Source organism: Hyalella azteca, unplaced genomic scaffold (assembly GCF_000764305.2).
Source record: "Hyalella azteca isolate HAZT.00-mixed unplaced genomic scaffold, Hazt_2.0.2 contig2461, whole genome shotgun sequence".
Lineage (NCBI taxonomy): Eukaryota > Metazoa > Arthropoda > Malacostraca > Amphipoda > Hyalellidae > Hyalella > Hyalella azteca.
Window position 1 is genome coordinate 156,171 of NW_025932734.1, and position 53,094 is coordinate 209,264.

General features: G+C 40.1%; 3 protein-coding genes across 3 annotated transcripts in view; all 3 read left to right on the forward strand.

Annotated features, from left to right (window-relative positions):
* Positions 1-549: 549 nt before the first annotated feature.
* Positions 550-16,752, forward strand: LOC108674581. The gene is made up of 10 exons (XM_018162545.2): positions 550-751; positions 2,454-2,594; positions 4,691-4,903; positions 7,184-7,844; positions 8,992-9,198; positions 10,027-10,178; positions 10,561-10,847; positions 11,091-11,236; positions 11,481-11,631; positions 13,098-16,752. The coding sequence occupies exons 1-10, from the start codon at positions 731-733 to the stop codon at positions 13,366-13,368; spliced, it is 2,250 nt and encodes a 749-aa protein (XP_018018034.1). The 5' UTR covers positions 550-730; the 3' UTR covers positions 13,369-16,752.
* Positions 16,753-34,924: 18,172 nt separating this feature from the next.
* LOC108674580 (serine/threonine-protein phosphatase PP1-beta catalytic subunit) lies at positions 34,925-45,232 on the forward strand. Its single transcript, XM_018162544.2, has 7 exons — positions 34,925-35,095; positions 40,488-40,619; positions 41,219-41,449; positions 42,106-42,282; positions 42,539-42,690; positions 43,038-43,172; positions 43,679-45,232. Exons 1-7 carry the CDS (start codon positions 35,044-35,046, stop codon positions 43,775-43,777), a joined length of 978 nt encoding a protein of 325 aa, XP_018018033.1. The 5' UTR covers positions 34,925-35,043; the 3' UTR covers positions 43,778-45,232.
* A 5,774-nt stretch (positions 45,233-51,006) lies between these two features.
* Positions 51,007-53,094, forward strand: part of LOC108674582 — a 9,558-nt gene continuing 7,470 nt past the window's right edge. The window contains 1 exon segment of the mRNA XM_018162546.2: positions 51,007-52,025. Within this exon segment, the coding sequence (XP_018018035.2) occupies positions 51,066-52,025 (960 nt within the window). The 5' untranslated portion in view covers positions 51,007-51,065.

Below are 53,094 nucleotides of genomic sequence, written 5' to 3' on the forward strand. Positions count from 1 at the left end.
AAGCGGTAAACTTGCGGGTCCAAATATGGCGGGAGAGCTCTAGTCGCGCCACTCTGAAGGTAATCTATATAATTCACGCCTACGCTGGAGGAAGTTCAAACTTCCGAAGTGGAACTTAATGCAGTAAATTTGCAGTAAGCCAGAAAATACCAGATTTAGGTACATATACCAATATACCAGATCTAAAATATTCATACCAGACACCTCCTGAAAATACCAGATTTGTGAAATTTGGTACAGAAATATACCATCTGGCAACGCTGCTGTTAAATCGTTTGGGTACAATGAACCAATCGGACTTCGTGTAGAGTGTGGACTAATAGGGGACGTTATGATAGACTATTAGGATCTGACTGCCTAGGTATTTAGATGTAATATAATAATATCTATGCAATCTAAGACACGAATGAAAATTTTATCATATGAACACTCTTTTCAAAATTTGCGTTTCCTATGAAAAGTCAAGTACATAAACTCTATTTTAAAAGAAGATGTGTTACAGGTAAAATTATAGCCCATGCGTAATGCGTTCGTCAGTTGTTTTGAACGTTAAACTCAACGGTCCACATGTATGTCGTGTCCGAACTCCGAAGACAGTTAGACTTGTGTCGCCTCTGAAACAATGTATAATAACTCCATAGAAATTGTTTAAGTCTAGAATTTAGGTAATATTTGCTAGTTGCAGCCTTAAGCCATTGTCATTTGTGCTACTGAACTAACGTCGGTCAACATGGGCAGTAGATTGGAAAAGGTAAGTTTCTAAGCTAATCATTAGGCTAATCACTAATGTACTACGGTTAATCGGTAATTGGTAAATAAATGTGTGCAGTGTGGTCACACTCCGTCACAGTCACACTCACAATGGTTTAAACACTAATTTTCGTAGTGAATGCTTCCTAAAGTGAAGTGATCATTATTTTTGTGATGTAAGATCAACTCGGAATTGATATAAATCATGAAATCTATTTTATCAATAGATTGCAGTTTATTTCTAATGTTCAGCATCACTGCATCTGTGCATCAGCCTCAGGTAGGCTAGCTAGGCTATGCCGTCGGCCGTATGGCGTACAAGACATTTAATTAGTGAAGACAACAAGACTAGGTACAACTTTACAAGAACTTGAAGTTGAAGAAGCATCATAATTCATGTATCATGTATGAATATGAATAATATTATAAATTATTAGGTATACGCCATGGTTCACAACTTCAGTGTATTCATTCCTTATTTCCTTTAGAATTAAATTAGTTTATTCAAAAACGATTTTTTTATTATTTGGCTAAGAAATTTTGTTTGAGGTCAAGCTAAAGCTAAGTTTGGCTTCTTCCAAATTCCAATCACCTATTTATTATGAGGCTATTAGCTTGCAGCTGGTAGTGCCAAAACAGCCTAGTGCCTACAGTACTTATTTGGCAGAAGAGAAAAAAAAGATCAGAATGCGAAGGCCCAGAAAACCCAGAAGAGGAAGGCTCTGTTGGATGAGCTAAATGAACTGAAGAAGAAGAAAATGCGTACAGAGGAGGGTATCAAGGCGCTTGAGCAAGCAGCAGATGAATATGCAATAATGCAGAAGCAATGGAGAGAAAGGGGTATTTGAAAATCATCACAAAGTTCAACGCCATGAGGCGATCTTTGAAAACAAAGCAACAGGAGCTAGACACTCTTGAACTGAACATTAAAGAAATAGTTGATAAAATAGCTGCCAGTTGAATGTTAGCCTTGTTAGGGTAGTGGTGTTGAAGAGTATTCTGAACTGTATTGACATTTGACAATTTTGACATTATCATGTACAATCTTGTGTGCATTACTCAATGTTTGTTGTGATATGACACTATTGAATTCAAAATAATAGGTACCAGTGTGGGCTTGATTTTGTGCCATTATTGGTCCTATTTGTGTGCTGCTCTATGCATTTACACATTTGCTATTTATCAACTGTAGGTTGTGTAGGAGATTATAGAATATGCACGGTTAGTCTTTGTCATGCTAAACCTGTTGTATACGAGTCTTGGGAAATTATATTGATGGTCATAGAGAGTCATGGAATTTTTTTCTAAATACCAGTACTAGCAGTACACACCCTGTATGTTTGCTGCAATAGCATTTTGGTAATACTACTTATGCAACATGTAATGTGTCCCAAAATATAATTTTCCATGAATAATTGTGTGTTATTTCTATTTCAAACAAGAATATCTGGCAGCCAACTGTGAATGAGACAAAAACGCCCATCTTTGTGCGCAACTTTGCTCATTCCTAACCTATGGCCCCAGGCTTTTCCCAAGCTTTTTTCAGTAAATAAGGAAAAAGATACATTTTTCTGCATTTGTTTTTATTGCATATCACCGGTGAAGTGATTCTTTTTTCACCAATTCTGATTATTCCAGATTAATTTCTGTTCATGCCTATTCTTCAATGCACATTTATTCATGTATATTTTCTCACTGGGCAGCTCCAGGAATACCTTGAGGAGTTACAGCACATCAAGGAGCTAGGAACATCATCTGCTATGGTGGAAAATTTTTTGGATGCAGAACTCCTTCTCTGTGAGAAGAAAATCAAATTATTTGCTTCAGAAAAGAATAAGCAGGAGGTTAGTGCTTTAATTATTTTTTTTGTGTAATTTTATTTTATGAGCATCTATCCCAGTAAGCAATGCGTCTTTTTCTCATTCAATTTCATTTATAGTAGAAACATAATGCAAGGTATGATTTTTCTTAAATTTAAAGATTTATCTTAACTGATATCAGTTGTTATTATTTGTTATTTACTATTTATCCCTGATAACTTTGAAGCCATAAGTTTCATGAAATTCTGATTTTATTGGGTTTCTTGAAAAAAGTATATTCATTGTTCATATTTATTAGAAATTAATTAATAATTTCATTCATAATCATTAATATATCATTAGTTTTACAATTGTAGTGTAATAAAGCAATTCATCATACTTAGTATACAACTATTCATTGTATAAAATGCTATGTTTGCAAAATGAAAATGGCAATGAAGCCTGATGGAAATAACCTAAGGTATTTTATTACAATATCCTAGATATATTACATTATTTTGTGAGACAGGGCTATCCTAGGGATTGGAAGCAATAAGGCACATAAAATTTGTTGTAGTATGCATCTCGTTTTCAAGTGATTATCTTCACTCATTACCTACTTAAAGGAACTAAGGGGTGATGTTATAAGCAGTTCAACTGGAGAATTAATCTAGAGGCACAAAGATGAAAAAGACAAGCCAAGGCTTGATGGCATAGCCACTGAACATAAACCTTTGGGTGCAGGGGGCCAATTCAGGTTCTTATTTATGGTCACCTACTCTATGAAGGGTTACCTGTTCTTGTGCTTGCAAAAAGACTTGCTAACTTGAAACTGAAATGTGTGTATATGGCTGAAAATTAGTTGAATGTTCTATTACAGAGAAATGAGCCATGTGCATTTTTATGTTAACTTCCTGTTTACTTGATGTGCTAAATTTTTCTGTACAATATTTTGCTTGAAAATATAGTTCAGCCCACATATAGTTCTGTACAACAGATGTTTGGCATATTTTCATTGGTTCTCTGATACTTTAATATTCAATAAGCAAGTCATTTGTTAAGTTCTGTGCTATTGTGAAAGTTATTGTTAATCATAGTGCAGGTCCTCTATAAAATCAAATTTTCAGTTATTTTATCATAACTCCTAAAGAAATGGACTTAGCACTTAATTTGTGTCAGACTTGTAGGCTTGTATTGCAAGTTGTTTTTAACTCCAAAGCTAAATTATGCACAATTATTGAAGAAGCATGTGTTGAATTCATTAGTAAAATTTACACTAAAGTTGAAATTAATGATGAACATGAAGTTTAGGTAGGACTAACATGAAATAGATACAAAAAATTGTCAAGTTTATTTTTCTAGCAATGATGACAAAAATTGCTAGAACAGCACCCAAAAATTTAAACAAAATTGGAAAGATCTTGAAACGGATTTTGATTTGAAGGAGATATCTGGTGATCACTTATTTGATTGCATGTCATTGTGATAGGTCCTGAGTGACTAGAGCAAGTTACGGGATCTATAAATGTTTATAAATATTGTTAATGGGTGGGTTTCTTTTGCAACTCGTATTGACATGGGATGTTTTTTGGAGATATAAATCAACCATTGGAATAAAAATCATCAATAAAATCTAAAAACTTGTGTGATGGCAGAAGACAAAGCAGTTCAAGTGTTCAATGAATCTAACTAATGTTGAGTAAATTATCAACTCAAAACTTTATATCATCTCTATAATTTATATAAGTAATATCCTCATGTCTAATGCTGGAAGATTATGACGAGTGACCTGCATAAGGCCATTGCTAAAAAATTTCATGCATTTCTTGCACTTTCATTTGGGTTCTTTGTGGCTTCTTCTGATAATTCATTCATTTATCTTCTTGCAGATGCTGGGAGACATCTTGAAGCTGTGGCTTCTTCTGATAATTCATTCATTTATCTTCTTGCAGATGCTGGGAGACATCTTGAAGCTGTGGCTTCTTCTGATAATTCATTCTTTTATCTTCTTGCAGATGCTGGGAGACATCTTGAAGCTGTGGCTTCTTCTGATTATTCATTCTTATATCTCCTTGCAGGGGCTGGGAGACATCTTGAAGCTGTGGCTTCTTCTGATTATTAATTCTTATATCTCCTTGCAGGTGCTGGGAGACATCTTGAAGCTATGGGAGCTTCTGAAGAAGACAAGTGAGCAGATGTTTGGAAGGCAGATACAGAAACAGATTGTGGCCATACAAGAGAAAGTTGGCCAGATTTATGATGAAAGCACTGAAGGGGGACTCTCCCTGTTTGCAGTCAAGGAGAGAATGATTGACTGTCAAGTGATGTTAGCTTTGGTCATTTATGATCTTAAGGTAGGTTATTAGATTTTTCTCATTAAATGGTTACCTTATGCTGTACATGGCTAATCTGACACATCAGTGTAGTATTTCAATATATGGAAAATGTACAATTTTCATCAGGTGGATGAAAGACCTTGTAGTCATAATAATTAGTGTGTTCATTTTCCCCAAATTGAAATTAAATAGTCATTGTTCTTATAAGAGAAGTGTTTTATATATCCTGCAAGTAATTTGGAACGTTTGCCTGAATTTTAAAGATTGCAATAAAACAAATTCGTGAATGCTCATGGCAATGGTTTGGAATGAAAACATGATAGGAAACATTTATTTCAGATTTTGAAATAAGTGATGCTTGTCTTTTCTGAAAATTCACCTGATGTATCATGGCTGACAGCTCAGAGCTCCATGGTTTTGAATAACTGCAAGTTATTACTACTGTGTGCAGCATGAAGCAGCTTTGATGCGTCTTGCTTTGCGTTTTTGCCATGAGGTCCAAACTGTTCAGCCATGAGGTCCAAACTGTTCAGCCATGAGGTCCAAACTGTTCAGCCATGAGGTCCAAACTGTCCAGCCTGGACCAGCCATGAGGTCCAAACTGTCCAGCCATCAGGTCCAAACTGTTCAGCCATGAGGTCCAAACTGTTCAGCCATGAGGTCCAAACTGTCCAGCCATGAGGTCCAAACTGTCCAGCCATGAGGTCCAAACTGTTCAGCCATGAGGTCTAAATGGAAATTCAATGAAGACTTTCCTATGGTATTCCATGTATTGTAGGTATTCTTGTGCTAAATGAACCCAGTGTTGGATTATTTCATTCTGCAATAAAACTACCATCCGGAATTCACTGAAATCTCAAATTCATTCTCAAATTGGTTTTATTCAAACATTCCCATCGGTCATAAGGTTGAATCAGTCGAGTTGTTGTACAAAGTCACATTGATGTACGAGGTTGAGTAGGTATGTCAAATTGATGTCTAGAATCTAGTTGGTGTATGAAGTCTAGCTGTATGAAGTCTAGTTGTATGAAGTCTAGTTGTATGAAGTCTAGCTGTATGAAGTCTAGCTATATGAAGTCTAGTTGTATGAAGTCTAGCTGTATGAAGTCTAGTTGTATGAAGTCTAGCTATATGAAGTCTAGTTGTATGAAGTCTAGTTGTACGAAGTCTAGTTGTATGAAGTCTAGCTGTATGAAGTCTAGCTGTATGAAGTCTAGCTATATGAAGTCTAGTTGTATGAAGTCTAGCTGTATGAAGTCTAGTTGTATGAAGTCTAGCTATATGAAGTCTAGTTGTATGAAGTCTAGTTGTACGANGATGTCTAAAGTCAAGTTGATGTCTAAAGTCAAGTTGATGTCTAAAGTCAAGTTGATGTCTAAAGTCAAGTTGATGTCTAAAGTCAAGTTGATGTCTAAAGTCAAGTTGATGTCTAAAGTCAAGTTGATGTCTAAAGTCAAGTTGATGTCTAAAGTCAAGTTGATGTCTAAAGTCAAGTTGATGTCTAAAGTCAAGTTGATGTCTAAAGTCAAGTTGATGTCTAAAGTCAAGTTGATGTCTAAAGTCAAGTTGATGTCTAAAGTCAAGTTGATGTCTAAAGTCAAGTTGATGTCTAAAGTCAAGTTGATGTCTAAAGTCAAGTTGATGTCTAAAGTCAAGTTGATGTCTAAAGTCAAGTTGATGTCTAAAGTCAAGTTGATGTCTAAAGTCAAGTTGATGTCTAAAGTCAAGTTGATGTCTAAAGTCAAGTTGATGTCTAAAGTCAAGTTGATGTCTAAAGTCAAGTTGATGTCTAAAGTCAAGTTGATGTCTAAAGTCAAGTTGATGTCTAAAGTCAAGTTGATGTCTAAAGTCAAGTTGATGTCTAAAGTCAAGTTGATGTCTAAAGTCAAGTTGATGTCTAAAGTCAAGTTGATGTCTAAAGTCAAGTTGATGTCTAAAGTCAAGTTGATGTCTAAAGTCAAGTTGATGTCTAAAGTCAAGTTGATGTCTAAAGTCAAGTTGATGTCTAAAGTCAAGTTGATGTCTAAAGTCAAGTTGATGTCTAAAGTCAAGTTGATTTATGAACTCAAATTTGTGTCTAAAGTCAAATTGGTCATAAAGTCCAATCAGTTTTATAAGTTTATACCTTTTTTAATTTTTTGAATGCATCTCAACATTTTCTGCTTGATTTTAGGCCTAGTACCTTACCCTACTTAACTGTCAGAGTAGTGAGTGCAGATTTGTTTTAGGCTTGACATGCCTTGTACTTTTCTAGCGCTTGATGAAGTACTGCAGCAAGTAATTAATATTCCGTTCCAGAATGAAGATGAAGACTTTGTCACGAGGAGCAACTTGATAGGTACGATGACTACTAAGGAGCCCGAGACTGCCGGCACTGAGCCTAAGGCAGCTCGTGCTGAACTACAGACAAGAAAGTGTGATCCTGAGACTGCCGGCACTAAGCTACCTGCAAATAAGTCTGACCGTGAGACTGCCGGCACTAAGCTACCTGCAAATAAGTCTGACCGTGAGACTGCCGGCACTAAGCTACCTGCAAATAAGTCTGACCGTGAGACTGCCGGCACTAAGCTACCTGCAAATAAGTCTGACCGTGAGACTGCCGGCACTAAGCTACCTGCAAAAAAGTCTGACCGTGAGACAGCCGGCACTAAGCTACCTGCAAATAAGCCTGATCCTGTGACTGCCGGCACTAAGCTACCTGCAAATAAGTCTGAACCTGGGACTGCCGGCACTAAGCTACCTGCAAATAAGTCTGACCGTGAGACTGCCAAAACTGAGCTACCTGCAAACGAGTCTGAGTCTGGTACTGCCGGCACTGAACTCCATGGTAGTGAGTCAGCTCCAGAAATTGTCGAGGATGAGGCTCCATCTTCTGTCTCGACTCTTGAGGCCTCCACACCAGATACAAAACAAGACGCTCCTCCCGCAGGCTTGCCCACCTCCCGTGTTGAAATTCATGGTGAGAATTTGTCTACAGGCTTGCTGAGGGCGCGATCAACCAGCAAATTCAGCCTCCCATAGCTTTAATCATTAGTCTCTTACTAGCGGTTATTTTTCAGGCATTGCTTACGAAATATCTATGCTGATGTTTTCACTTCTGTACCGTAGTTTATTCTCGTGTACCTATCAGCCTCTCTCGCGTTTTCAGAACCATATTCTTATATGAGCTGTTTGCCTGAAACCCGATAGATTTATTTGCTAATATGGGGCTTTTGGTTCTGTAGTAGTTTTCTAGTTAAGCTCACTCACTTTTTCGCCGTCAGTATTATTGAATGACGTGAATTCATTGAGAATTAGACAAAAATTTACTAGTACTTCCACCATCAAATCATCTTGAAATGAAAGGAGGAAAGTTAGTCCCGCAATAAGGTAGAATGAACGGATAGGCAAGCAGCATCAGAAACAAAGCAGCCTGAAACAGAGGTTACCTTTATAGTTCCTTCTCTGCCTGCATATTCGAAGACAGTAAGTACGGTATTTCGTATCATAGTCACGTAACATCAAACTCATAGTAGCCCAATACTATGGTCACTTTTGATAGGGTAAGAGTCCATTGTTGATTCCGTTTTAAAGAAATCCAGCATATATTTTCTGACGTGCGCTTCTGCCCATCTGAAATTCTACGGGATTTTGGGTTGCTCGAGGCATTGTTCCTGTGCGTACCTCTACTGAGCTCGCAGTGCCTGACTACGGGCCTCCGTTGTGAGGCTGAGTTGTCATATAAGAAAAATTCCTTACATTTTCATCTCTCTTTCGTGCGGGTGGCCGCGTCCCGTATAAGCGACCTAATGTTCTTGTGACAAGCAAAATCACATCGCAGCAACTCAACAAATCGATTATGTAACAGAATTTAACTTCGACTACGTTTCCTAGTGCCTTTTTGGGAGGAGACAAGGGCCAAAGTTTTGATTAAAAGTTTTTCTGACTCTAAGCGTGCTATGACCTTCATTAAGATTAACTAATTTCAACCTAGTGGTGGCCGCATAGCCGTAAATATAAACTTTCGGGTGTATTTAGGATGTTAGGAGCAAATGAAATTGTTGTTAGCGACTATGAAATTGTGTGCACTCATTAAGTCCTCAATTGAACCTAAGTACTACCAACAGACTGGAATCAGACGGACAAGTTCGTGAAGCTGTACTTGGATGTGCCGGGAGTGAACGCCGCGCACGTGGCAGGCGCGACGCTTGCCTGTGAGGCGCGACACGTGAGCCTCGTCGTGCCAGACGTCGACGGCCGCAACTACGAGTACAGCTTGCGAGATCTCAGCTACGCCATCAAGCCAAACAAAAGCAAAATCAGGCTTATTGACGGTAAAACATCTTATTATGTGACTGAAATTTTAACGCACGTTGTATGCTCTTTTTAATCGTGTAGAAGTAGATGACGTTCACATTCAAGTAGATGACGACTTCAAGCGTTGTCTCTCATCCGAAGCTTTTAAATATTCGAACTTACGACAAATAAATACTATTTATACTTTCATGCTCGTATCTCATTTACTTGTAAGGTCATGAACGTGTAAAATGTGTATAGAAAGCATCGGGTTGTTGTTACTAGGGGTTATCAGCAAGGTTCAAACAAAATATTTCAATGAACAACCATAATTTGCATAAATAATCATGTATACACCCGAATCATTACCAACTACTGTTGACTCACGGTGAGCAATTCGGCCTTCCCACCGAACAGGGACAGGTGCGTGCTTCCTCTAATGCCAATCATCTGTTATAGTACTAATATTACTAAACCAATATCACATTTTATTTATTTCGCACTTTGTTGTGAAGTCAGGGATGTCATATTCGAATTCACCAGTATATCATCGTATAATATAGAGATGAAACGGGAATTCTCAATTTTAGAATGCCGGTATTCAGAGATTTTTAAAATTTAGTCAGACGAATGGATGGATTACATTGCTGAATAGTGACACTTTCTTACTCACTGCTTGAGCGAGAGCTGACGTAGCACCGATAGGTACGACATCTTGCGGGGCCAGACTGTACCTGGATGACCCACTCAAAATGCAAAGAGGGCTAAGCTATTTTGAAAAAGTTTTATTTTTTCTCTGATTGCAATAAAGATAAGAGAAAATCGATGATAAAGATTCAAATTTTGCCTTTCCTCTCCTCTCTCAGGCCGCATTGTCCTCTTCTTGAAGAAGGAGCCTGGCAGAATCTCGTGGAGGGAACTGACCGCTGCCACGTTTCCTGAACTCTCAGTTCAGATTGCCTGGTCTCGAATGTTGGAAAAATACCAAGATTTCCACCGCATGGTCACCGTTTATGGTGTAAATAAACTTAATTGTGTTAATTTAGGCTTTTAACTCCACTTTTCAAGCGTTATTATTAATTATCTTTCAATCATTCTGCATCAATGCTTCAGTTATTTATTTGTGTAGTTAAAATAGCGTTCACTTCCTGTGCCCCTGTCATGTATTATACATTACAACGCCAATAAGATGCACAAATTTCATATATGAAGGCATTGATTTGTAAATATCGCATCAGGAATTGACTCATTTACACTTTGAATTTTTGAGGTGAAACTTCTGAGACACGCACAGTTCCGTACCAGCGTAACGCGAAAAAATTTGCCTTCTCGTGTAAGAGGAAAAAATTCGCGCCCATTGACCTCAATTTTTCATTCTGCAAGTCCTATTTTTTGAGCAGTTGTGCCCCATGAACTTCATGCTTGAGGCAATGTGTATGTCTGGATTCCACGTCATCAGTAGCGGGACTTCCATCGACAGTATACTGGAGAACATGGAGATATATCCCGCTGAAGTGGTTTACTTGAATTTGCACTCGAGCTCCTCGACTCCATTTTCAGCGTACGAGAAAGCCGTCAGAGCCTTTGCTCTGCACGATTGTTACGTCAGCTTGGCCAATGTTCAGTATTCTTATTCATCTGAAGTCCAAAACGACGACTTCCTTGTTAGTCTGCTTGATGAGAAACCGTGAGTTCGCTTTTTGACCTTTTTTCCTTTACTAAGTTCGTGCTTAGCAGTGTGGTGAGTCGCAAGGAAATGCAGTGAAATAACGTTTTACTTGTTGTGGATAAAAGAAGTGTTTAGTGGGAATTTGTTTGAGAATGAATGAAGTGTCAATTTTCGTTTACCGACCCTGAAATAGTAATACCTCTGACGACTGTTTTAGTATCTGTAGACAAAGGCTCCTTCATTATTTTTGTTTATTTTTAGCGGCAAGCTGGCAACGTTCAGTGGCTCCCTAAGTGCATTAAAAATCTCCAACCTGCCGCCTGTCATGATCCAGCTGAAGCTGCATGTGTCGTGCGCGCAGCAGCTCGACGCCATCTCCACCATGCCCACGAACCTGGGCAGCCTGCGTGGGTTATCTTGCTTGTACATGTCGCTGCAGTTCGTTTACAGACAGCGAAATGTCTTACCAATCGCTGCCAATATCATTATTATATTAATTCCTAAAACGATTATTTTCCATATTTTCCAATTATGTTCCCTAGAAACCTAAAAATGTGCTCCACAGACTCTCCCAATAAAAATTTTAGAATCTTTATATATTGCATTGAAACGCACCGCCGAATTATTTTTTGAATAGTTTCGTATCTGCAGATGTACGAATCGCACTCAACATGGACTTGCGTGACGTTAAACCTCTACGAGCTCGAAAGTTGGCGCTACCTCTGGTTCTTGTCTTCTTCGGTGCAACAAACGCGGACCTGAACTGGCTCATCGCTGCAATCGACAAGCTCAAGCGTCGCAGGTATAATTATTGTAGTTCAAACACTCCGTAAAAGTGCAGGTAAACGGAGAAAATTTATCACGTCACCCATTGTAGAATTCATATCTTAAGTATTATTTTCAATCTTCTACGAGTTTGTTCCTTAAAAGTTAAGGATTGGTGATCAATAATTAGGTTTTTTAGATCATATGAATATTCTTATATTTTCGTCCAACGTGTAGGAAAAATCCGGGGTTGAACTCTGGATCGGGTTCGAAACTGGGAATGGAAATCATGCTGTGCTTAAATTACACACAGGATATTCTGTGATAGTGAGTAGGCTACGAAGCAAACGCTGAGTGACAATCGGGGAAGAAGCTGCCTGTGGTTGGATCTGTGCTCTGTAGAATAGACGCTGTATCAGTGGTTTCTCTGAGTTGTGGTATAGGTACATTCCCTTCCCCAAGAGATGTGTTCCTTGTCTAGCAGTGGGCGTCACTGAGACGTTATCTTCTTAGTGAAGCTGGGGCCATACTTTCAAAACGCGCGAAGTGAACGTAAGTACTTCCGCTCTATTGTCTTGTCTATAATTGGTGGATTTTGCTTGAAAGGCCGTCAATGAATGGCTGATGAACTTACGATCGCTTAACTTTTTTTGAAAGTATGGGCCCTGGCATAGTATTTTTCGTAAGTGGGCCTGTGTATTGTCGCTAAATAGCTTGGAGTTGTTCGTTGCAGAAGAGATTTGTTCAATATTAGTGAAGGCATGTCAATTGTCTTTTTAGATCATGATAGATTATACATTTCATATTTGGGAAGCGATAAAGCTTAGCGCGAATTTTCATTTGCTTATGGCTAGTACTACATATTTCCTCTATCCTTTATTCATTCATGCGTGCTGTGGATGCTTGGTTATATTTTTAATTCTCACGTTGTCTTCGTTTCCGGTATTTGCTTTATGCTCTCCGGGCATAGGGTCGGAAATGCGGGTCATTTCGTCCCGAAGACTACAGGTGGATTAAGCTGTAGATTACATACTAAAGCAACACCGGCTGTGATGTTGGAGAGTAAATTCTACGCTCGATGAGCGCTCGCTATTCAGCCGTGTGCGTCATGATGGTCAAAGTCCAATTCTTAGTGCGAATGTTTTCTAGCGAAGGCTTTAAGGTATTAGGAATAGGCCTGAAATTGCAATGATTTCTTTGGTAGGTTGCGTTGATTTGTTTAAATGCATTATTTGACGCCTAAAATTTGATTCGTCTGATGAAGGGTATACGTTTGTACAGTGTAACTGGCAACTGTTAATGGCACCTTTTTTTAAATATGTTGTGAAAAAATTTATTGAAGATTTTTAAAATGAAGTCGTGTTAATTTATGCTCAATTCTCTTCGTGTCAAGTTTGATTATTTGAAATAAACGCGCTTGAATGCCATTCACGACCCAGTTAAGTTTGCAGTTTCATAAAGTCTAAAGTTTCATAAAGTCTAAACAATACCTGCGGCTTGTAGATTTCTTCCTGGTGGCAACGAGGTGAGCACCAAGAGGGGGCTGCGCCTATTGGCTTGTCGCCTCACTGCCGATGCCCATATTCGTCTAGCACGCGAGCTTCCCCCGGACATCGTGTCCGTCGTAGTTGAGGATAGCTCGATGGATGACTCCATTCCTGCTGCAGTCGCTGGGCGGTACCGTGCTCGCGGCTGCAAGCTGCGTTTCAGCAAGTTCGCCGAGCTCGATGACGCCGACGCACCCATACACCAGGACTGGTTTGACTTTGACTAGTACCACAGTACTAGTCGAAGATAAGCTCTGCGTGCAGGTTTTTGCGTTGCAACTGGTCTTGATAGTCATTCATATTGCTCTCTCCAACATCTTCCCAACAGCGATGAAACCAATTCCGTTACCTGCTGTGCAAAAGCAGTGTAATTCCGAAGATTTAATACGCTGTGTTAGTCATCTTCAAGTTGGTTACTTAGGAAACTAACGTCATTTTATGTTTTAAGTTTCGTACTGTCCGTATTTGCTATGGTGTCTATAGGAGCTTATAACTAAATGAAGGCCTTTCATCAGGACTTCCATGCATCTCTTGTCGCATTACAGTAGTTCGTTTGAAGTATCATGTTGAAAGCTAAGGACGAAATAGTATGTTCTGCCTAATTTTTAAATTACATCATCTACCTTCTTCTTTTACTACTAAGTCTGTCTCTGCTCTGACCACGTTTTTGTTTTGATTTTGTCTTCAAAGGAAACTTTTCTGCGAGCCCTAGGACTTGCTGTGGTCCAATTCTATGCCTGCTCTGTGTCATAGCTGATTGGATCTGGTGACTTTATTTTAATTGTTGAATATAAATGCCGACTTTCACCTTAAATTTCTCTTAGCATAGTTGCTACTGAAGAAAGTTCGTCAGTATTAGATCTCCAGTATTGAAGGAGAATAAACTAATCATCGTGTTTTAATGAATTTATTCTGCCATTAAGAAGTTTTGATTTGCTAGACATTCATTCATTATTTCATTTGAAATACCACAGGAGGATCTTGACACGTATCAACCTACCATGAGTGTCGCTTGATCAAGTTAATACTAGCATGAAATTTTGACGGTATCCGCCTAGGACGTTCAAGCAATAATTGGCTGATTGAGTCTAGAGTTCTGGAAAACAACGGCTGACCTTTAAACATTTAAAATGTGAATTGTTTAGTTGAGGTTAGGCATACTAGCTATTTTCATGGATTTTTAGTTTTTCTAGTTTCACTTTTTTATGTACTATTTAACGCTTCGCTGATTGTGTTTGTTAATTGTAAGCTGAACGACATGTAAGATGTGAGAGTTTAATTTTCAATCAAATGGCTCTTCACACATCGGCTCGAGCTTAGATTGGTTATTGAGTTTCACTGCCTATCCCTGGTACATTAATTTTATATAATTTTACCCGGATGCTACTTGTGTTTATCCGTGCTTTGACACATCTCGTGTCTAATGTTCCACCATCGTCCACAAAACGTGCCGACGCAACCGCTATGCAACCATCCACAATTCCCTATGTTACCATTCAATTCTATCCTTCACTGCCGATAGCACGTCAGACGAGCTTCCATGAATGTTTTTTATTAGAGAGCGGTTTCTATACCCACCAATGGAGGGAGCGGTTTCTCTTGATACCACAAATGCTTGCGTTGGCCCTAACCGCATCGCATTTGCATGATCGATGTTAACGAGTAGAAAAATTTCGTAGATGATTAGACAACTAACTTGTAATTAAAAATTATTGTCTGCTATTTGTACCTGCGAGTGGGATATATTGGAATCCTGGGTTGTACACAACGATAAATTGACAGAATACCACATGGTTGTTGGATATTACAGACACCTACTTGATTCGCCGAGCGAGGCTGATATGATTCCGTTACTTGGTGTTGGACGGTGTTGTCGACAGATGCTCAGTTTTTGGGGCAGTTTAGATTGTGCAGTGCTGTTGTCAAGTATCTTCATATTCTTAAATAAGAGTCTCAAATTTGAGTCGAATGTAATATTAAGATGTCATAAAATCTTGAAAACGTGCCACAATAATTACTTGCGGAAAGGAATGCCGTGACAACTTGAAGTGTCCCGTCTTGAACTTGAAGTGACATGACATGAAGGCCTTCCCAAAACAAGAAACCACAAAATGCCTTTGAATATTCAAACTTTTTGTACCTCAAAACATACTGTCCAAAAGACGTTATAACATGAATACCGTGTGTCCCCCATAGATAAACTTTCGAAGGCCTTCCAAAATGGATATTGTGCCGCATAGTATCCAGTCTGTGCGTTTCCGTAAACGAGCATACTGTGGCGACGGCCTTCAAACACAGACACTGTGTCCTCCAATAGGTATAACTATTATCAGATGATGCAGCATCTCCTATCTTCAATTTTGAGCTAGAAAGGTTTTCCTTCCATCTCATTCTTATGCTCTGCTCCCTATAGCTCCCACCTAGCGTTGCTAACTCCCTTCTCGTTACCGAGCTCCTGCTTTTCATCTCCAGTGATATTAAAACAAATACCCTTTTTGTCAAAGCCCGACTCGCGCGACCATCTAATCCACCAATGGCTTCTATACACTAATTTCTTTTGAACCGATCTACCTTACGTCAATTAACTTCTATCATGGTTTCGTCTATTAACTTCTATCATGGCCGGCGCACATATTGAACTGGACTGGTTTGACAAGTAGCCTTGTGCAAAAAAGCTCTTGAGTGTTGGTTTCGGTTTTGCAACCTGTTATTAATAGTCATTTAGATTGCTCTCTCGATATATGGGAAACTTATTCCTTTACCTGCTGTGCAAAGGCAGTGCAATTTCTAAGATTTAAAACGTGTTTGTCATCTATATTCATTTTCGTTGCCAAGGAAACTAATATAATTTTATTTTTCACTTCTTTTTATCGTCCATATATGTGATTGTGACTGAAGAGGCTGATAACTAAATCAAAGTCTTTCAACAGTGACTTGCATGCATCTTTGGTCGCATTACAGTAGTTCGTTCGAAGCATCTTATAGGAAGGTTCTTATTTATTTATAGGTTCTTATTTTATTTCTAGGTTCCACTCGGACTACGTTTTTGCTTTTATTTTCTTTACAAAGGAAACTTGTCGCGAGCCCTAGAAATTGTACGGTTTAGCCTCTATGCCTGCTCAGAATCATGGCTGAGCTGATCTGGTGAGGCTATTTCAGGTGTAAAATCGTTCGGAAACGAGCACTTTTACACTAAATTTCGTTGGGTATAGTTGCTTCTCAAATAAGATCTTGAATTCGTACTGCTCGAAGAGTGATGACTAATCGTGGTGGTTTTGATGAATTTTATTTTGCGATCGAGAAATTTAAATTTTGTGACGTATTTTTGTTCACACATCAGCTGACTATGCTGAATACAATTTATTGTAGTTGGAATTGAATGAAAAACCACAGAAAAGATCATTGCGCGTATCAACGTCTATAATTGTCTCTTGGCCGTACTGAAATCGCGTTAAATTTCGCTGTAACTGCCTCAAAGTATACAATATAATCGCTACTTTCACATTAAAGCTGTTGAGAAGAAAGGCTATCCATATTTGAGATTTGAGATGTGAATTGTTTAGTTAGGTTCATGCAATCATGTTATTTGAAAAGGATTGTTTTCAGTTGTTCCTGTTTTATTTCATTATCCCTTATAAGGTTTCAAAATTTGTACATGTACTAGGTAGTTAATTGTAAGCTGGACGAGAAGCAAGCTATAGAAATTATACTAACTTTAAATTGGCTCTTCATCGCTCAGCTCGAGCGCACCGTACGTTGGTGATTGTCTTTCACTGCTTAGCCCTGACTCAGTAATTTTATTTCATTTCACCTCATACGCCTCGAGTGGCTCCGTTCCTTGTTATCTGAATTATTCGCTCGTTCTTAGGCCGCGAAACTCGCCCATGGCTTCGAAGTTGGGCCTCCATATCTAAAGCCTTTTGCCTCCTGATGCATCTCAAGGCTTGTGCGTCGATCCTCAAGCCTATTATACATATATTATATAGCCTAGCACCGAATGATGGAAGCATCATAGCTGATCTTCATTAGACTTTTAATATACGTTACCATTCACAACACGCTATGCAAGCATTTGGTTCTGAAATGCTGAATCCACAACTATCACACCAATTACTACTCTGGCAACCATTCTCAACTCGACACACTAAAAGTCCATCCTTTCACTGCCCATTTCGGTTTAAGTGAGCTTCCATAAGGAGATGTTGAACACGCTAATGAGTTTTCATCACTAATTTGAGATGACAACAATGTGCAAGGAAACGCACTGCTCAGAAATTAAAATATTGTCTAACCAAAGATTCGAGCTAGTCAGCTTGGAGAAGAGTAGCCTCGTATGCACACCAAACCAGTGGCAAGCGTCCCGAGAGCGTCGGGATGCTGGAGTGCTGCCGCTGCACCGCACGCGGTTAACGTAAAGTGAACGTCTACAGTGTAGGAGACGGTCATATTAAATAAGATGCATTTAATTTAAAATAGTTTCAATCAGAGTTCTAGCAGCTATTAATGTAATTAAATGATTCATTAATATAATGCAGGACATTCACCTTAAAGTTCACGAGTGGCAGAAGCGTAAGTGATCACAATGTTGAAGTGTCTACTTGTTAAACTGAAAGCAAAGGACCGACCGGTATGACACTCCATCTTAGAGCACTGCAACCCACCTCTGCTTCAGCAGACTTATGCAAAGTTCCACCGACGACGCGGAGAGGTCAGTAGGCGACGTATCCGGGTTGCAGCATGTCTTCGCGTGCTCACGACTTCACAGATGGCCATCCCAGTGACGGTTGACCGACGGAGAGCTAGCCGCTCTTGGCTTTCATTATACGGTCCAAGATTGGCAAATACGGAAGTCTCCGTACGTGAAGAAATCGAAGGAAAGTAAAGAGAGGTGGTCGTCATCCCGTGGTGGCTGTTGCTGAACTGCCGTTTTGAACTTTGATGGCTGCTAGGGGCTGAAAATCTATAGGCTGCGGGTTAACCTCTATATATGGTAAAATTAAATGGGCACAGTTAAACACGTCAAAGGCGATCATACCGTCCGAAATGACTTCAAATCTGGACACAGGAAAGCATTGTGATCACCCAAGGCTCAACTCTAAAGTCAATGAATGATTTTGGTTTTCAACACGAGAAGTAGTAAGCAAGTTTTCTCAATAATAACTTTCTTTCGTCGTCAAAAATACACGTGATTATTGAGCGATTTTCTAAGATTGAGATATGAACGAGACTTTTAGCTGAAAATGAAGCCATGTAGTGATAATCGGAACTGCAGAGGACAAATTCTGGGACGATGGTTAATAAATTACAAACATAGGTAGTTGACAGCGGAACCGTATACGTAATATTAGGATATTAGTGACGCATATGTAATAACTTCGTGAGGTCAACGTGATTCTGTTAGATTCTGGTGTCGGCCTGTCGTGTATCTTGGAATTCGGATGTCCCAATTATAAGGTATTGTGTTTCGCCCACGAATCAGCTAGTGGCCCAAAGAATGCCCGGCAACTTAGCGTGTGGAAAGTCTAGCAATTTCTAAAGTATGAAAGTCATAGGCCAGAGGATGGCCTTCAAACGAGCATGGCCTTCAAGAGTGGGCCGGGTGGCCCAGTGGTTAAAGTTCAGAGTACCAAGATTGGGGCAGATAGGCGCAGGTTCGATCCCAGCTCTGTGCGCCAGTTTCTGGTCAGAATCGCCGAGGAGGCCGGGCAGTTCAGCACAGCAGAATTGTAGCAGTGAGTTGTGAGTTTGAGACCGCAACAAGCTGTAAATATTCTGTGATGTAAAGAATTGGCGACAGGCCTATAGCCTAATTAAAACGCTGAAACCGCTATTATTACTATTATTATGTTATGTGCACTTGTGCAGTATTGCCGTCAAGATATCTTTCTACTTACTGAAATTGTTTGCTGATGCTTTAAAACAATTTATAATACAGTTGAACCACGGGATACCGATCCTAAAACTTTGCAAGCTCATTCGATATAGCATCCTACCTCTTTGGTTATTAGAAAAGCGGTAGTGGAATTGAGAGCGTATTGTTACGACGTTCATCACCCCTCAAAATAATTCACAAATTTTCAGCAAATATTAACGTCCGCTTTTCTTATCTTCGATTCTTCCTATCCACCAACGACCACGTGTCATGGAAACAGCGTTTCTGCCAAGCTACATCAGTATTTCCCTCTGTTGTCAGTGCAGCTTCGGAGCTTGTGAGCGATGTATGGGGTTGCATACATTTCACTTTGTTGTTGCATTTAATCTTACAGGTTTACTCTGCCTAGCGCTTTGAGTATTTGTGTTTTCCATTTCGAACAACAGACAAACTCATTAGAGGCCCAATTTTCTCAGTCCTGACTAAGTAGCACCTAAGCTACCAGGAAACGCAGCCGAGCAGCACTAATTTTGAACACCAATCAGCCCTGAATGCAACACATATCATCGATCTTGAACTCCTCAAATTAATAACAATTCATTTTCATTCATAATGCTATGCTGGAAACATTAAAATTATTATTGCATCATCTTTTGGATTAAACTCATACGTATTCCAACGTATTTGGCAATGTGACTGCAGAAAGGTCGAGTAGTTAAAATAATTACGGAGTCTGTGCTAACAACTCCGCTTGATCCTGACAAGAGTTCGTAGAGCTGCAGAATTTCAGCATGCATTAACACACGTCTAAGGAAATTATTATTCCTCTTTGAATTCGTTGATATTAATCAGTCTGATAAATTAATATTAATCAATTGGATACAGTGCACTTCATTAGGAAAAACCTCAGGCTTCTGTTGCTATCTGTTTCTAACTAAGACGTATTCGGAACTCATTAGCTGATCTAAATATTTAAATATATGATTAGTGATCAAATGATCTTGCAAATTTGCGATGAAAACAAATTACAACTTATGATCAATTCTCATCCAAATGCATAATATCGTAGATCTGACCCAACACCTATTCGACATTGGAATTTTTGCCCTCAATTCTCTCCAATTCTAATAAAATACTTAGAAAATGAAAGCCAGGGTGCGACAGCAATAGCGCTTTTGCAGCAGTGGACTGGAGGTTTTATGGTTGGAGGAAGGATCTCGATTCAAATTCGCTGTGACATCAGTGAAGCAGTGAAGCACGGGAGCCAGCGTCCGTGACGACCTCCTGATGTCCCCGTTTGATACCTCCTCCAAGTGATGTGCCCCGACCTCATGGACAGCACCTCATGAGTCCGTACTGCACTAGCCGCCCCGGGAGAGTGGACCTTTTCTTCGAGCACTCAACTGGACCGAATTCACCACTACAAATTCATTCAGTGCACTTTGAGTCTGGCAAAAAAAAAAAGAGCGCGATTCTTTGTCAATAATGGAGTTGGGTTGAAGATCTAAAGCCGCTTCACGGCCTGACTTATAGTAAAGATGTCGGGCCGAATTGTCTAACTTTTCTGGAAAAAATACCATGAATTTATTTTCAAATTGATCCAAATGATTGATAAATAGTAAAATTTATAGATTACCGATTTCCAATAGATTAAATTATTTCTAACCGTTAATTTATAACAATCAACTGGCTTAAAGTACAACTTTTGAGAAACTAAGCCTCTCTAACGCAATCTCCACCATCTAATAATAGATGCCGCATGACGACGTCTGAATGACGTCATCCACCTGAGTGTGATTAGAAAAGTGATTAGATTAAGTGATTAGAGGCCAACTACCGTTGGCCTCTAATTGAGCGAATAGGTGGCGGAATTCGCGCAACAATTGATTGGAATCAATTCGCACGCACGGTTGATTGAAATAAACTTGATTCGTATTTACAGTTATTATATTCTCCGCCATAAAATTTCGTTTATAAGTATATTTTTAATGAGGATGTAATCCGTATCTATTCTATTCGCGGTTGTTTAGGGTGGCCGAGTAGTTGAGGTCAACAAAATTGGAGCAGCGAGTTGGGAATCTGAAACTAGGAACTAGTTGTGAAAACTCTGGTCGACCAGCAAGGTCGCCGTGCTAAGAATCGACGATAATTTTTTGGTTATTCTCGTCAATTCTATTTCGTTCGAAACGCAGAACTGTTGTTCGCACGAGGTTGTACACAAGAGGTTGTACCCACGAGGGTGAATAAAAAAGGTTGCACAATGTACACATGAAGTTCTATGATAAACACGATGCCGAGTGTGCGCGTGAACTCCATCAATCGTGACAGAGTGAACCTGCATTTAGAAAATTGAAGGGCGTGAGTCGTGTTGTCCAAATAGTGACCCACTTTCTTGCCCACAGCTCGAAAAGAGAGTGGAGGCGTCTCACTATCAACTTCAGTCAATAACAAACTAAAACAGTTCTGAGCTACGTGGTGCGTAATTACCCCCGAAATACGATTCATGTGTTCACTATGTAGCAACCTAAATCCCCACCGACCAACGAACTGCAAAGTTACCCCTGAAGCATGTGGTTTGTGTTCAGTCATCAGAGACCTAAATCAACACTGAACTCCCTAGTCGAGTTATTTCAACCTGCGTGCTTAAATCACAAATTTTAATACGTACCGTACTCTGTTGTGCTTCAAGTTGACCGATGGCATAAGGAAATGTCACAAAATGTATACATTTTATTTCACAAACAATATATATAGCGGTTTCAGCTTTTATTAGGCCGTAGGCCTGTCGCCGATTCTTAACATCGTAGAACACTCACAGCATTTTGCGGTCTCGAACTCGCAACTCACTGCTACAATTCTGCTGTGCTTAACCGCCCGGCCTCCTCGCCGATTCTGACCAGAAACTGGCGCACAGAGCTGGGATCGAACCCGCGCTTCTCTGCGCCTGTCCTGGTACTCTGAACTTTAACCACTGGGCCACCCTGCAAACACGCAAATAATGCAATACACAAAATATTAATCATTACTATTTCGTTCGAAACGCAGAACGATCTGTGGTCGCACTACCAAAACTTGCTGAAGTACATGTAGCGGCCAATTTCTAGCCTGCGATTGATTGGTTTAACTTGAACAGCCTACAATGAATGACTGACGGAGTTACGAACTCGTAACTTTTTTACAGTGTGGAACTAAGCTTGTTGTCTACTCATGCTACACATGTGTAGACAATCTCGCATCAAATCATAAGCTACACATCAAATTTGTATTTGTGGAGTTGTTTCGAAAAGTTTCTCTAGGAAATGAACCAAAAAAACGAGCGCAGAGGGCTTGCAGACGCTCAAACGACTAGTGAGCTAAAAGTGATTAAGCACAAATGACGCGTTACCCTCTGAACACTGTACTGCTAAGTTGCCCGGTTATGCGTTCTATGTGTTCAGTCACTAGTTCTTTGAATCATCACCGAAGCTATGTGGTTCAGCGAAGGTCTCACTCAATTAAGCGCCAATTAAGTGTTCAGAAATTAGCTATCTAAATCAGAGAGACGTTAATCTTTCGTTGCTACTACTAGACTAAGCAATGTGCTCAGTCAACAGTAACTTAGATCCGTATGTATCGACTCCGAAAATATTAAGTTAACCCTAAAAAGTTTGCCCTCTGTTCAGTCGTTAGTGACCTACATTCGCATCCAGCTACTTACTTCGTTGTGATCCCTGGGCTAAGTGCCAAATGTTCAGTCACTAGCAAACAAGATCATCACCGAGCCCCGTACCCCTAGACTGTTTGCTCTGTGTGCAGTCACTAGCAACCTAAATTCGCACCGATCCCCGTATTGCTGAGTTACCCATAGAATATTCGCAATGTGTTCAGTCACTAGCAACATAAATCATATGCGTAACTAGTAATGTATAGTTACCCCCTGCTCTGTGTATCATGTGTACAGTCAAAATTAACTCAAATCCGCATCGACCCTGTAAAATTCCATGTTACCCCGAAATTGTGTGCCATGTTTTTAGTCGTTAGTGACCTAAATAAGTAGCGAGCTCTAATTTGTATTCACTTCTGGACTGAGTGCCAATTGTTTAGTCGTTTCTAACCTAAATCTGCACCTACCCCGTAGTGCTAATTAAGTTACCGATGGGCTGTGTGCATTGTGCCCAGTCAGCAACATCCTAAATCAGCACCGATCTCTGTATTTCGTTATTTTCCCTGAATATGTGTAGATAGAGATTTTATATTATGGTATAATGCTATATGAGATTTGGTTGTATAGGAGAGAGCCTAAAAAGTTTCCATTGTGTTCACATAATTAATATAGGTGAAACAAATAATTTTAGTTAATTCACATCTATTCCCCTTCGTTCGAAAAGCAGAACTGATCTCTGACCTTACTACCAAAACTTGCTGATGTACATGTAGCGGCTAATTTCCCGCCAGCGATTGATTGGTTTAACTGGAACAGATTACAGTGAACGGCTGACGGAGTTACGAACTCATACCTTTTTATAGTGCGGACCTACGCATGTAGTCTACACATGCTTTCATCCTAGACTGACAGTTGCCATCTAATGGCCTCGCTACTATATAGCACCCCCGAAGCGGTCGTCAGGCGCAAGGCCCTGGAATATGAGTAACGACTTTCTACAGAGCTTGGAGCATCTGCCCCTATAGGCAGCCGTCAGTGTTCCTTAATGCTTCATTTATTAGTTTCTTTCATGAAGCCAAAACAAGCAATTATCATTGAAATATCATTCGTCATAGCAATAAGCATTGTTTCACCTCGATGATGGTTGTAAATTCAAATACTTACCAAGCACTCAATGCAAAATAATAAAGTAATTAATGTTTTGTTGGAATTTATAGGTGTGTATGAAATTTTTAATTGTGGAGTTGTTTCGATACGTTTTTTTTACGAAACAAACCACAAAAAACGAGCGCAGAGGCCTTGCAGACGCTCAAACGACTCGTGAGCTATAAGTGATTATATATAGGCACAAATAACGCGTTGCTCTCTTAACACTGTACAGCTAAGTTGCCCGGTTATGGGTTCTACGTGTTCAGTCACTAGTTACTTGAATCATCAACGAAGCTAGTACTGCGTAGTTATCTCTTGAATAAGCGCCAAGTGTTCAGTCACAAACTATCTAAATGAGAGAGAAGTTGTTACTTCGTTGTTACTTCTAGACTGTATAGTATGTGTTCAGTCAACAGTAATTTAGATCCGTACCTATAGACCCCCGAAATTCTAGGTTAACACGTTGACTCCGAAGTGGTACATATGCGTACCACAAATGTATTTCTCCAGGACGTAGTGGTACATAATTCAGGTTACCTAAAATCGGCCAAATTCGAGAACAAAAAAGGCCCAAAAAGGCCGATAACTCAATATATACTAGTTTGTTTGTAGGTTCCGCTATAAAAATTCCATTTATTTTCTTTTTGCAGTACTTAAAATTTAATTCGGAAGTACCCCTATCATAAATTTTAGCCGGCTAACGCAATTGTGAAAAACTAAATCACGGAATTTGTCCGGAAAAAATGACCGTCTGGAAACCCTGTTTAAAAACAGTACAAAAATGAAATAATAGTACAAGATGAAGCAATCGGAGTCAAAGTGTTAAACCTAAAGAGTTTGTCCTCCATTCAGTCGTTAGTGACCTAGGTCCGCATCGAATTACTTACTTGGTAGTGATCCCTGGGCTACGGGCCAATTGTTCAGTCACTAGCAGCCAAGATCTTCACCGACCCTCGTACTGCGTAGTTACCCCTAGACTGTTTGCTATCAGTGCAGTCACTAGCAACCTAAATCCGCACCGATCCCCGTATTGCTAAGTTACCCATAGAATGTATGCAATGTGTTCAGTCACTAGCAACATAAATCAGGAGCGAAGCTTGTAGTGTGTAGTTACCCCCTGGTCTGTGTACAATGTGTGCAGTCAAAATTAACTTGAAACCACACCGACCCTCCAAATTTCAACTTATCCCGAAAATGTGTGCCTTGCTTTCAGTCGTTAGTGACCTAAATCAGTAGCGAGCTCTGTACTTCGTATTCACGTCTGGACTGCATGCCAATTGTTCAGTCGTTAGCAAACTCAATCTGCACCTACCCCCATAGTGCTAATTAAGTTACCGATGGGCTGTGTGCATTGTGTCCAGTCAGCAACAACATAAATCAGCACCGATCTCTGTATTTCGTTATTTTCGCTAGATATGTGTGGATAGAGATTTTATATTATGATATAATGCTATATGAGATTCGGCTTTAAAGGAAATAGCTTAAAAAGTTTACATTGGTTTCAGATTATTATTATAAGTGAAACGTGATTTTAATTAATTCTCATCTATTCTATTTCGTTTGAAAAGCGGAACTGATCTGTGACCTTATTACCAAAACTTGCTGAAGTACATGTAGCAGCTAATTTCCCGCCTGCCATTGATTGGTTTAACTGGAACAGCTTACAGTGAACGGCTGACGGAGCTACGAACTCGTAACTTTTTTTCTAGTGCGGACCTATGCATGTAGTCTAAACATGCTTTCATCCTAGACTGACAGTTGCCTTCTTTTAGCCTCATTACTAGCGCCCCCAAAGCGGTCGCCATTTGCAAGCCCTGGAATACGATTAACTACTTTGTACAGAGCTTGGAGCATCTGCCCTTAGGCAGCCGTCAGTGTTCCTTAATGCGTCATTGTTTTACCTCCATGATGGTTGTTAATTCAAGTACTTACCAAGCACTAAATGCAAAATAATAGTGTAATTAATTTTTTGTTGGAATTTCAAAGGTGTGCATAAAATTTTTATTTGTGGAGTTGTTTCGATACGTTTTTACGTATGAAATAAACCACAAAAAACGAGCGCAGAGGCCTTGCAGACGCCCAAACGACTCGTGAGCTATAAGTTTTTAGGCACATATGACGCGTTGCCCTCTGAACACTGTACTGCTAAGTTGCGCGGTTGTGTGTTCTACGTGTTCAGTCACCTACTACTGCGTAGTTATCACTTGAATCAGCGCCAAGTTTTCAGTCACAAGCTACCTAAATCAGAGAGAAGCTGATAATTCGTTGTTACTTCTAGACTGTATGCTATGTGCTCAGTCAACAGTAACTTAGATCCGTACATGTCGTCCCTCAAAATTCAAAGTTAACCCTAAAGAGTTTCCCCTCCGTTCAGTCGTTAATGACCTAAGTCCGCATCGAGCTACTTACTTCGTAGTGATCCCTGGGTAAACGGCTGGCGGAGTTACGAACTCGTAACTTTTTCTAGTGCGGACTTGCATTTAGTCTGTAGTGGTCGAGTATAATATCCTAGTGTATAATCCCTTAGCTGAGAGATATTATAATTCCTTTGAGATTATTAGGTGTAAATCTGCATTTTGTCGCATAAGGTACCTGTATACAGGGACGATACTGTCGGAAAGTAGAAAAATGCCAAATGCCTGCCAGGCTGCCGCTTGGTGTCTATGACGCAAGAAAGCTTAGACACGAGGCAAGTTTAAGGTGCCGCCGTGCCGGTAACGACTGGATACCGGCACGGCTAGACACCAAGCGGCAGACATTTGTCAGATCTACTTTCCTCCAGTACTGTCCCCGAGTACAGGCACCTTTAGTTAATGCCGTAAATATGTACGATGCTAATGAACTCTGGCCGATACTGATAAAGGTCTCGAACAAATTTACGGCCTGACCTGCGGCCGGTCACGCGGCCCGACTCCAAAATCAGTGGGCATAGAATATCTCCAAAACTACTTATAATTTAAAAGATAAATTCAATGGTGAGGGTCAACACAGGTTAGGTCAAGTCCGGTCACGTTCTCACTCGTTTTGGAGTCCGGCCGCGAGACCGGCCGCAGGTCCGACCGTAAATTTGTCCAAGACCTGTCTGCCGTAACAAACTAAACTAAATAAAAATAATTATCATTGTGAGCCAGTTTTGATACATATAAGATCTGATATTTTTGTAGTAGTTTTAAGCTTTGGTAAAAGCAGTTATTTCACCTCGTAGGTTCCAAGTAATTCTAGAACAAAATGAGAATTCAACCAAGCGGCTCGGCAACATACCCGCTCACTCTTCTTTCGACTCTCACTAGACGTGCTCGTGTTCTCTTTCGTTGTGCTTTATTCATTGAATTGTTCCACTGGGCCTTTTGTCGGGGTTGCATGCCGAAGACCACCACTGCCTTGGATGTAATGGACCATCATGTCCATGATTCCTGCCTTCCGGAACGTAGCCTTCAACACTTCCAGCCGTCCGTTTCTAGGCCGTGGGTCGAACCAGCCCCCGGGGCCCGGTGGTCGGTCCAGTTTGCATCGATCGTTCATGGTGATAAGACCGAAGTTGACAGTCATGGTGATAATAAGACTGACAACCGTTGACAGTCTGTTGAAGATACAGTCAGAGGTTGGCAGATTGGGACTAGAGATGGTCGAAGTAAACTTAGTAAAGAACAGAGTAGGCAGTATTGAGGATGGCCATTTCACCCCTGCCATGGAGGAGAAAGTAAAAAGTTTGACATCAGGAACAGAGGCTGCAGTTGAGATGGATGAGATTGTGAAACTTGTCAAGGACAAAACCAAGGAGAAGAGCTTGGAAGCTGAAGATAGGGCACGCAGAAGGCAGAAGCACAAACAAATTTGATTGTTTTTGGTATACCTGAACCCACAGAAGGTGATGAACAAATAAAATACATAAAAAAACTTTTTAAAAAACCACGTTTTTCTTGTGGACTAAAAAGTAGAAAATAAATTATGGTTCGCCCCAAAAAAACGTGTGTCGGGCAGATTTATGATTAGAGCGAAAAGCACACAACACTTAAATTTTGGAAATTTGATGGTGAACGTACAGCCCGACCCACGTTTTTTGGGGGCGAACCATAATTTATTTTCTACTTTTTAGTCCACAAGAAAAACGTGGTTTTTTAAAAAGTTTTTTTATGTATTTTATTTTCTACTTTTTAGTCCACAAGAAAAACGATTAAGACTTGATTAAGTATGACTTGACGTACGTATCGATGATACTAATTTCGGTCTCTAATTACTAGTTTTTATGATTGTATCTGAAATTGTTAGGCGAAAATAGCCTGCATGCCGAATTTCAGATCTCTAGAACAATCAGAAGTGGGCTAATTTTCGTTGTCAATGTTAACAACAAACAAACAAACAAACAAACAAACAAACAAACAAACAAACAAACAAACAAACAAACAAACAAACAAACAAACAAACGCGAAGCTAAGCTAAGAAAAGCGTGTTAAAAAGGAAGAGGGACGACATCAAGGAGTCTGAGAGGCATAGTGACAAACCAGAGATTTTTTAGAATCAGTTCATTTTTAATTTCCTCATTTACTTAAGATTTTAACCAATTTCTTGAATATGATAAAGCTGGTATGATGGTATCCATGATACTTTACTGGTCTACTTATAGGACTCAAAAATGAACTTGAGACAGAGTCTAAAAAACTCTCTGCTTTGCCACTATGCTGAGAGGATACTGGCTGAAGTGGGCAGCACCCAGAAGCCGCGTGAAATAAGGCGCCTTGGAAACTTCAGAGAAGGGGCTGAGAGACCTAGACCTCTACGCCTATCTTTTGCCACCCAGTCAGAAAGGGATGATGTTATGCAAGCCATTCTCAAGATAAAAAATGAGGCTCGCGGGGGAGGTGATCACCGGGATGATAGGTTATGCATGAAGATAAGTGCTAGGAAAGACTTGACCCCTACGGAGAGGAAAGAGGAAGAAGCATTGTTCAAGGAAATGAAAGAGAAACAAGAACAATCAAGAGCGGCGGGCCACTATGCAGAGGGTGGATGCAGCGTCGGCAATATATGGATTTTTAAGCCCAAAGCGTCGCCGGCCATTTTAAAATTATTTTTACCAAATTAAAAATGAAACTATTCACTCACAATGCCCTTGTGCAAGCATGACCAGGTATTTCTGTTTCTACTTTAATTTTAATGAATGTGCTAAATGATAATTTTTTTGCACTTTTTCCCACAGTCCCACTAAGATCTTCAAATCTGAATCCATCTTGACATAAGTAAAATAGTAAATACATATCTATTTATTGACAATATGCTACTGTATGTTCTGGAAGACTTTTTATTTTTATTGGCATGCCAGATTTTTTTATGAAACTTGGCACGTATAATTATTTCAAATCCAAACCAATTATGACCTAATTAATACCGGTAATGAAGATGTTTATTTACAATACGCTGTTACGAGCGTTGTAAGAATTTACTTTTTATTTTAATTTTGTGTCAGCTTCATTTTTGCATGTGTATATATATATGGTTGAACTTTATAAGGTTGACCCACGAAGATTTCCGTCTTTCAGTTCAGCTTTCTTATTACGTCACGTAGATTGAGATACGTGAACAATCCAGTCATTCCCATGACCGCATGACGGATTGGTTTGATCGCATTTTGGTGATTGGTTAATGCCTGTGACGTCACTGAGATCAGTGACATAACAGGCAAACAACAAACTAAATCATATCACGGCCTGAATATCTGTTAGGTCTTTCTGAACGCATGTGCAAATTTTCATCAAGCTGCATTGATTAATAAGAGATACTTTAAGCTCACTGAAACTTGGAGACGGGCCGTGAGCCGGCCGTAAAATTGTTTGAGAGGTCATAGTTACAAATACTGCCATATGCGCTTGCAGTAGAGTATTTTGAATATATAGCTTCGTCTTTGAAAGGGTCAAGCTTGGTTTCTATTATATAAACTTATGTGACAACATGCAAAAATGAGCATATATCGCGCTAGCTAAAATCTAAATTAATTCTGACAGCGCTCGCTGAAAAGTATTGTTAATCTAGTTGACTATAGTATGCAAAGATATGCTATTCAAATGTTTAATAGGAATTTTAATTTGTCTTTTCCAAAATGATGCAAATCATTTTCAATAATAATAATAGCTGATACGACAATGTCAGTACAGGAGCTGCATTCTTGGTATATGGTATTTGATAATTGCAATGGGATTCTGTAATATAAGGGATTACTGATCCCAGCAACACCAAACAGGGATGCATGTTGCCATAACAAAAGGTTTCTTAGACTTTATTTGAATGCAGGAAGGGGTTTGTAATTTCTTGGACTAACCTTAATAATAGAGGCAAAAATAAAACAACCAACTTTCTACATTTATTGTAATGGAGTTACATCTAAATGGAAACGTGGGATTGTAGAAATGCATATTTATCATAAAATTGCCGATACTAAATCACATATTCTACAAATAATATCTATAGAGGAACCTCTTGTCTTAAAAGCACAACCCCAAATAATCATTGTTAAATTTTTATCAAAATACTATTCTTCTCTGCTTTTTTGTAATAATTTTATGCTCAAAATTGGTTTCCAAAGAAACCAAGGCGCTCGCTCTCACTTACGTCTCGGACTTTGTCCGAGACTTCTCTCACTTGATGTAAATAAAAAAGGCCTGATCAATTTCATATACATTCATTTAACAATATCTTTGATATCATCTATGAAATTTCAAGAATCTAAAGATTACAGCAACCAATCTAAATGAGCTGTGCCGTGGTTTGCATATCATTAATCTTTTGTTTCCGTAAGTTATGTATGACCATGATAGCAAATTTGACCTCAACTAAATGAGTGTCAATATAAACAACTAAATGAGTAATATAGTAAGCTAAATGGGTAATAATGTCAACTAAATGAGTAATATAGTAAGCTATTTTATAATTAACAAGCCGGTACCTAGTTTATAGTTTAGACAAAATTTATAAGGTGATCTGTAAAAAATGTCTTGTCATCTGAAAATAATTGCTAAAATTTGAATTAACCAAAATTTGAACAAACTCATTTACCTTATTCTAGTGACTGAATCCCAATCTAACATGTAACAGCTGGTATTTCTTGGAACGGGGGTACTGTTTACTTCTCGATCTCGTTGTGGCAACAGCAATCGGAAGCTATTGCAGTTACAATTGCGAACCTGTGATACAAAACATTAATCAAATCAAAAGTAGAACATTCAAACATAACAAACTTTGGAAATACTTAATACATGCCATATCGGGCCCAGTGTAGTAAAATAACAAAAAGTGAACGTAAATTACTAAATTATGAATGCGTCTGAAAATGAGTCAGGCAAAAAATTTGTTTGCCACCATGCAATGCGGATTGCGGAAGTTGAAAATTTTATGAAATGACATGTTTGCAAAGTGCAAACCGCGATTTTTTAATCAAACAAAAATTTATGACATTCGAGCCGCGAGATTTCATACCTACTGAAATTATATGATATTAGAGCCGCGAGATTTCATACCTACTGAAATTATATGATATTAGAGCCGCGATATTTCAGACAAAAATAGGACTTTTCCAGACTAGCTGTACTGAGTATTACGTCTGTTCCTCCACAAACTGCTCGTGCGCGGCAGCGTGACGTAGAATTGATGGCCGGGATCATAGTGGCAAACCAGAGCATTTTTAGAATCAGTTCATTTTTAATTTCCTCATTTACTCAAGATTTAAACCAATTTCTCAAGTATGATAATGCTGGTATCCAGGATACTTTACTGGCATAGTGGCAGAGCAGAGAGTTTTTTAAACTCTGCCTCAAGTTCATTTTTGAGTCCCATAAGTAGACCAGTAAAGTATCCTGGATACCAGCATTATCATGCATAATAAATTGGTTTAAATCTTGGGTAAATGAGGAAATTAAAAATGAACTGATTCTAAAAAATCTCTGGTTTGTCACTATGTTTACTAGTTACTGGTCTACCAATACTGGCAATAGGACTCAAAAATGAACTTGAGCCTTTGAGGAAGAGTCTAAAAAACTCTCTGCTTTGCCACTATCATCATGGCACTATGGCCGGGATTGCGCGAACACGTGCGCGAAGAGAATCAATTTTCATTACATTGCACCAACTGTGAACAGCAATGGCTTAAAAAAAGTGAAAATGCGCGGGAAAATTCACCGAAAACATACATCATCCTGAGTGTGGGACATCACTAATAATTCACTATTTCAACCATCAAAGAATGCATGGAACTAAGACAAAGCTTAATATAAAGGAAAAACTAGAGAAGTGTCAGAATTACCCATGATGTTGGAATATACCGTGTTTACCCTACCAATTCAAGAATTTAAGACCCATACCAATTCAAGAATTTAGGACCAGGGTGGAATTCTAGAAATGGAAGTTCACTTATAAAAAAGCTTTCCACCCAAGGTGGAATGCTTTCCTTAGATACAGTGCTCTGCCAAGTGCCAGGTGACTGACTATAAATGAAAAGGAGGATCAAAAGTGGACAAACTGTTTCAATTGTACAGTACCTCAGATTTGTTGTAAAATTGTTTGATAGATATTTTCTATTTTTCTTTGATTTAATGGATTTTTTGAAAATTATCCAGGCTTTTTGTTTGTAATGATCAAGTTCAAGTTGAGTATTTAGTTATTCGTTACTGTGTACTGTAGACATATACCATATTTGGGGGTGGGGCTTATGGGAACAACCAATCACAGCTTGAAAGCACCTCCATCAACCAATCACAGCTTGAAAGCATCCCCATCAACCAATCACAGCTTGAAAGCATCCCCATCAACCAATCACAGCTTGAAAGCATCCCCATCAACCAATCACAGCTAGAAAGCAGATAACATAACAATTCCATTAACCAATCACAGCTGGAAAGCTGGAAGGGGATAAAATCACAATCCCATCAACCAATCATGGCTGGAAAGTGATAGGTTATGTATATGATATGATGGACTGAAAGTGGAAAGTTCCTGGCCTTTCCAAGCTTTCAGGTCCTGCTTTCCAATATGCTATGTGTACTGGTTAATTTAATATCCCTCTAGAATTCCACACTGTAATTAGGACCCTTACCAACTCTAGTACAATTTATTAACTAAAAATGAACATTGGCTGATTTTGGCTCAATGTCATCAGTCAACAGTCAACACAATTTGAATTTGTAACATCAGGCTGAATTTTTCAAATATCATAGAGTTTCATTTATTTTTATTATAGTTTGAAATCATGAAATTATAGTTAGGCTAGGTAGGTACATGAATTTTTTGGTGATTCTCCAAATCAAAGGTTAAAATAAAAAAAAGTTAAATATACAATTTTTTTATACATAGCTAGGTTTTTCACACTATGAAAGAATTGTGTATGGGATCATGGGCCCATTACCCATAGCCATAGGAAACTAAGGAAAGGAGGAAAATTCCCAATTACTGAATTAGCTATTCTGTTTTGCTTAACCTTGGTTTCCTAGCAACATAGTGGCAAAGCAGAGAGTTTTTTAGACTCTCCCTCAAGTTCATTTATGAGTCCTATAAGTAGACTAGTAAAGTATCCTGGATACCAGCATTATCATACATAAGAAAGTGGTTTAAATTTTGATTAAATGAGAAAATTGAAAATGAACTGATTCTAAAAAATCTCTGGTTTGTCACTATGCCTAGCAACCAAGAAAGGTAGGTATTGCCGTATTGCGGTATTGACTGAGGCATAGGTAACCAACAGTCTGGATCTGCCTCATTATCAAACGATTCAACTCATCGTCATCGAACATCATCCAACTTCCTACTCCTAGAACCAAATGAATAGCAATTAGCTTTCCCCTACCAACTAGGGAAAAGGCGAAAAGCTAATTGTACAACTAGTGAACTACCCACAACCATTCATACCAACGTCTATTAAAAAACTGTCCAGTGACCTACGCCTACGGTAGTATAGTAGAAGATGATAAACTTGATTTAGTGGTTCTTCTTCTTCGATCTATGAATAAGGTACCTGGGAGGCTGGGACAAATGACTTCAGGCGAATGAAGCCTTGCCCTAATAATAATAATGCCCTTTGTTACGTTTGCTAGTCGTATGACTAAGTCCAGGCTAGCTATAAGGATGAAGATGAGCAGAGACGAGACCATAGGTTTAGGGAACTGTATTTGGTGGAATCTGGTATACAACTTAATTATTAGAAGGCTTGCTGGCCTTACATGACCTACTATTGACAGCATAGTAGTTCTACTCTAATTTGTTCAATACGTAAACACGTAACACCCTTGGTTGAACCATGAATGAGGCGATGTGTTTGTTGCAACTCGTCCGCTTTTGAGTTATGGTCGTATTTTAATATATCACTATTATATAGATGTATTTAAATTTATTTCAAAGCTTCAAACTTTCTATTCCACATTTTTTCAGATTAATAATTGTTCAATGGCTGATTTGATATAGCATATACTATAGGGCACTGCATTTCCTGTATATAGTATATTATATACTCCATTAATTCCGTTGCCATTGTCGTCGTTATCTCGAAAACATTGATGAATTATCTTTAGGAAATGAATCATCCTCAATCGGAGAGCACTTTTATCATGGTTCAAATATACACAAGTAATTTAACCGGTGTCGAACCGGTCCGACACTTCAGCGGAATCGGTAGTAATTTAGTCAGTCGAAGTGTCGTACGGTCTACATTCGAGAGTACGGAGAACGCAAAGCGATTGCAAACACTATTAATTGGCACTCTTTCGTTCTTTTTTTCGGTAGAATGTTAAGAGCAACATACATTTATGAATCACTATAGGCTAGTATAGGTTAACAGTCAGTTATTACTTGTCGAGAGAAATATAATGCTCATTGCTCGTAACCATGTTAGCTCTCGGTTCAAGTTTATTGAGCATTAAATTTGAGATTCCCAATTTCAATATCCAACAACCATATTTGTCTGGAAGTTTTAAAAATATAATTAAAACAACTACCCACCAGATATTTTAATAAAATATATGCCGCATATTTAATTCAAATGATTTTCAAAAAACGCGATTTCTCATTCTCGCTTATGATATAAATACATATTTCTATCCAAATTTTCTATAAGTATTCTCACTCGAACCAAACTTTCTTCGTGCATGTGCAAAATCAGCAGGAAGTGTCCATGAGATTACCTTGCAAGCGTGAGTTAGACGTCGTTCAGTTCGCACTCTCGTTAGCTTATCACCGATTCTATCATAGGTAGGGAACATCAAGATGGCCGAGAACGAATTAGATTGTGATAGTATAATACGCCGTCTTTTAGAAGGTAAGAGTATGTACGATAAAAATTTTGATTATTTTCTCATAACTCGATCTCCTAATCTATTTTAAGTGATCTTTATGTAATCATATAGCAATGCCAAAAGCGGCCTATTAGCAGGTTAGAGTTTAGACGCTTGAACTTTAGCAAATTGCTAACGTATTGTCAACCATAATAACTTAGGTAGCCACAGCACCCACTTACATATATAGCCGTCTTCTGAGTGGAAATGTTCTATTTTGTTAAAAGACCGAGCTACAACATTTCATTTTAATTGAAAAGCGTTTTGGTTATGTATTAATCGAGCCAAAAATTTTAAATTTAAAAATTTGTTTCTGAACTTCTGACCAGAATTATCAGAACCATGGCATACTAGCTATGTTCTGAACTTCTGGTTTCTATTGACAAGCTTCTAAGGGGCACTGGCCTGCGCTGGCAACTTAGCCTATGTCACTGGCACTCACTGGCAGTATTTTATACTTCTGTTAGTACTTCATAGAAGAAATTAGGCACTTACCTAGGTATTCCCTGTTACTGTTAGTACTTTATAGGAGAAAATACTAAAAAGACCTATTTCCCTATGGCCTATCCTTCATGAATCATGAATGTATTTTAAACTTGAACCAACCTACAGTCTGGATTGAAATTTTCTTTCTGAAATATCACGGCTTCAATGTGACATACCATAAAATGGGGTAACTTAGACCACTTCTTTTTTTATAAATGATGCCATTTTTTTACTAGGGTAAACGCGGTATATTCCAACATCGTAGGTAATTCCGTCACTTCTCTAGTTTTTCCTTTATATTAAGCTTTGTATGGCCAAGACCTAGTGTTTTTGCAGTATTTCGACTCGCAAATGTATGACGTCACCATTTCAACCATCAATGAACGCATGGAACTAAAACAAAGCTTAATATAAAGGAAAAGCTGGAGAGGTGACGGAGTTACCTACGAAGCTACGATGTCGGAATATACCGCGTTTACCCTAGTTTGCAAATGGGGGGCACCACCCCATAATGAGGGAAATGTGACTACCTAATGGCAGCCCTGATGGGGTAATATTGACTGGCTTGGCAAATTAAGTTAAAATTAACATATATAAGACTCTGTAGAGTCTGAAACATAAAGAAAAAACATAAATATGCTGTCAAACATAAAATATGTTATATATGGTAATTTTATATTAACTTCCAAGCCAGTCTATGTTACCCCGTCAGGGCTGACATTAGGTGATCTAAGTTACCCCATTTGGGGGTGGTGCCCCCCATTTGCAAACTATGACACTTTCCTAAAATTTGTCATTTGCATATGTAACTAGAAGAGTTCTACTATAATGCATCAAAACCTGGAGTTATTTAACCAAAAAATAAAAAAATTGGAGGGGGTACTCTGACAGGCTTTAAATAATAGCTTTTTTCATGGGTCACATTTTTAATTTTTTAACCTATTAGATATGCAAACTTTTCAAATCTTTCTATTGTGTTATGTAGCCTCAGTATTTGGCCTTTAATGCCCATTGACAAAATTTTTCTATGTCAAATCTTCAACCCAATCATGCACTTCAGTGATCAGTCAACAAATAGATATGAGGTAATTCATCTAGCAGGAATCCTGTCATTCCTGTGGTCCATAAAAGTGTGGCTGGAATGGAAAGCTCAGGTTGCCATCCCAAAGTTAGTTATTTTCCTCTCTAGGGTCTAGCCTACAAGCAGGTCAAGCTTGGAAAACATCTACCTACCTTTAGGGCCATGACCAGAGCTTTCCTGCCATTTCTGGAGCTGCAAGATTTCCGCTAGATGAATTACCTCCAATCAAATTGTCAATAAAATTGCATGACCGGGCTGCAAGATTCCAAATGTATTAAAAATTTGTCACTCTGGAGCTATGAGATTTCAGAAACGAGTAGGAAAATTCCAATCCTAAAATGTCGGCTCAGATTGGGATAAGTTCAACTTTGTGTTGAAATATTGTAGCTCTAATAACATATAATTTCAGTAGGTATGAAATCTTGCAGCTCCAATGTCATGTATTTTTGTTAGATTGAAAAAATTGCAGTTTACACTTTGCAAACATATTGTTTAATAAAGTTTTAAACTTCCACAATCCATATTACTTAAACGCTCCTGCCAAAATATTCTGCAGAACCTAAAAACAACAAGTCAACCCAAAACGTTTCCTTGAAGATAGTGTAGTTGCAGTCACATCAGTGACACACGTGTTACTTTGTAAATAAGTTTGCAGCTTGTAAATGGCTTTTCGTGCCTGAGATATGGAATTCATGGCTTGAAGAAATGGAATCATGGCTGGCAAACCTATAAAACCATGGCTCAAAAATCCTGGCTCACAAGAAGATATATTCCATGCCTGAGTCTGTGAGTCAGGTCAAGTCATGCAGATGTGGAATACATCTACCTTATGAGCTTCAGCTAGAGCTTCTCCGCCAATTTTAGATCCATGGGATTCCTACCTGATGAATTATTTTCCTTCTATGTAATTGCTAACAAAAGTGCACATTGCCTGCTAGTGCTAGAAACACATAAAAATAATGACCAGAGAATGCATTATATTCCAATTCGCAAGCAATCAAAACTCTTCAGAGGATGTTAACATATCAAAGGGTAGGTCTTGGGCCCTTGGCAAGTATTTATAATATATTTAATGATGTTTTGAATGTATCAAAAGTCATTTCTAAGTTAATAGAAGCATTGAATAATGAAATTTTGGTTCACATAAGTACAAAATACATGTAAATAGGATACAAGAAAATTTTAATCACTCTGAAAACTATCTCAAAGTTCAGACAATTTTGCTAGTTTGAAAACAGATGACTGAGATTGGCCAGCCATTGTCGGTCGGTTAGTATTGAGTGCCACTGCACAATGACGATGATGGTAGTTTCCTGCATTGTGACGATCATTGTGCTTTTCCTGTGGTGACAGTCCACACTGTGAGCAACGGTCTTGTGAGCTTGTCTCGAGGGGTTCCCCTGTCCTCCAGACTGTAAGGGGCAGGTGAGATGGTCTCAGTGTCATGGTTGTTAGTCCAATAACTCCAATCTAGTTCAAATGATGAAGTCTACAACCTTCTTTGAAGCAAAATTTACAGATTGCATCGGCTTCTTGGAGAACTCTTGTTTTTTGCAAGGTCCGTTATTTCAGATAGTCCGGAGCTTGACATTTTTGTCAAAGGTATCACCAAGCCAGTTGAATTTGGTGCTAATTTGAGATGAAGTTGTTTGTTTAAAATACTCAAAGTTGTAGTTGTTGGTCTGATTACTCCAGTGTCGTCCAAATTAGGAAGAAGTTTACTACCTTCTTTGAAGCAAAATTTACAGTCTACACCAGCTTCTTGGAGAATTCCCGCTTTTTTGTAAGGTCCATTGTAATCTATAGTCCAGAGCCTAACATTGTCAAAAGTGTCACCAAGCCAGATTCATTTATCAATGATCACAAGATGAAGTTGCTTGTTTTTAATACTCGTAGTTATTGGTATTCCTCCAATGCAGTACAGATTAGGAAGTTGACAATATTCTTTGAAGCAAAATTTTATAGACCACACCAGCCTCTTGGTTGATATCTGCTTCCAAGTATTGGTCATTGCTGCCTATAGTCTGGAGTTTGACACATCATGGGTTTTACAGAGCCTGTTCAATTCATTGATAATCTTGAAATGAAATTGCTCGACTTTAATTCTTTGAGGTAATTTGAGATATTTTTTTGTCTTGAAATTTCATATTTTTGATTTCGCTTCTAATTAGTTTATTTCTGTATTGCAGTTATCATTTCATCTCCTGCTGCCAGGTCATGAGTGCAAGAGTTGAAATATAATGCATTCTCTGATCATTATTTGTACATGTGTTTCAATAAGAAAATTCTGCCATCTAATTCTAATTGCCTGCTGGAGTGTACAATTGCCAGGCTTCATATATTCATATTCAATATATTGTCTGAAATCCTTTCAAACTTTGTCAGCTCCTTATTTAGAAAAATGTGCCAGGTGCGCAGGATATAGTGGTAAAGCAGAAAGTATATTAGACTATCCTTCAAGTCCATTTATAAGTTCTATAAGTAGACCAGCAAAGTATCATGGATACCATTACCAGCATCATCATACACAAGATATTGGTGCAAGTCTTGAATGAATGATGAACTTAAAATAAACTTATTGTAAAAAATCGCTGGTTTGCCACTATGGTGCAGGAATTAGCCTGTTTAATTCATTTCCTTGAAACAACAGGGATTTTTCAGATCTAGTAAATGTATGGTTGGTTTCTTAACTTCCTTTATGCTACATAGATATGAAAATGTTGGACTTTATGCCGCTCTTTTTAGTTTTGTAATATTTCAATTAGTTTTACTGCTATAACATTTTTATGCCATGGTGGAGCACTGTCTCAATTTAGCCTGCCCATCTCTTATTGCCCCGTTTGATCATATGCCAGACATAGATTAATGATCTTTTAATTATCTCATTTGCAAGTTATTGTGCATCACTTAATTTCATCAGTTTAATCTCTAGCTCTGGTTTAGGTGCAAGCCCATCAAATAGGAATTATTATCCAGCTGAAAGGCTCTATCTCCAGGCACAGAATGGGCAGGACTCTCACTCAGGTTTAGAGAGCCACTCCCTGCCTTAATGCTCATAGGATTTTCTGGAATCATATTAGGTGTTGAGACAGCTGATAAAGTTACAAAAATATATTCTACACAAGGCAACCCATTATCTGCTAGGCATATAATTTCCAAACCTCAGTGTTTGGAAACTATTACCTATTCAACTTTCATGTGTCTTTGGCTACCAAGCTCATGTAGCATGGGTTTAGAGTTTAATGAAGACAACAAAAATCTTCCCCATCATCCCAATCATGAGAGTTCATTTATTGCATGGGCAGACACATTGAGTTACATATTCAGAAGTTTGGATAATGCATTCCATTCTGGACCACAGTGTCAAATATAAACATCTCTATTATTTTGGGTCAACATAATAATTATGAATGGGAAGTAGGCATATACATTATGGCATAAATTTATGAATTCCAAATGCACACAATGACTATGTTAGCATGTCAGTCTGTCAGATATGTTCAGAACTTCAGCAAATGTTTTTAAAAACTCCACAAGTGACCAAGATAGCTCATCCATTTTAAAATGCATACAAGTTTTGATAAGCATTCTATTCTATACACAGAGTAGCTTAAGCTTCAATCACCTAGTTTGTTGATCAACATATGTGGTTGATCTAGTTGTGCACATTTTTATTGTCAAAAATAATGATTGCTTGAATTAATATCAAATAACTAACTATTGAATAACTAACAAATTTCTAGCTTAGTGGTGAGTAGTGTTACTAACTAGGTTGGTAATAATTTATCTCACATTCATATTTGTTTTAGTTCGCGGTTGCCGACCTGGGAAGTCTGTACAGCTGACAGAAACTGAAGTGCGAGATCTCTGCATCAAGAGCCGTGAAATATTCCTGCAGCAGCCAATACTGCTGGAGCTGGAGGCTCCTCTTAAAATATGTGGTAAACTTATGTTGCTTTACTTAATTAAGCATCATTCTTTAGGTACTTATATTATCAGTCTGCTTATATTGCAAGTTCGTTTTCAATATTGATATGTTAAATTTGTTTGGTGTTTTCTTTGCTTTTAAATTCCTTGTGATCATTCTTTAAGCTGTGTACATCAGTAATGGAATTTTATCAATTGCCTCAGTGAAGTGAATGAGCATGTAAACTTATCATTTATTGTTTAAATTCATATTATTTATCTTCTTTTACTACTCCTACCAGTTGTGGAGCTCAGTTTATCTGCTTAATCTTTAAAGAGCAAGAAAAATAATTATTCTATTAGCGCCAATTGGCAAAATTCTAATTCTCAAGTAATGTAATTGTAGACTTAAATTCCGTACATGTATCTACACATAATATTATGCTTTTATAACAACTACTTATTGACTTCAAGTAAAAGAGTTCATTGATGTAAAATAATAGCTCTGAAATATTGAGGATCTATATTTATCTATGGGTGATATGTGTTAGACATATGTTACTGCACAACTTATATTCAACAACAATGGTATAAATGTTGTCAGAAAATGTCAACAGCATCTCTCTGAATGCAGGAGACATCCACGGCCAGTATACAGACCTGATGCGCCTCTTTGAGTACGGCGGCTTCCCTCCTGAAAGTAACTACCTTTTTCTGGGCGACTATGTGGACCGAGGCAAGCAGTCACTTGAGACCATCTGCCTCTTGCTGGCTTACAAGATCAAATATCCTGAGAATTTCTTCCTTCTCAGAGGCAACCATGAGTGTGCATCCATCAACAGGATATATGGCTTCTTTGATGAGTGTCAGTTTACCGATAAATTTGACCATGTCTTGTAACTGGTCCATCCACACTTGAATTTATTCCCTTATTTTGATAGTCAGAAATGCTTTTCATGTATAGTATGAGTTAAGTGATAGGCTAAATAGTATTTATTAAGTGCTCTGGATGTACATCATAGAACCTTTAATTAAAAGATTGGTTTCTTAAAAACTGTAGCCTAATTTTTTTTTCTTACCATAAATCTTGAAATAATTTGGTACCTATTGCTTTTATTAATATTGGCATTACTGAGAGTACATTTCTTTGTCAGGTATGCTTGAATTTTCTCCTTATCTTGTATTATATATACAATCACTGAAAGTCACTAGCAAGATGCACCTCGATAGTGGGATTTAATGCTGATGACATAATCTAAGCTCATTATCAGCTAAGTCTGTAATTCGCAAATTCATGAAAATAGAATAAATTTACTCAAGGACGCTCAGTGAGGCTCCAGCAAGTGCATGTGGCAATGCCGTTTCTATGCAACTCTTGTTTGCAACCTGCTCTCTTTCATAAACTTTAATTCATACCATTCATTCTTGTTTAGGTCGTAATATATTATGTGCGAATGTTTGGTTAATGATTATATAAAATTTTGTATATAAATGTATTAGCATGATGTATATTATGAGCAGGCAAGCGGCGATACAGCACCAAGCTTTGGAAGACGTTCACAGACTGCTTCAACTGCCTCCCCATCGCTGCCATTATAGACGAGAAAATCTTCTGCTGTCACGGCGGCCTCAGTCCCGACCTTCAAAATATGGAGCAGATCAGGCGCATCATGCGGCCTACAGACGTGCCTGACACTGGTATGTTGTGGTACTTCAGTTCAGCCAGCAATATCTCAATGTTACAGACGTGCCTGACACTGGTATGTTGTGGTATTTCAGTTCAGCCAGCAATATCTCAATGTTACAGACGTGCCTGACACTGGTGTGTTGTGGTACTTCAGTTCAGCCAGCAATATCTCAACCTTATCTTTTGATTTTGAGAAAATTTAGTGACTATTTTGAATATGTATCTAATAAGAAGTTTGATAATTGATCTAATAAGAAGTATTGCCAGGTTTGCTGTGCGATTTGCTGTGGTCGGACCCAGAGAAGGAGATCACAGGCTGGGGGGAGAATGACAGAGGCGTCTCCTTTACCTTTGGGGCGGACGTCGTGTCAAAATTCCTCAACAGACACGACCTCGACCTCATATGTCGTGCCCATCAGGTCAGATCTGTCACTCTCGTGAACAACATTAACCTTTTAATGAGTTACTGACCAGGCATTTCCGAATCAAAAGCACCACCTATAGTTAACGTATTTGTATAAAGAGTTAGAGGCCCTTGAATGGGATAGGCTCACAACCTTTTTTGTATGTTATAGAATCAGGTTATATAACCTTGTATTGGATTGTGTATTTGCTCTTTATTGTTGCTAACTCGCTTCGGCGCACCTATGATTTTCTGATAGTTTTTGTTAAAATATCTTAAGAGTATGATCAGAGTTCGAGGGTTCAGTTAATTTAATTGTCCGAAAGAGAATTATTTAAAGTGAATAATATGTTGGCATGTCAGGTTGTCGAGGACGGCTACGAGTTCTTTGCTAAACGTCAGCTGGTAACCCTCTTCTCTGCGCCCAACTACTGCGGCGAGTTTGATAACGCAGGCGGCATGATGAGCGTTGATGAAACTCTTCTCTGCTCCTTCCAAGTGAGTTGTGATAGACGCTTGTTAATACTTACCATCTTATATTACCAGCGTTGATGAAACTCTACGCTGCTCCTTCCAAGTGAGTTGTGATATACGCTTGTTAATACTTTGTATTACCAGCTTTGATGAAACTCGTCTTTGCTCCAAGTAAGTCACAATAGACGCTTAATAATACTTGATGATGAGCTTTGATGAAACTCTTCTCTGCTCCAAGTAAGTTCTGCTCAATATGCTGCAGGTCTTGAGCATTGTGTTTGTTATGGCAGCTTGATGAACGTTCATTTTCACTACTCTTCGCTTAGCATTACATTTTACATGATTTTAGTAACTAGAAAGTGAGCCCCAAATATGAGCTTTGAATCGAATTCTTTTTGAATATGTCGTGAAATATATGCAATTAGTTATGTACATGTATGATATACTGATTACATGCTACGATTCGTTTTATATTTATATGCTGGTGAACATTCAACTCGGAGTTGATACTGATTATAAATACATTTCAGATTTTGAAGCCTTCTGAGAAGAAAGCCAAGTATCAGTACAGCGGTCTGAACCGTCCTGCTGCCGCCAACCGCGCGCCCAAAGCTCCTGTCAGAAAATAGCTTGCACGTGCATGTAATTAGAAGTGCAGTGCAGGCTAGTCCTAACCTGCCATTAACGTCACTTATTAACTTAAGAGACAATACTTGATTGCTGACCTCTTGTCTTGCTGTCTACTCACTCAACAGACATGTTGATGCTCTGACCAAATTCATGTAATTCTGTCCACTTCATGATGACTATGACTGCACATGTGCTATTGTTGATTTATAGGACAAAACTTTAAATGTTATTAGAATAATATTTACAAATATTTTGTTACTAGAGTAAAGGTGAGTTAATCCTTCTGGAACTGTGGCTTTGATGTAGCAATAGTCAGTTGCGTAACGTCTTCGTCTGCTCTCAGCTAAGTCAGCACATATAAACAGAGTTAATTATTGTGTGGTGTTTATGTGGGCAAAACCACGCTGCGTGTTGACAACATCCAGCACCTGGTGTTTATGATTATGACCACACAACATTTGCAGTTCATTTCACTATGGTGTACACTTTGCCTCAAAACTTAATTTTAGAAGTTCATTTGATTGTTTGATATGTAAGGAAATGCTAAATGTTCTATGTATCCGAACCTGTTGTCTCGTATCTTTTGGTATTTCTTCATGTGGTGTGAGGTTGTTTAGAGGTGGCAAATGGTTTGCTTACTTATATGCAGCACGAAACAGAATGTATGTTTATACGTCAGCTACTTGAACATGTATACGCATGTTAGATACTAAATTATCTACGAAATCTTTCTCAGCAAGGCTGGTTACATTTCTTTACTTGATTTCTTCTTTGTATCTTGTATGTTATTGATGCCAAGCATGTAGCCCATCGCCGGTCATAGGAACATTGTTAACATAAAGCTTTTGCTGGTTTGTCTACTGTGTGCCTTCTGCTCTGTCTCGTAGCTCGTTCATCCCCCCAAGCCGTGGCGAGCAAATGGCGGCCAACATAGAAGAAAATAACGATTGCCTCTTGCATTAAATAATATGGTTATGAGTTCAATGTAATAAATTCGCATTCGTCTTCTATTGAGACAGATGCGATTCTGTCTTTTGGTGAAGGCAACAATGAAATCATTGATCATTTGCTCTGAGTTGCGATGAAGCTATTAGAGGGATCTGCTTCTACCTGCAGATAACATGAATATTTGCTGTTGGTCACCTGAATAAATGGCAGGGCTGTAATGGGAAGCATTGCACGCACACGATTGCTTCTAAACTTGCAACAAATAACGTGATGTAATGGTGAATGTTGATAATGTGTATTTCTAAAAGGAAGTTAGACGTTTCAGCTTGTCTAGGTGCCTCAGTTTTGTGTCCAAATCGCTACCCAAGTACAATACTATAAGCGTCCCAGTGCAACAAAAGGCCATTGCATTTATGTAACGGATAGAGCATAAAATTAGTATGATGATCTACTATAAACGCTATTGTGATGATTCCTTTAATTGGTATCTAGTGTTTCTGGACTGTGTCCGCACCAGACCAACGACCTGACACAGGCGACCAGACCAACGACCTGATACAGGCGACCAGACCAAGCTAGACCACATGTAGTGCCTTCATATAGCAGCATAGCTGTAATGGAGCATCTGATATGCTCTAACGCTGCCTAATATTGAAGTATTCTTCGCCATTCAAAAGTCTTAGTATCGTGTCGCTACTTCCTCTATTGATTTCTGCTGATTTTTTGTGCACTGTTTCTTCTATTGGAAAATGACGCTCTTTAAGAAGAGAACTGCTCTATGAGTTTAATGTAAGGGTAACATTATGAGGTGCTTTACGTCCATCACGTGACCGTTTCCGTACTGCAGTTGCTTATATATAACAAATAGCATATGTGGTTCGTAATTGTACAAGTCATATTGGCGGTCCCATATGAGGATGCTTCATAATATATCGAGCTCTGTAATGCTCCTTTATTTCACAAATAGTGTAGCGGAGTTGTCCATGTAAACACATAACACATGCGTGCAAGTGTATGAACTATAGAGTATTATTATTAATAAATATATCTACAGGTCAACAATATTATTATCTCCCTTACTGCCATAACGCAGGCTACTTGCAATGGTGCTTCACTACTTGCGCGCTGCCTGACTCTCCTGCTCAACGACAAGCTCCAACCATGCAATTGAAGACCAAGCAATGAAGAGACTAATGCTTCCAGTGAGATGGGAGAAGAGTAGCGTATGGAGCAGTAGTGGCGTCCTAGCAGGCGTCTCCTCTCTAATGAGTGCGCCATGGGATACTGGCGTCTATGGGAGGCAAGAGCTGGTGAGATCCTATCCTCCTTGGTAACCATTGCTCCTTAACCACATTGAGCTCCATGGTAACCATTGCATCTTGCTGGTGAGCTCCTTGTAATCAACAATTGCGCATGCTCACAAGAGAACACAAAATACTCGACCTATTTTCCCCTAACAATAAAGGGCTGGTGGCTGATGAGTGATTTGAGGACAGCTCTGTCAGACCATCGTCTGATGGTCTGACCATCAGTCAGTGTGGCAGAAACAATCAAAATTCGAAGTCAGCCCTGGCCTACAGTGCAAGCTCGTCAATGCCGCTCTAATATACAAGCTATGCGAAGTATTACGCAGTGCGTGCGTCACCCGCCGAATATAACGAAACCCAAAAGACGCATAATTCATAGTCAGAAAAATCCTCATGAAGCGAATGCTTTTGAACAAGCGGGGCTATAGAGAGGCGAAGGCTGGTGCGTCAAAATGAAGAAATTGAAATGCAGCTTCGAGCCTCGCACGAGTCGAAAAATCGGAAAGAAGAGGAGAGAGCTGTTGGCACTATTATGAATAACCCAAAATATTTCAATAAATAAGTCCAGTTAGTAGACAAAACAAGGACTATTACGGGACTTCTGAGGTGCGCAATTTGAAAATGTCAGAAACCGACGTTATTCAAGAATACTCAATTGAAGTCCATGAGAAACTGCCAAAGGCTTGTGTTGATGAACATAGTTTAAATACCGGACCTGAAAAGCAGTATTCAACTATCTACTTGTTCGGCTTCGGGGACGGAAGCTGTCCCTGTGATATTGCTGTAAAATAATGTCTGAGCACAAACTGTGCAAAATTTTCGAAAGCCTTTGACGAAGTTGAATTGGAAGTGCTCTTCAGATATTGAGACTAGGTATTGTGAGTCAGAGGGTGGGTGTTGTCTTGGATCTGCAACGTCCTTTCATACCTATTTCAACCTGTCGTTTTTGAACTCTCGATTTCAAACGAGGCGAGGGTAAAAATGGAGTTCCATAGGGAACGGTGCTTTGTCCGATGTTCTTCATTGGTGGACATCGACATAGAAATGAGCCACGCCTCCACAACTTCATTTGTGTACCTACGATACTAGAGTGCTGATGACGTTTACAGGCTTGGTGGACTGTGGGGGTGCAGATCTGTACGGTGCGCAATATATGACTGTGCCCACGTGAGGAACGGCCAATTCAACAGGGTCGAGTATAAAGCTATGAGAGACATAGGCGACAAAAGGGTCGGGATTAAACACCGAGTTCGCGTCTGGTGACCACATAGCCGCAATAGCTGCGAGAGGCAGGCGTCTGACAGTGTGGATCTTGCGGACACTCGGAACATGAGAGGTTGAACCGAGGGTCACGCTCTTCAGGGACCTTGTCATCCCGCTACCCGAGTACTGCTGTCTACTGTTGATGCAGTGCAACAATTGGCAGAAGTTCAGCGAACTTTTGTGTCTGGGACATGAACTATTGATCGAGGCTGAAGCATTTGGGTCCATATTCGCTGCAACAGAAAAATGAAGCCGTCAAGATTGTAACGTAACACAACGAGAGAAGTGAAAGTGCAAGATACCCCAATTACGCAACAGAGCAATGCTCCAAGATTGATCTCTGTAAGGATCCCTTTGGCGAAGCCGAGGCTTTTTAACGCATCACTGATGAAGGTTGAGGAGGGAAGTTCACCCAAGAGGCTTTCAAGAGCTTGCGCCGGCTGTGTTCGCTTGCGCCGGCTGTGGCAGCAAGCAGACGCGTTCGCCTAGGCTCTGTTGATGAAATCAGATTTTATCGTTACTTAAGTCACGCCGGTGTATAATAATTTGCATCTTGTGCTGCAAACTACGTCATGAGTCGTTGAAAGTAAGTGCATATTGACAAATGATGTACCACTTTCGAGTATCTTTGAAGGTGAAACGTTGATCCTCCCTCTGTAGGCATCTATTACAGTTCAATACCCGATCAGTCAGCTCAGTTTAAATCTGCATGTGGCTATAAGCAGGCATACGTCGTCAGGCTCCATTCAATCTCGAATTTTCTCTCTGCTGTGCCTACGCATGTATACGAATCTGATACCCAAATTATGCTAACTGCGTCGCGTGTCGATGCGAGCGATTTTTGGCCAAGAGTTCTATACTTTGAAACAAATTTTGACGTCGGCTCGTTGGGCACTATGATCACACTGTAGGCATGCTCTGTAAGACACCTGATTGGTTAACCCGGGTTTAATCTAGCTGCTATTTATGGCACAAGTAACTTTTCGGCGAAGCAACTGCTGGGCCCGCTATCAGCTGCTGCAACTCTATTTTCGTCCGTCTGTGAGATGGACGATTTACTCATCGTGCCGCCCCTGCACCCTATACGTCTCATCGGAGGTACTGCGGCGGCTAAAATAGGCATATTGCTGCAACTTATCGGCAGCGGGCGAAAACGGTGCGTTATTTATCTATGGTAATAAACCGTCGCCACGGCAGCAAACATTTGTGCACAGCTCTGCGTCCACAATATCCGCTCGCTTAATAACAAGATAGACGAGTTTCTTGATTAACATCCATCGCTCACTCTTACTTGATGTCGTCTCCCTGGCCGAGACGTGGCGCGATGCTGCCTCGGTTGCCATCGCACGTCTTCGCGCTCAAGGACTCCCGTTATTCTAGCGGCACGGCGCCGCACGCGACCTGACACTCAAGCGACGCACCACAGCGGCTTGGTGATCGTTGCCGACAAAGGCGTGCACCTTACCACGCTTGTTATAGTCGCTCAACCCGCCTTATTTTGAGCTGCTGTGCGTTATAGGGTCGCTTGCGCCTCATTAACGTGCGTCGCTGCCATCATCTATCGTCCAGGATAGGCTGCTCTGCCATGTGAATTTTTCGTTAGATTATGTGATGTTTTCGCCAGACATATGACTATCACCCATGATTTAATCACTCGCCTGGATCTCGTCGACAACCCATGTGTCCATGTTAGAACCCACGTTCTAAAGTCCCTCTTCGGCATGGTTTGTCACGTGACATTACCGACGCATGACAAGGGCGCACTGTTGGACGTTGTCATCACGCGTGCTGACCTTCAACTTCTGCCCGTCGATATCATCGACACTGCAATAACCGACCACGGGCTACTTCAGTGGACGGTGCCACTGAATTATAATTACAGGCACCAAAGAGTCGACGCTCAGTGTAGCGACCTTTGAACGTATGGCGGTGGTTGAGCGCTCCGCCCTCGCTAAATAGACTAATTGAAGAGGTCATATCAATGCTCGGATACTGTGAGCGCTCATGAATTACTTAGGTGCTTTTAAAATAAAAGTTTAGCTGTGCGCGTGTCGTCCGCGATGTCTTGCGTGGTCTGCGTGTATCAGTGCTGTGCTGGTCCTAGTCATACCTCAGCAACAGATTCCATTGCGTTCGACGCGAGCACCCGCTTCTCCATCGTCGTCGGTGATCTGCGACCTACCACAGGGTTCAATTCTTGGCGCAATCCACTTTTTTATATACTGTTGACGTGTTGCACATAATTGTTTGGCATTATGTAACTTCACATTTATCTACCGAACTTTATCGGCTACTGTGGTCCGGCGGACAATGAGGCATTGCAGCACCAGAGGTCTCTACATGGACGCCGTCTCAGACTGGATTCGTTCCAACCGTCGCCAGCTCAATACATCCAAAACCGAAACGAGGCAACGAGTTCGTCACTCCAGCTTCTTTGGTTAGCAGCAATGGGCATTCAGCTGGACTCCATACTGTCTTTGAACAGTTCACATATCCAGAGTCACCATCGTCTGTTTTAGCACCCAGCGACGAATTTGTCCCTCGTTTTGACCAGATTGGCATTTTATGGACTTGCGATCACAGCTCTTGATAAACCGCGTTTCGTGATGAACGCCGCCACGCGACTCGGTATGTGCCACGCGAACATATGCTAGCGTAACACCTCGAAAACATCCAGCTCCAGCCCATGGCTCCAGCCATTATGAGTTTCCGCTGCCGTCAAGGTCACAAAGTCTGCCACTCTCCACCAACCCTAGCCACTCCCCACCAACCCTAGCCACTCCCCACCAACCCTCGCCACTCCCCACCAACCCTCGCCACTCTCCACCAACCCTCGCCACTCCCCACCAACCCTCGCCACTCTCCCCCAACCCTAGCCACTCCCCATCAACCCTCGCCACTCTCCTCCAACCCTCGCCACTCTCCCCCAACCCTCATCATAAGACATCCCCGTCACTCCGTCATCAATCCTCATTATCAGTGCGAGGGTCTGGTGACTGCGAGGATTGAAGCTGTCGTGTTCACCAACACAGAACGCGCGCACCGCTTGTGTTCACCAACACAGGGCGCGCGCACCGTCTGTGTTCACCAACACAGAGCGCGCACACCAACACTGAGCGCGCACCGCTTGTGTTCACCAACACAGAGCGCGCGCACCGCTTGTGTTCACTCATGCTCCATTCATTACCAGGATCGGTCATGTAGATATTCCACTGATATCCTTTGTTAACCGCCACATAACCGCCTTTAACACTGGTGGCCCAGTGGTTACAGTTCAGAGTACCAAGATTGGCGCAGAGAGGCGCGGGTTCGATCCCAGCTCTGTGCGCCAGTTTCTGGTCAGAATCGGCGAGGAGGCCGGGCGGTTAAGCACAGCAGAATTGAAGCAGTGAGTTGCGAGTTCGAGACAGCAAAATGATGTGAATGTTCTGCGATGTTAAGAATCGGCGACAGGCCTACTGCCTAATAAACGCTGAAACCGCTATTATTATTATTATATTATTATTATTTTATTCTTGCTCCACGCGCACCAAAATCTATAGGCCCCCTGTGGCAGTCGCACCAAATGTCTAGCTGAGCCTTTGGTCAGTTCTCTCTCGGGTGTCATTAAATTCACGCAGGTATCCCAAAGGAAATGTCTTTTTAGAGTTACTGTTCAAGTTTTTTGTGTCTCTGAGTTCAAGTTGTTTATTCTTCTCGTGCAGAATTAATTTTTTTGGTGAGTAAATGTGAACTCATTTTATTTAAAACGGCAGCATTTTGCTTAGTCATGGCCCACAGATCACCTTCTTGTGGACAAGTGTACTTTAATTTAATCAAAAGATGTTCATTTTTATACAATTCACCTCATCGTCTCCATGTCAACTCCTTCTCTGTAAGTACAACTAAACACAACTGCACCCTCTCTGCCAACCCTTCATATGTTCGCAACCGCCACGTCGTCACCTGCCCTGCAAACGTTGGCACCCACGCGGTATCGCTGCCACTTGCCATCACAAGTTACCTAACACCTCGCCACACACGTGTCATTATTATGGCAGCTGCCAGCAACAGTAACCAGTTACTGGGTGGAGCTTGCAGAGGACGCTTTGCAGCTCAGAGCACAGCCGCCATCTTGACTGACTCTTCATTGGGAGATTGTGAGCGTTTTCACAGCAGTGAATTACCTTCATCCGTCACAGTTGGTTCAGGCAGTCGGCAGTGCAGTCACAGCAGTGAAGTACCGTCACTCGTCACAGTTGGTTCCGGCAGTTGGCAGTACAGTCACAGCAGTGAATTACCGTCACCCGTCACAGTTGGTTCCGGCAGTCGACAGTGCAGTCACAGCAGTGAAGTACCGTCACCCGTCACAGTTGGTTCAGGCAGTTGGCAGTGCAGTCACAGCAGTGAAGTACCGTCACCCGTCACAGTTGGTTCAGGCAGTTGGCAGTGCAGTCACAGCAGTGAAGCACCGTCACCCGTCACAGTTGGTTCAGGCAGTTGGCAGTACAGTCACAGCAGTGAAGTACCGTCACCCGTCACACGTGGTTCACCAGATTTCCTATCGGCCAGCATAAGTGGTTCCTCATCTCGTCTTTCAGCGCGTACACGCGCAGAGCCAAATTCACATCGTTTCTTGACCGGTTCATGCGGTTCGCGGGCTCGTGCGTTCTCAACTGCTGCTGTCACTATGGAGTCGCTGCAGCAGAAGAAGGCTGCCTTCACGCCTCCCGATAACCTCGGCACCAAGGTTAGTGTTACTTTCCTCTTATTATCATCAGTATATGTATTTGCTTTATTAATAGTGATAACCGTTTTATTGGTACTGCCCTTAGTATTGGCATTTTCATCTCATTATTAGTATCACCATTACCTTGATTATTATTTGTATCATCACTAGCACAACATTATCACTGATCAGCTGTTACTGTTATTGCTGGAGATGAATAATGACTTTTATTGACAACATCAGAACTTGTTCGTGCAAGTGCGTGCTAATTAATCATAGTTAATTATGATGATGCGATGCTGGGAAGATCCACCCTGACCGCCAATAATGAAGTATCTGCTTCTCATGTCAATCCATTGCAAGGATTGAATCTTGTTTTGCTCGGCACTTATTCCTTGTTTCGATCTTTTGCGTCGCATTTTATTTCATAAATGATCGCATTTTTTGAGAGACCAGAAATCGAAGTAATGCATCTTAACGAAGGATAGAGGAATTTTTTTTTTCAAAAACAACTTTTTATTTAGTTGGGTGTCGAGAAAATTAACTGGATGCGTAATTGAAGTTATAGGAATAGCAGAGTTTGAGTAGCATTGCGCCTCGTGAATATGAGTTGCCGAGTAACCTTGAACGTTAGATGCCTCGGCCTCTGAACAGCATCGTAGATAACCTATCTGACCGCTCTACCTCACTGTTCTACCTCTCTGCTCTACCCCTCTGTTCTACCCCCCCTCCTCACCACGCACAAGGACGTTCTCACAACAAACCACGTCCTGTCAGCAGCGCCTGCACCACACACCCTGCCCCCCATGCACCACACACCCTGCCACCCATGCACCACACACACCCTGCCCCCCATGCACCACACACCCTGCCACCCATGCACCACACACACCCTGCCACCCATGCACCACACACACCCTGCCCCCCATGCACCACACACCCTGCCCCCCATGCACCACACACACCCTACCACCCATGCACCACACACACCCTACCACCCATGCACCACACACCCTGCCCCCCATGCACCACACACCCTACCACCCATGCACAACACACACCCTGCCCCCCATGCACCACACACCCTGCC

Coding starts and splice junctions, on each gene's coding strand:
- LOC108674580 (XM_018162544.2), top strand. CDS start 35,044: ATGGCCGAGAACGAATTAGATTGTGATAGTATAATACGCCGTCTTTTA. Junction 41,450..42,105: donor ATATGGCTTCTTTGATGAGT/GTCAGTTTACCG, acceptor TATTATGAGCAG/GCAAGCGGCGATACAGCACC. Junction 42,283..42,538: donor TACAGACGTGCCTGACACTG/GTATGTTGTGGT, acceptor AAGTATTGCCAG/GTTTGCTGTGCGATTTGCTG.
- LOC108674581 (XM_018162545.2), top strand. CDS start 731: ATGGGCAGTAGATTGGAAAAG. Junction 4,904..7,183: donor TGGTCATTTATGATCTTAAG/GTAGGTTATTAG, acceptor ATTCCGTTCCAG/AATGAAGATGAAGACTTTGT. Junction 10,848..11,090: donor AGTCTGCTTGATGAGAAACC/GTGAGTTCGCTT, acceptor GTTTATTTTTAG/CGGCAAGCTGGCAACGTTCA.